Here is a 72089-nt window from a genome sequence, read left to right on the forward strand (position 1 = left end):
ATTTTGCCTTGTCTAATTGTTATAATGGGGCATTCATATTTTCTTATTGATTTGTAAAAGCCCTATATGTATTCCTCTTATTCTATCACTTCTGCTGTGAGTATTGTCATTAGTACTTTGTCTTCAATCTTGTTCATAACTTAGTTTATTTTTATGTCCAGAGAGTTTATATTTTTATGCACAGAAGTCACATCTACTAATATTTTGTTTACATATATATTTTCCATTGGTGCTATGCTTGGGAAGTCTTCCTCCAGTTCAAACTTCTGACATATGGAATTCAAAAAGGGAGCAAGGCCAGGCGCAGTGGCTCACGCCTGTAATCCCAGGCTGAGGATTTGGGAGGCTGAGGTGGGCGGATCACGAGGGCAGGAGATTGAGACCATCCTGGCTAACATGGTGAAACCCCGTCTCTACTAAAAACACAAAAAATTAGCTGGGCATGGTGGCACGTGCCTGTAGTCCCACCTACTTGGGAAGCTGAGGCAGGAGAATGGCGTGAACCCAGGAGGCGGAGCTTACAGTGAGCAGGGGTCGTGCCACTGCACTCCAGCCTGGGCGACAGAGTGAGACTCTGTCTCAAAATAATAATAATAATAATTATTTTTTAAAAAAGGAGCAGATGATCTTCTATTATTTGCATCACTTTTGTCATCTCAGTAATCATTTGTAAGTGTGGAGGCAAGCATTTCGGCAAGGATATTCAGGTGGTCATCTTGAAACGAAAGTCTGTTCTGGTTTTCAGCAGAGCACTTTACACACTTGAATCTTTCTTTCTAAAATCAAAAGTTAATTCCATTGAATTAGACAGGATTAGGAAAAGGTGTTTAGGTATTTTCATGCTGCCCAGGCTTGTTCCCTACTCACATCAGTGTTTGTTGGCCTTCAGTGTAGGAAGGAGCTAGACGTAGTGAGAGAGCAGAAGAGGGAGGCAGGTGGCAGCCAGATGGGTACACTGGCCATGGAGCCAGCACAGGCCAGGAACAATCAGCTCTAAATAACTCTCTGTTGCTCTGCCTCTTTGATTTATTCTTCGAGGTCCACTCAAGTTTTATATCTCAGCTTTTCCATCCCATGTTGATTGCTTGATTCTCTAAACAGTTGAAGGCGTTAGTATTTTCATTACTATCCATCCAATTTAGTTCTTTTCACATAGTCTCGAAAATATAGCTTCTATCTAGTTTTATTTTACTATCCAGTATAGAGCTTAAAATATGTACTTAGCTTTCCTTACAATATTTCAAGCTTCCTAATATAATTTTTCTTTTTTTTTTAAACAAAATCTCACTCTGTTGACCAGGCTGGAGGACAGTGGTGTGATCTTGGTTCACTGCAACCTCTGCCTCCTGGGTTCAAGTGATTCTCCTGCCCCAGCCTCCCGAGTAGCTGGGATTACAGGCACATGCCACCACGTCCGGCTAATTTTTGTATTTTTAGTAAAGATGGGGTTTTGCCCTGTTGGCCAGGCTGGTCTCGAACTCCTGACTTCAGGTGATCTGCCTGCCTCGGTCTCCCAAATTACTGGGATTATAGTCATGAACTACCACACCCCACCTACTTCCTAATATAATTTAGTCCTAGCTCAAAGCATGGGCTCTGATTTGAACATGGAGACTCACCTTGGCATGAAATAAAATACGTGATGACTACTAACATGTACCTAACCAAGTATAGTTGGGGTTTAAGGGATTGTCTGGTTTAAAAAATACACACCAAATCTTTCTCTTTTTTACAAAAGGGACACACACACACACACACACACACACACACACACAGGCTATATATGAAGATATACAGCCACTATAGTTCTGCCAGAATATGTAAAGTTGATAAAGACTCTGGGCTTGAGTCAGAGGAACTCAGCTTGAATCGCAGCTCTGCCACTTACCAGCTATGTGAGTGTGAGCCTCAGTTTCTACATCTGGGAAATGGGGATAGTATATCACCTTCCTCTGAAAGTTGAATTAATACATAATCCAGTTCAATCTGAGTTTCCCTGAGGTGCATCGAAAGAAGGTGATTTAATTCTTTAGACAGCACTTCAAGATTTAACTGAATTTCCCTTATAACTCAAGTCATAATTGTTAATCTGGTAGCAAACTGGTAAACAAATTGTAACCCAACAACTAGAAAACCCCAGTTCAGTCATTACTGGAGCTGATTTATTTTATGAATTGTTTCACAGTTGAGTTGTTGGTTTTTATCCCAACTTAATCTGTACACATTATTAAATTTGTAATGAGTGAGCTTGTGGCACACCTGGCAAGAGGAAAAAGGCCCAGTTCTACTTCTTTATGCCTAACCTCGCCATGAAGTTTTCCAGCGGGTGCAGCAGTGTTGTTTTGAGTCTTAATGTTGAGCCATGTGCACCATGCTTGTGGGTGACTGTTAAGTAGCTGTCATTTTCAATCCCCAAGGTGGGCAGAGACACAGTTTTTATATGTATTTGGGGCAAAATTTCCCTTGTCCTGGCCTCATGGTTGGTTTTGACTCCAATATTCTATTCTCCTGGCATGTGGGTCATCTCTCATTGACATCTGGAGGTGTTGCAGTGGGGAAAGCAGAATATTAGCAATGAGGTTCTCAATGTGGACCTGAAAGAAGGCTTTTTGCCTGTAATTTGTGAAGTTTTTGTGAAGCTCTTTGGGATCCTTCTGGATAAAGAATCTTTTATAAACCTCACTTATTATAATGATGACTGCTGGCAGAATCGAAGTTACACGTGTGTATCAGGAGGACAATATATCCTCTTTGTGCTCACGTAAACTTCCATTTATCTATACAAATATCTCTGAAAAGAGCAAAGCTGAAATGTCTTGTCTCCGGCTGGGATGCTGTTCTGTTGTTGCAGCACAGTAAATTGGGTCACCGTCCAGTTTTCTATCCATCACCTGCTCAGCACCAGAATGGGGAAATGAGTGCTTCTATGGTGACGGTGGCAGCGTGGAGCAAAACCTGTGCCAGGGATCACCGTGGACAGCTACTAAGGAGTCCAGGAGAGCTGATCACTCAGATTGCTGCCTTTGTGGCTCTTGTCTGGGAGGAAAGACATTACTAAGAGGAAAATTGTTCTTTTAACTCCTACTTTTGAACTCTTTCTGTGCTGTGTGAGGACAGCAATTTTAAAAGGTTAGATTTTGCCAGTGTGTGCCAATTTGCAGAAGAAAATGTCTCTAATGCACAGGAATACTGGGAACCACAGACTCTTCTGGATACTGAATGTGGTGCCCTAAGACTGATTATAACATTTCAATGATTGAATAAATGGAGTCGTGGGTGTAATTGAATGAGAGCTAGACGTGGAATCAGAATTCAGATCTTAAATCCACCACTGACTTGCTGTATAACCTTGCCTCAGTTTCCTCTATACAATAGAGTTAGTATGAAAATGAAACGAGCAGTGTTTGGCATATCATGGATAGTCATTAAATATTTATAAAATTCAAGACAGTACCTTTGTCAGAGAGTTTGCATCAGTCAGCATAGGTGAGGTTTCTCTGTGGTAACATTCAAGCCCTAAATCTCAGTGGCTTTAAAGAGCAAAGGTTTATTTCTCTATCAAACTTCATGTCCACTGAGGTCAGTTGTCACTTGGACATGGTCATGCTTTATGTGATCCTCCATCTGGGGTTCAAGCCCAGTGGGAACCACCATGTGGAAATCATGGCAGCAGAAAGGAAAGCTCTGGAGAGATTTGTAACAGCAATTAAATGATCTGTTTGGAAATGACACACATTTCTTTCTGCTTAGAACTCACCGCCTGGAACTAGTCACGTGGCTACTCCTAGTCACTAATGAGCCCATGAGTAAATCTTTTTTTTTTTTTTTTTTGCCCCAAACGGGGAAACTGAGAATATTTGGCAAGTAGCACTACTGATTTCTGCAACATCTACAGAGCAGGCTCTGTTAATGTGTCTGTTCTACACATCAAAGTGCTACTGTATGTTTTCTTCTCTTCATTGTAATATATAATCATTTTCTCTATTTTGTTGACATTTTAATATATCCTACTTGTTTGCTCCTTATTGTTATTATTTTTCAAGTGGAACACAGAAGAAAACTTTTTATTTTCATAGAATGGAACAATAGGACTTCATTTTATTGTACTCAGGGATATGATAAGGCAACAATGCCTAGCTTCACCTTTCTTTCTGGTCTTGGGAGGGAGCATGTGACAACAAAGATGTAGGTTGCAGGGAAGCAACTCCCTGAGATTTTCATGGAAGTATGTTTATTTTATCTTGCAAGGTAAGATCCAATGGGAGGATGTGAAATAATGGTAAAACTGTGGCCAGTTATAAGATGTGCTAAGAGAGGGGAGAGCTAGCTTTAGCATATCTATTATATACTTGAGAAAATATACTCCAGAAAAGCCAGAAAATTCATTGAATGTGTGTATTTTATATATTTTTTCCTTTGGGGGATCTTTATTTCCCTTGATGATTGACCATATATTCACATATATGTGTGCCTTTAGGAATCTGAAGAAGAAACCAAAGGAATCTGAATCCTTACTTGTGTAGCAGACATGGCTAATTACCTCCAAATATCCATTTTTCCTTCTAACTTTAATAACAGAATTCCTACCATCATGGCTTAGATCAAGACTAAAACCTTGCATATTCTGACTAATGCAGGTCCTCCCTCACAGAGTAGCTTTTGACATACTTAACATTTAATGCCTGTCAATTATTGCCAGCCTCTCTTGCAGCTCAGTATGATGACCATGTACTAAGCTTTGACTGAAGGGATATGAGCAGAAGTAACGGGTACAACTTCTATGTCATGTTGTTAATTAAGAAGCTGTTTTCCACCTACTTCCTTTTCTACCCTGCTGGCTTAGAAAAGGTGACAACTTCCTGAAGTTGTCATTTTGGACCCAAGGACAGAAACCACATATTGAAGATGACTCGCTGCCTATCTCTGTACTGCTACATGAGAAATAAGCCAACTATATTAATTAAGCCATTGTATTTTGGAGTCTCTGTATTATCACAGGTTAGCCTGTGATAAATAACTTTTAGTGTTAGATATCCTCTTTCCAGGCTTAGTTTTGGCTCACCAATCATGGCTCACCATAGCCTCAAACTTTCGAGCTCAGGCAATCCTCCCACCTCAGCCTCCTGAGTAACTGGGACTTTAGGAACACTCCACCACACTCAGCTAATTTTTAAATTATTTGTAGAGACAGGATCTCTCTATGTTGCCAAGGTTGGCCTTGAACTCCTAGACTCAAGCAATTCCCTGACCTCAGCCTCCCAGAGTGCAGGGATTCCAGGTGTGAGCCCCTGTGCCCAGCCAGAATCACATTTTAATTGATTTTTGTCTTCTCTCAGACTGGAGGACAGGAGAGAGGTTGATCCTTTGCTGATTGTGAGATTTAGTGCTGTACTTGCTTTACACTTTTTTTTTTTTAATTCTTACTCTCCTAAACTCATCAGACAACAGTGAACATAGAGTCTTTGAATTCTAGACTGTACCTAGAACTTGTTCCTCCAAACCAACAGTCTACTTTATATCATGAGGCCTGTTTTATGCATCCAGGGAGGTGATTTTGCCTTATTCAAAACCAAACTCTGTATGATCAACATTCCAAAAGACTCCCTGGGCTTAACAGCCATGTGTGTTTTGAGAAGAATTTTGGAGGCCTATTTAGGTCTGAAAATAATTCCAATTGCCCTTTGCACAGCCCTATTTTCTTCACTTGGTTCCACTTCATAGTTGAATATAAGCCCAGAGTAAAGGTCTGAATGTTTAGAAAATGTGGCTCTGGCACATTCTCAAGGCAGATAGACCTTTTCTAAGGAGCTGATGCCCTGCAAGGTAGGTAGATTTTGCACAGTGGAGAGAGAAAATGAACTGTAGCTAGAGAAAAGTGAGGACACAGTAGGCATTCTGTGGGGGAGACTGGGATTTTCACTTTTCCCACTGGTCATTTGATGGTTCATTTATTGTCTTGAAATGGAGTAGAAATCAATGGACTATTTTCCTATGTTCCCTTGCCAAACTCACTTCCTAATGGGTGAAACAGACCCAATCTGGACCTCCCTTCCCCACCACCACACATAGCATCCAGTTCCTTGGCAAAATGATGGAAATTTTAGCCAGTTCCCTTGCTCTGTCCACAGAAGGTCAGGCCAGGATATGTTGACAGCTGTTTGGATGACACCAACTGAATCAGACAACTGATTGTATCAGTTGTTTTAACATCTTGGAGACTAAAAGCACGTTATTGGTAGCATGTTTTTCTCAGCATCTCAGCAAGTTAACAGAAAAATTAGTGATAGTAATACATAGTTCATCTGAATGACTTAGTTAAAGCCAGAAAGCTGGTTTTTTAAGTGTCTTAATCAAAAAAGAAGGCTCTGCAGAGGATTAAAACCTTAATATGCTTTCTTGTGAAATTTTGTCTCACCCTGTTCTATTCATTTTTCTGCCCAAGCAAGTTATTGTACATTACATCTTATTTAGCATATATTTATACAAAGGGTCCATTTAACAAGCTAGAATTTTTGCCAGAGAATTCCCATCTAAGACATTCTTCTGTTAAGTGACTTAAACGTAATTTTAGAGCTGGGTTTAAAACCCAGTAATTCTAAGAATGCATGTTATTAATTGATTTATTACTTATGAATGATCATAGAAGAAAATATCAGATTTTAGTCTTTTACCATTTATTACTATTAGAAGTCACAATGCCCATTTATTAAGATTTTATAGTTGCTTAAATAATTTGCAATGCAAAGAAACCTTGGTCATGACATACTACCTTCATGGCAAATTTGCTTGAGTTTTGTTCACTTGTGTAAAATCTGTTCCGAATGCTGAAATAATGATGGAAGTAACTCATTTAAATTACTGGGATCATGTAAAGGAAGAATGTGTTCATTCTGGCAGCTCTGAGCAATTCTGAAAATCATCACGCATCATCTTAGCTTACTGAATTGGAAAAATAGGGTAATGGGCTGGGGCATTCCATAGGAATGAGTTGTATTGTAATAATCAATGTAAAGAATAAATTTTATTAGATAAATGTAACTTCTTGCTGTGATCTAGTAAGAAAGACTGTGACTTAAAAAGATAAAGCGGAATAAAATTGATATAATTTAATATAACTTTAGTGAAACTTCTGAATTTAAATTATATAATTTGGTCATCAGTAAATCTTGGCTAGCACGTACATCTGTGGGAGATAAAGAGTTTCTTAAGGCCATGCATGGTGGCTCATGCCTGTAATCCCAGGACTTTGGGAGGCTGAGGCAGGCAGATCACCTGAGGTCAGGAGTTTGAGACCAGCATGGCTAAAATGGTGAAACTCTGTCTCTACTAAAAATACAAAAATTAGCCAGGCATGGTGGTGCATGCCTGTAATCTCAGCTACGCGGGAGGCTGGAGCAGGAGAATCACTTGAACCTGGGAGGTGGAGGCTGCAGTGAACTGAGATCATAACACTGTACTCCAGCCTGGGCAGGACGACAGAGCGAGACTGTGTCTCAAAACAAAACAAAACAAAACAAACAAACAAAAAAAAAAACAAAAAAAAAACCAAACCAGTTTCTTGAAACATCAAACTTTAGTTTTATCTATACTACACCAAGCCATCCAGATTAGGAGTTTATTCTCAAATGTCTCCTGGGTGCAGGTAGATAATTAGATAATTGAACTAGAAGGCATAAACTTTAGGGAATGCTGGTGACTGCAGAGAATAAGAGAATTCATGCAACTGCTCCATTCCAGCTGATGGCTGCCATGTGGGAATCTGAGGTGGGTGAACAGATTTTACAGTTTTCAGGAGAAATTGGAAATCTGGGTTTTTATGCAAAATCTCCTAACCTAACAAGTTTGAAACACGGTGGACTAGCCAGCTGTTTGTGCTGATTTTAACTTAAGGACCACAATCTTGAAATCTTTGAACTAGATACTTGTAGTGAAAAATTCATTTAATCATGTTGATGCTGATATTTTCTTTTATGCTTGTCTTTCATTGGGGTGAATATTTCTTCATGATTGTCTCCTACAGGTCCAGTTTAGATATATATAAAATAGTGACTTGGAACCAGTGAATTTGATATGGTTATTTGTAATTCTCATAGGTACTATATTTGGAAATTCTAGGGTGCCTTATAAATTTCTTGATAACCTTGACTTAGATGAGGGTAGTAAGCAATTCAGAATTTGCCATAATAAATGTGAAAGTTAGCTGAAATAAACAAGTTAAAGGTCGAGTGCTAGAAGTACAATTGCTCATTTAGGAATCAAAAAAAGGAAACACACACCTATAATGTAAACATAAAATAACTGATGTACGTAAAAACAATGACCAGAAATATCCTTGAAGTCATAATGACTTGGAAGTTAAATGTCATCTTTTATAAATTGTGTGACCCAGGGAAAGTTTGGGTATAGGAAGAGGTCAGAAAATGTCTTTATCTTTACCATATAGGCTGTAATACTTGAAAGTTTATGAAGCACTCATATCATATAACCAGTCTATTTGATGTAGCCAGCATGTTTTCCTAATAGGCTCAGCTAAGGTACAATATCATTTCAAGGAGGCATAAAAAATAAAAAGAGGGTCCTATCCAAGTAAGAGAGATTTAAAAAATGAGAAAGGACTCACCAAAAAACATGGATTCTGGAGCCAGATGCCTAGGCCTGAATTCTGGCTCCACCATTTACTAGGATGACAAGAGGATCCTCAAGGGCACATGGAGAGTGCTATATAATTAGTAAGTAGTATGTTTAATATTCTAACTAGGAAAATTTGATGGAAAAAACTGTGATTTTTTTACTATGTGTTATGTGCTTGGCCTTCATTTGAAACACTCTCTATATTGATCTACTTATTTCTCACAATATGCCTGTGGGTTAGACATGGCTATTTTCATTTTACAGATCCAAGACCAGGGTTCAGTGAGGTAAGAGTACAGTTGAAACTCTTTTTACCAGCTTCCATTTTGCCACCTTTCCATTCCACCTGTAGCTGGCCCCATGGCTTCCTAAGGTCTGTGGCTAGAGGGAGGCTCTAGTATATGTTTTGGTCACTACTGCTCCTACCAGCTGTGTTATGGACCTGCCAAGAGTCAGTTTTGTGTGTCCCAAACTACTTACATCTCTTCTTGCAATCAGGCCTACCCCTACCATTAATGGGCCCATGGACACAGTACAAATGGAGGCCCATATTCCTTGCATCTAAATATTGAAATATATAATTCAAAATAACAAACTCTTAAAGAAAGTATGTTTTATTCTCCTTACTTGACAAATAAATTTTCAAAGTTGTTGAGAAGGCCAAGTTCAAATTTCCAGTTCTCAAAATCTTTGGTGCTCCGTGTAAAACATGGTGGCCCAGAAAGAGGCACCATCTCATCTAGAGCATGTAGTCTTTGCTCTGCAGCCTCTCTCTCTCTCTTCCAACCTCGAATGTGTCTCCCACCAAAAGGGTCTCACGTAGGATTCAAACACCCTGACCCATGCTTCCAAACTTTGCTAACGTTGACTGCTATTTGGGCAGAGAATTTTAGGGACTTTGTACCTGGAACATGATTTAGAAAGGGGCATGTGAGCTCTGGATGGGTATGTTGTGTGGCTCCATTGAGAGGAACATGGCAAAAGCAAGACCAAAATTTGGACTCCTAAAGCATGGGTCCAGAACAGGATCCACTGTTTCTGTATCTAGAGGAGGTATTGATGATGATTTTCATTCAGTTATGTATAGTGATTACTTGTTAGCATGCAAAGACATGTTTATTATTTCTATGAAAATTATGTTAGAAATGGAGAGTCTACATACAAGTAGCTAAAACATTGTTATTATATTAGATGTAGGAAAAGTGTATTAAAATGTTGGAAGAGATAAAAATACAAAAAATTCCTACATTCAGCTTGATTGCCAAATGTTCTTTATCAAATTCAAGAATTGAAAATTACAGATGATTCATTACGGATAAGATTTATGCAAGAAAATCAATGTGGAACTCCAATTAGCAGACTTATTCCAAAAGATGGTGCTCTACAATAAAGAACGAAAACTGAATTTAGATTATCTAAAATAAAATGGAAGAAAACATTTAATATATAATATATATATATATATATATATATATATATATATATATATATATCTTGCTTTAATCAAAATTTTATTTGGCTGACTAACTCCAAGTCCCAATCTCATTGGCTAGACAAGCTTCTCCTGCAACTGACTTTGAGTCAGGGAGGTAGGAGCGTGTTAAAGTTGGGGTAAAAGGGTAGGTCTATCTTACTGGGAAGATTGCCCTCTTAACCTTATACTTGATTATTAAGAACAAAGTAAATATTAAGTCACTCATGTCTATAGTGCTCAGTAAAATGTTTTGGAATAAACTGCATGTTCGCTACCAGGATTATGTTGTAGTTGTGGATTACTTTTCAAGAGAGGTTATGGAAATGCTGATTAATAGGTATGTTTATCTAATACATTTTCTGGCTTGGCGGCTTCAAGACAAATTGTAGCATTCTATGACTCAATAGATTGACTCTAATACCAAACTCAAAGAAAGTATTCATTGTTCTTTCGTCAGTCAGTTTTAACTATATAAAAAGTTATAACTTTCTTAAATAATAGCATTTTTCTGCGTAATATCTTTGAGAAGGCTTACTTAAAAGACTGGCATAGCTAAGTGAGAAACCTCGGAGAGGCGTACTAACTCAAAGTGACTTTAAGAAAGATGGTCAAATTATAATAAAATTGAAGACCCAGAGAAGCATAAAATAGTACCAAGAAAAACTGAATTAGATATGCATGTGGCTCTGTCAAAAGAGATAGAATTTTCTCTTGGTGAACTGGCAGGTCTCCTAGACACTCTTAAAAACCTTAGGAACAGTTGATTGTAGAGGTGGTGTGTGTTGCCATTCTTCTTTCTAGAATGGAGAAAAGCTTTGGAGATGCTCACAGGCTACACACTGCAGCGACACATGGGAGAGAATCAAAGGGTCATCTTGCTCCTTTAAATTATCATTTCTGAGTTTAAAAAAATAACATTGGAAAGTATGAGTTGGTATCTTTTAGAAGAGAGGATGAACAATATAAAACTATCTTTTTTTGTGCTTCTTTTGCAGAAGCCCTCCTGAGTGGAGGTGATAACATTTAGGGAAGTGGTCTGCTATTTTTGTGCATCCTGCAACGTTTGCAAATCTGGTTATTTCCAATCCAGTACTCAGCTCTGTAACAGGACTGATGTTGTTGTTTAACCTAAAGCACTGCCCTGCCCAGTCTCTTATGAGGGACTTAAAACTTCCTATTATTTCCATGTACTTCCAGAACTCCAGTCTGCATAAGAATCTCCTGGAGATCTTGTTTAAATCGATACTCTGATTCAGTAGGTACAATCTAATTCGAGGCCTTCCATTGTGCTCTTAGGTGATGCCAATGCTGATGATCTGAGGGCCAGCCACGTTTTAGTAGCAGGGATCTAGGCACTAGCTCTTACCTCAGAACAGAGTGTTTATATTGAGATTCTGAAATTCAGGAGGAGTTGGAAAAGTGGGTCTTGGAAACACAGCCTTTGTTTATGAGTTAGTAAAGACAGAATTGATGAGAAAAAGGAAAATAACAACAATAAACACAAAACTGCTATTTACTTGTAGCTGTGTTTCAGTAGCTAAAGCCAAGAGATAAATTCCATAGTGGGTGAGAAATGTTATCTATGGGAATCTGAACTGATGTTAGGTAGGAGGATATCATGAAGCATGCAAATACTTTGCACCTATGAGAGTCACAGGTAAGTCCCAGGCTGAAGTTGCTGGCAGTTAAATGGATTCCACTTGCTCTCCTAACCCCGTCCTTCCAAAGCTGATAATAAAATTGTACCATTTAGCACAAATCAGAATGAGCCACCATAAAATAAATAAATTATCTCACCCATGAAGGGTGAGGATAAATTTGTTATATGCCTTGGAGAAAAGCACATTGAGGCCTATGTCCATTTCAGTCTAGGTAAGAAGGAAAAACTCTGTATGTAGTCAGAGTGGATACCAGCACATCATCCTTTCCTAAAACAGTGGCTCAAGTCAAGATGTCAGAATGGGTAAGGGGATATAGCAACACACCAGGACTGGGATGCTGGGTTTTCTCCATCCCCTCTCTTTCCTCAGGGAAGTCGTTCATTATGTGACTGGGCCAGCACCTGTTTAGGAATTACAAATTACCTTACACAGTTAGGTGCTGGATCATGAGGCCAGATGAGCAATTGTGGGAGGAGGAAGTTAAGTTAGGAAACTTGGTGGGGAAACCAAGACAGGTAAGCATTACCTGATCAAAGAATAACCAAAGATTACTTCTGATCAAAGACTATTTCAGAAACAAACTCTATGAGGTTGTTTCTATGGCCACATGCTTATATTTTCCATGCTTTTTTTCTTTTTTTGCTTTTTTTGTAGCCTAGTATTTAGGCACACTGACTTGAGAGCTGGGCTTTCTGGGTTAAAATGCTGTTCCTGACACTTATCAGCTGAAGCATCATGGATGCATTTCCTAACTTCTTGTGCTCCAATCTCCTCATCAAAAAATGAAGAGAATCATGGCCCCTTCTTAACAGGGTTGTTATGAAAAGCCAATGAGATAGCATTAGATAAAGTGCTAAAAACAATGCCGGGCACAGGGTAGGTACTATTCAGGTTAGCTGGTACTGTTATTGTTATTATTATTTTCATCATTTTGATGATAAGGCCTGCAGAGATGATGCTTACATAAACAATCTGACAAGTAGGGCTGGATAAAGCAACTTGAAAATGATTTCTGATAACACTGTTAATTATAACACCGAGAAAACCATTCCCGAGAAGCAATTGCTGTTTTGATTGGTTCTTAATATACAGTTTGTTTTTTTTCAGTTCAGCAACTGAATAACTACAGTGAGCCAGAATAAGTTAGACAGCAGTGTCTAAAATATGAGCCTTGCTCTTGAAAAGCTTTTCTTCCAGAGGGGATATAGGGTGGTCACTGCTGGCTCCAGAGTTTTCTGTAGCATTCATAGTGGTGTCGTGGTTTCAGCAATTGCTGATTTCCGTTTGCTGGACTTTTCCTTTGGTTTGTTTTAATGTTTCATTTAATGGAAGTGCCTAGATCAAAGCCCTGCATAAACTGGCTGTCAGTAAGTTTGGAGAGATGAGCTTGGAGGGTAGAAGATCCAAACACTCTTAAGAGATGGAACAACCATTCTCTCTTGCTACTCTCTTTTTGTCTTGGAATGGCCTCATTCTCATACACAGTGGTATATATGCCCAGAACCTGAGGAATGCTTGAATGCTGGGCCAAAAAGAAAAATCTGAGGTGAGAAATGTGACTGCTTGGTATTTATTTATTGGAGGCTATATACTTTTAATTCTGGCTTTAAATTCTGCAGCTAGAAATGCAGTTTGTGGGCAAGGAATGGGTGAATTTCCAAAAGAGATCTGAGAGGTTGACTTTTAGAATCCCTGAAGATGGGGATAAAAGGGGGACCTTTTAAATAAACCAAGTGCCCACAATGTCTTTATTACCACACTGCTACTTCACACTGTAGATTACATGAAGGCCTGGAGACTAATTTCAGCAACAGCCACAATTTACTAGCTATAGTGGGCCTCAGATGAATAGTTTCTTGTAAAATCAGTGGCAGCTTTATCCTAGCAGAGCACAAATAAATCAGCTCTTATTATTCCACATTCATTTAATCCAGGGACATTAGTCAGTGAGACCTTTCTGCAGCCTAATAAACAGCAGCAGCAGCAGCAGTTTTTCTTTATGAGAGTAGTCGTTCATCCTAAATTAGAGCCAGCATTAGGCGGAGGCAGAAACTTTTGCTGGATGATTTAAAGATATATAATATGAGACCATAATAGTGTATGAAAACTGTACCCATGTGTGTAAATATAGCAGGGTCATAATTTTGCTGTACGTGGATCACTTTAGAACATGTGGCTTATTTTATCTTTCTTGAGGGCTTTCTTTGTTGCAGGTGATGTTATCCTGTCTCTCTTCACTCAAGTGTCCTTTTATTTTACTTGGGAGTTGGGAAGGCATTGAAGTTGCATCTTCTTATTTCTGTTTACTCAGAAGGAAGTAAACCTGGCAGAGGAGGATTGTGAGCGAGGTGCATCTAAAATGTGCACCTGGATATTTCAGTTTGCTGAGCTGCTGCTTGATTCAAAATCCTAACCTGAACCACAGAGAACTTAAAAAAAAAAAAAAAACTAGTTAAGCCCAGGTCACAAGTTTTCTGTCGGAATGTCCCTATATATGTGATGTACACAATTTGACTTGCATTGTTCTGATGATGTGGCTTTAGGGAGATAGATAATTTAAAATAAGCTTTCCATATATACAAATTGGCCCTTACTTCATGGGTGTGCAGTATTCATAAGTAGAGATGAGTGTAGTTTTTGTTCATCTATAGCATAAATATGTCCAGGATGCTCTTTCATACCTCCATCAGGAGAAGATACATCAGAGAGTAATCAGCTTGATAAAAAATACATATGGAATCATTTGCTTGACACCAACAAATGCATAATCAAAAATGACTCTATTCCCTCTTATGTATAGTGTGCACATCACTTTACTTACTGATTGAGTTTGTATACAACAGTGCTCTTCACAGCCCAGTAAGCATTAATTGAATACCCACTATGTGTGCTCCACGGTGGAATTTTATGTAGATCTGCTTATTTAAAATGCACTTCTTGTGGGAAGAAGAGGAAAAATAGGGCAGGCCATTGGATTCCAGGAATGTAAGCACTGGAACTAATATAAAATTAATGAGATATGTTTTCCATTATCTGGAAATAAAATACAGTTATTATAACCAGGTATCATTGCATTTGACCACTGAGTTGTAGCCCATCCACTTAATGAAAATGAAAGTATCCTGATACAAACTGGGAAATACTGCATATTGGCATTAAAGGGTTACAGATATACAGCACTCAAATTAATTTATTCTTCTGTAGCTAAAATGATACACTTAGTCTTTCGATACAATATACGTGTAGTCAAAACAGATTCTGTTTGCCCACAATAATACATCAATATGTACGATTCTTCCTTCTCTGGGAGATTTACATTGTTTGCCAACAAACAAACAAACAAAAAACACCACCAGATAACTTAAGCAAAATCCTTAGGGTAGACCTTTATGGACCCTGATTTTTTAATAACATATTGCCCCTGTGTGGGTAAAGGATTCTTTTCCTATTCCAGCCCTGGCAGCAGGGGTGGCAATTCCAGCTGATCTTTGTGCAATGCATTTTGCTGATTTTCAGGGTGGACTGGATGATCTGCAGAGGATGTCTGAAGCACAAAGCCATTACAGCAACCAGAGAAATGATACCAAGTGGTCAGTACATTACCCTCATATAGTGAGACCAGCATATTATTAAACAATGATTTTGGAAATAGATGGTCAACCACTTGAGCACAGCAAATAGCCTGTACTTTTACATTTCTTCAAAGGCCTAACATAATACTTAGCATGTACTAGATATATACTGTGAATTGATTTAGTAACAAATGTTGATAAACATTGTTAAATAGGAAATTGCTCATCCTTAAAGATAGCTATGTCTAAGGAGGTTTCTTTTACTTTTCTTTGCACTATTCTTGTATACCAACTTATTATACTGTTATTTAAAAAAAATTCCTAGAAGTGAAACAATGAAATAGCAAAATCTTCAGTTTACATTTCTACAGGTAAAGTGAGGAGGAATTGAGACAATAATTTGGGTAATTCAGGCAAAAAGGCTTAAAATATTCAAATAACTAATGGCACTGGTAGGTTGGACAAACCGAATTACTGGGATATGATCATGAGGCATCTTAATTTTGACTCTCACTGCTCTTTAAAAATATATTCAGTGTGGCAACTTCTTTTCCTGCCCTGGATGAGAACTCAGTGTTCTCATGACATTTCTCATTACTCTTAGGTTATTAAAAATCCAGTCCATGTAATAATTACAATTCCAAACTTGATTAAGATTATTTTCTCTCCAATCCGAGCTAGGGCTTTTTCTTTCTTTCTTTGTTCTTCTTTCCCCAGCTTGTTTCCTGAGGTCTCTGATCCCTCTAGATTTGGAGAAATAGAAGAAAATATACTTATGAGATGCCAGAAGATTCATATTTGACTGGTATTCTTGGGATATTGCTTTACATTCCTAGACAGTTACGAGAAGCTTTTTCTCATGGGTGCTTTCATGAGTACTTTGGGAAACATGCTCCTCCTACTTGCTGTTTGATTGATCTACCTGTATTCTGTCTGGTTGCTTGCTCTTTCCAAAGCCCTTAAACATTTTTTGGCTTCTATCTTCTGAGATTTCCTTAAGCCAGCCTTCTCTGTACTGAATCTAAAACAACCCAACACAACATTATTTCATGCGTGACTCTACATGTAGTCCATGAGAAAGTCCCATGTTTTTTCTGCTTCTAACAAACTCCGATGAGGCTACTCGCTAAGTCAATATGCTCTCCTCAAGTTCACCTGCCACCTTGAGTTCACCTGTCAGAGCTCCCGTCAAACTTTCTGCATGATTCTGAACAATTTTGGTACCATCATTATGGGTGAAGGGTTAAAGAATCCTCCAAGATGTCCTCAGTCTTTCTTCCATGAAAGTCCCCAACAGCCTTTCAACTCCTGTTGACATCTGCTGTTATTTTCACACCTTGGATGAAACGGAGGCAGGAAGACCTCTTAATATCCTGTCACACTGAGTTGCATATTTTCAAAGAATGTAATTTATTCAAATGGTCATGCTCTTTCTTCACTGTTTTTATTCCCCCCAATCTTAATCTTCACTGGATATTTTATAGTCAATTTTGAATCTTCATATTTGCTGTGCATTGAGTAAAAAGAATGAGATGTAGAAATGATAGTTTTCTTGCATTCACCAAATTTCTTTCAAGCATGTATTATTCAGCCCTGTCACATTTTTATTTTGCTGACATGTAACTAGAAACTAGAAAAAATATTATATGAGCTTTATTTTGTGGGTTGTTTGCACTTTAATTTTTTTATTTTTAATTTTTGTGGGTACATAATAGGCATATGTATTTATGGGTTGCATGGGATATTTTCATACAGGCATGCAATGTGTAATAATCCCATCATGGTAAATGGGGTATCCATTACCTCAAACATTTATTCTTTATGTTACAAATAATCCAGTTATACTCTTTAGTTATTTAAAATGAACAATTAAATTATTTTTGACTACAGTCACCCTGTTGTACTAGCAAATACTAGGTCTTATTCATTCTTTCTAACTACTTTTTTGTATGCATTAACCATCCCCATTCCACACCCTCCACTACACTTTGCAGCCTCTGGTAACCATTCTTCTACTTTCTAGCTCCACGAGTTCAATTATTTTCATTTTTAGCTCCCACAAATAAGTGAGAACATGTGAAATTTTTCTTTTTGTGCCTGGCTTATTTCACTTAACATAATAAAATCCATTTCCATCCATGTTGTTGCAAATGACAGGATCTCATTCTTTTTTATGGCTGAATAGTACTCCATTGTGTATGTATACCACATTTTCTTTATCCATTCATATATTGATGGATACTTAGGTTGCTTCCATATCTTGGCTATTGTGACTAGTGCTGCAATAACATGGAAGTGCAGATGTCTCTTCAATATACTAATTTCCTTTCTTTTGTGTACATACCTAGAAGCGCAACTGCTGGCCTGTATGGTAACTCCATTTTTAGTTTTTTGAGGAACCTTTAAACTGTTCTCTATAATGGTTTTACAAATTTGCATTCCCGCCAACAGTATACAAGAGTTCCTTTTTCTCCAAATCCTCACCAGCATTTGTTATTGCCTGACTTTTGGATAAAAGCCATATTAACTGGGGTGAGATGATATCTCATTAGTTTTAATTAGCATTTATTTGATGATCATGATGTTGAGCATCTATTTATATATCTATTTGCCATTTGTATGCCTTATTTTGAGAAATGCCTATTCAGGTTTTTTGCCCATTTTTCAATCAGATTATTAGACATTTTCCTATAGAGTTGTTTGAGCTGCTTATATATTTTGGTTATTAATCCCTTGTCAGATGGGTAGTTCGCAAATATTTTCTCCCATTCTGTGAGTTGCCTCTTCACATTGTTGACTGTTTCCTGAGCTGTGCAGAAGCTTTTTAACTTGATATGGATCGCATTTGCCCATTTTTGCTTTGGTTGCCTGTGCTTGTGAGATATTACTCAAGAAATCTTTGCCCAGTTCAATATTCTGGAGAGCTTCTTCAATGTTTTCTTGTAGTAGTTTCATAGTTTGAGGCCTTAGATTTAAATGTTTACTTCATTTGGATTTGATTTTTATATATGGTGAGGGATATTAGTCTAGTCTCACTCTTTTGCATATAGATACCCAATTTTCCCATCACCATTTATTGAAGAGACTGTCCTTTCTCCAATGTATGTTCTTGGCACCTTTGTGAAAAATGAGTTCATTGTGGATGTATGAAGTTATCTGAGTTCTCTCTTCTGTTCCACTGATCTATGTGTCTGTTTTTATGCCAGTACCATGCTGTTTTGATTACTATAGCTCTGTAGTATAATTTAAAGTCTGGTAATGAGATTCTTCCGGTTTTGTTCTTTTTGCTTAATATAGCTTTGGCTATGCTGGTTCATTTGTAGTTCCATATAAATTTTAGGATTTTTTTTTATTTCTGTGAAGAATGTCGTCGGTATTTTGATAGGGATTGCATTAGGTATGTAGATTGCTTTGGGTACTATGGACATTTTAACAATATTGATTCTTGCAATCCATTAACATGAAATATTCTTCATTTTTTGTGTCTTCTTTAATTTCTTGCATCATTGTTTTATAGTTTTTTATTGTAGACATCTTTCACTTATTTGGTAAATTCCTAGGTATTTTATTTTATTTGTGGCTATTGTAAATATGATTACTTTCTTGATTTCTTTTTCAGATTGTTCACTGTTGGCATTTAGACATGCTACTGATTTTTCTGTGTTGATTTTGTGTCCTGTAACTACTGAATTTGTTTATCAGTTCTAATAGTTTTCTGGTAGAGTCTTTGGGTTTTTCTAAATATAAGATCATATCATCTTCAAACAAGGATAATTTGACTTCTTTCTTTCTGATTCAGATGCCCTTTATTTCCTTCTCTTGTCTGATTGCTCTAGCTAGGATAACCAGTACTATGTTGAATAACAGTGGCGAAAGTGGTCATTCTTGTCATGTATTCAATCTTAGAGGAAAGGCTTTCAGGTTTTCCCCGCTTAGTATGATATTAGCTATGGGTCTGTCATATATGGCTTTTATTATGTTAAGGTATGTTTCTTCTATACCCAGTTTTTTGAGGCTTTTTTTAAATCATGAAGCAATGCTGAATTTTATCAAATGCTTTTTCAGCATCAATTGAAATGATCATATAGTTTTAAATCTTCATTCTGTTAATATGATGTGTCACACTGATTGATTTACATATGTTGAACCATTCAAGGCCTGCTGTAACCACTCCCTAGATACCACCTATGTTCACTCAAGGCCCTGAAACTCTACAATCAGCAGGTGGCAAAGCCACCCACCTTCAGGGAGGTGATTTCCCCCATGGCCTAAGTGGGTCTGGAGGTGCCATGATTTCTCCCATGGCCTAAGTGGGTCTGGAGGTGCCATGATTTCCCCCATGGCCTAAGTGGGTCTGGAGGTGCCATGATTTCACCCATGGCCTAAGTGGGTCTGGAGGTGCCATGTGCGGGTCAGGGACAACCATCAAAAACCTTAGAAATCTACCTGGTGTTCTGTTGTACTGTGGCTGAGCTGACACTCAAACCATGAGATGCAGTTCTTCCTCCTCTTCCCTCCCCTTTCCACAGGCAGAGGAACCTCATCCTGTGGCCATGATAATCACAGGCCCACAGGGAGTACTGCCGGACTACCACTGATGTTCCCTTAAGGCCCAAGGGCTCTTCAGTCACCTTGTGGTGACTGCTGCCCATCCTGGGACTCACCCTGAAGGGCAGTAGGCTCTTCTCTGTCTCAGGACAGGTCCAGACATACCATTCAAAAGCCAAAGCCTGGAGTTGGGGACCCTAAGAGTCCACTAAGTGCGCTAACTTCCTGTGGCCAAGTGGCTACCTAAGGTGCAAGACAAAGTCCCCTTTACTTTTCTCTCAGCTTTTCCCAAGCAGAAGGAGTCTCTCCCTCTAGCCACCACAGCTGAGAATGTGCTGAGTCTCCCCTAAAGCCAATTAGTCTTAGAATGTCACCCAAGGCCCACAGTGGTGGACACCAAGATACCACCTTGGTATCACTGCTGGTTATTCAGGGCCCAGGGGCTTTTTAGTCAGCAGGTGATGGATACTGCTGGGATTGGACCCTTCCCTTCAAGGCAGCAGTTTCCCCTCTGGCCCAGGGTGTGTCTAGAAATGTAGTCCAGGAACTAGGGCCTGGAAAGGGGGCCTCATGACTCTGATGAGTGCCCTATCCTGCTGTGGCTGAGCCAGTATCCAACATGCCAGACAAAGTCCTTTTTACTCTTTCCTCTCCTCTCCTCAAGCAGAAGAAGGGATTGTCTCTTGGAACCATGAGCTGTGCAGTCTGAGGTTGGAGGATGAGTAGCATAAGTGCTCCCTTACCCGCCCCAGCTGGTGTCTCAGCAGGTTGAGTGCCCTCCAACTTCACTGACTCTGAGCTCAGTTCAGCACTTGGACTTACCTAGGAGTTGCAGTCATTGTGGCTTAGCTTGCCCTTCAAGTTTACTTAGAGACCCAGAGCTCTTTACCCCAAGGTGGTGAGGCTTGCTGGAACTCAATCTCCAACCACTAGGATGGGCAAGCTTGCCAGCACTCAAGCTCCCCTCTGACTGGGGCTGGTTTAAATGCTCCCTCTGTGTGGGGGCATCAGCTGAGTTTGTTCGGGTTTTGCTTTCTGCTGTGATAGGGCAGCACTGAGTTTAATGCAATGTATGCCAATTCTTGTGCTTTCCTTTTTCTAAGCACAAAGATTTTCTCTTCACACCACATAGCTAGTACCAGGAGATGGGGAAGGGATGATGTCAGCAATTCAAGACTGTCTTTCCTATTCTCTTCAGATCCTTTTTCAGCAATACGAAGTTAAATCAAGGTACTATGAGTGCTTACCTGATTTTTGGTTCTTATGAAAATGCTTTTTTTTTGTGGGGGGGTGGTGCGCGGGGTTGGGGTAGGGTTCGATAGTAATTAAATTGGTGTCCTTGCCATCAGGGATGATCAGTGGAGGCTTCTATTTGACCATCTTGCTCCACCCCTCTACTGGTTGCACTTTAATTGTGGAATCTGTATAACTTCTTCTATGAATCTACATGAGTCTTTTAATAAATATTATAGCTTTCATACATATGTGTAGTTGTGGGGAAAGGGAGAGAGAATGTAGAGGAGTAAGAGAGAGTAGTTGGTAAAAGTGGTGGAAAACCCCCTTTTTATTTAAATATCTAACTATAATTCTCAGTGCTTTATGTCTAGAGACTAGAACCTAGATTCTTTTCACAGGCAAAAGTTTTCCTACTGAATTTTAGAATCTGAAGAGCTTTAGTGATGATCCTGTACTACTCCTTTATTTTATGGTTTATAATGTATAATGGGTCGGAAAAGTTTATCTCTTTTTGTTGGAAAATTCTCAGTTCTATAAAGCTGAATCTTAAATTTTAAAGGATTTTTCGTTTCAGGTCACAAAGATCGTGGTAGAGGTGGAGCTAGAACTGAGCTTCCTATGTCAAGTTTTCCCTTTTACTGGACCTAAAACTGAAAAAGATATTTTCCAATATTTATTTTAGAATCTTAAGTTTCCATAAGATCTAGAAATACATTTACCATTGGGCATTACCACACCACTTACATCATTCATGCTGGTTACAGCTTTCCATAGTGAGAAAGTCTGTGTCAGTTTGGTGATGGTGATGATATGAAGGTAGTACAGGTAACTGACACTGGCAATTTCGTAAGCCTTCTCTAAAATATTGCACTAATATATCCTGGAAAGCTTCTCAAGGGGCTACCTTCAAAACCCAAATAAAAACCTAAGTAGCAAATGTAATTTATGAAGAGTTTGATGAAAACTATTGTACATGCATCTTAATTGTGTCTACTTTCCCCATGTCTTTAGAGATTATCTAATGAATATAAGATGCTTCTTTGACTTCTCAGACTAATATAAATGAGTTTTAGTTCCCAGACAATTCTAGGGCATTAGATGACTTTATCTCTATGTTCTGGTTATTTCTGCAATGTAACAAGCTACCCTAAAATCTAGTAGCATTAAGCAATAGTGAACTTGTTATGTTCGTGGATTCTGTTAGGAATTTTGAAAAGGCACAATGGGGATGGCTTAATTCTACTCCATGTTGTCTGGGGCTTCAGCTGGGATAACTTGAACGGCTGGGGATAACCCAAACAGATGGCATCTTTGCTCACATGCATGGTGTCTGGGCTGGGAAGGCTGAAGGATAGGCTCAGCTGCAATTATTAATTAGGGACCCCCTATGTGGCCTCTCCAGCATGGTGGCCTAAGTAGTCAGAAGTTTTATATGGTGATTCAGGGCTCAAAGAACAAAAGAGCAAAGCAGAAGCTGCATAGCCTCTGATGACTTAGCCTGGAAAGACACTAATTATCACTTCTACCATACTCTATTGATTTAAGCAATCACAAGTCCACCTAGACTTAAGGAAAGGCAATAGAGTCCCCTTGATAGGGCAGCATCAAAGGATTTGTGGCCATGTTTTAAAACAGCACACCCCAGTTAATCCCCTCCTGACTTTGGTGTTATCATTGTTGTAGTTTTAAATTTTTCTTACATTTTAGATCCTGTAAGAGATTATTATTGATTTTAAAAATAAACATTTATTTAGATTCATTCACATATATAACCTTTCAGTTGCTCTTTATTTCTTTCTGCATCTCTTTATGTCTGTCTGAGGTAATGTTTCCTTCTACTAGCACAACTGCCTTATTTGTGTCTTCTTCTTTCTTTGTTAGTTGTGCTAGAGGATGGACCATTTTTTGGATTTTTTTCAAGAACCAGCTCTTGGTTTCATTATTTCTGTATTGTTTTTCTGTTTTTAATTTTATTGATTTCTTCTCTTTTCTTTACTATTTCTTTTCCTCTGTTTTGTGTTCATTTTGCTTTTCTTTGTCTAGGTTGTTGGCGAGGAAGCTTAGATTACGGATTTGAGACTTTTCCTCTTTTCTAATGTATGCATTTATTATACATTTTCCTCTCAGCACTGTTTCAGTTGTATCTGACACATTTTTAAATATTGTATCTTCATTTTTATTCAGTTTAATGTACTTCTAAAGTTACTTATGTTGTTTACTCTCTAAGTGCTTGGAGATTTTCCTATTATGTTTTGGTTATTGATTTCTGTTTTGTTTCCACTGTGATCAAAGAACATACTATGTATGATTTCAATTATCTTACATTTGTTGAGGTTTGTTTTGTGGCCCAGGGCATATTCTATCATGGTATATGTTTCATGGGCACTTGAAAAGAATGCATATTCTGTTGTTTTGGGATGCTGGGTTCTATTAGTGTCAATTAGATTCTGTTGGTTGAAGGTGTTGTTGAGTTTCTCTGTATCCTTACTGATTTTCTGTCCAGTTGCTTTATGAATTGTTAAGAGAGGCATGTTAAAATCTCCAACTATAATTGTGGTTTTTTTTTACTGCTCCTTTGACTTTTATCTATTTTTATTTGACATATATTACACCTTTGTTGTTTGGGTGCATAAACATTTAGCATTGTTATGTTTTCCTGATACACTGACCCTTTTTATCATTACTTAATGTTTCTCTGTGTCTCAGGAAATTTTTATTGCTGAGAAGTCTACTTTATCTGATATTAATGTAGTCATGCCTGATTTCCTTTGACTAACGTTTGCATAATATATCTTTTTTAACCTTTTACTTTCATCTTGAATATATCATTATATTAAAAGTGAATTTCCTGAGACAACATATAAATGGGTTATGTTTTTCAATTCACTCTGTCAATCTCTCTCTTTTAATTGTATGTAGACCTTTTACATTTAATATAATTATTGATATGCTAAAGCTTAAGTGTGCCTTATTATTGTTGTTGTAGTTTTCTGCTTGTTCTTGGTGTTTCTTTTTTCTTTTTGCTTGTTTCTCCTCTTTCTGTTTCCTAACTTCTTGTGGTTTATTAAATATATTTTTTAGAATTCCATCCATTTTGATTTATTGATACTGTGTTGGAGTGTACCTTTTGGTATAGTTTTTTGTTTTGTTTTGTGACTGCTCTATGTAGTATGTGATATATATGATTTATCCCTGTCTACTAGTTTTTAACATTTTATTAGTTTGAGTGAAGTGCAGAAGTTTTACCTCCTTTTGTATCCCTTAACTCTCTCATATTTATGATATGATTGTCTTACATTTAAAACCATATTATACAGTATTATCATTTTTGCTTCAGTCATCAAAGATACTTTAGAAAACTCAAGAGGAGATGAAAAGTCTTTTGTATTTACCCATAATGTTTGCTTATTGTGTTCTTTCTTCTTTCCTGACATTCCAAAGTTTCTTGTTGTATCATTTTCTCTCTTTGGAGAACTTCATGTACCTATTCCTATAGGGTTTGCCTAATGATGACAAATTCTCTTAGTTTTTCTTCATCTGAAAGTGTTTTGATTTCTCCTTTATTCCTGAGGGATATTCAATATGGGATTCTGGATTGGCAGTTCTTTTAGCATTTAAAAAATATTTTGCCACTTCCTTCTGGCTTCCATAGCTTCTGATATTGTTCAAAATTTTCTTCTGTAAGTAAGGTATTAATTTTCTCTGGTTGCTTTCAAGATTGTTCCTTAGTCTTTAGTTTTTAGATGTTCAATTATGATGTGTCTTGGCATGGCTTTCTTTTGATTTATCCTGTTTGGATTTGGTAAGCTTCTTGTATCTGTAGATCTGTGTCTCTTCAAAAATTTGAAAAGTTTTAGCTATTATTTCTTTGAGTATATTTTTATCCCTGCCCTCTTTTTCTTATTCTAGAACTTGCTGGCATGAATGTTAGATCTTCTGTTATAACCTCACGGGTGCCTGAGCCTCTGTTCATGTTTTCCTCCAGTCTGCTCTCTCCATTGTTTAGATTGGATAATTTCTCTTTTCTGTCTTCCAATTCAATGATACTCGCTTCTATTTCTTTTATTCTATTCTTCAGCCCATCCATTGAGCTGTTTATTTTGGTTATTTTGTTCCTTAGTTCTAACATTTCCATTTGATTCTTCTTTATATCTTTTAATTTTTTACTAATAGGTTTATCCCTTGGTATTCATGAGGGATTGATTCCAGGACCACCTTCATACACCAATATCTGTGGATGTTTAAAACCGTTATTCAAAATGGTATAGTATTTGCATATAACCTGTGCAAATCCTCCCATGTATTTTAAATCATCTCTAGATTACTTATAATACCTAATACAGTGTAAATGCTACGTAAATAGTTCTTATACTATATTTTTAAACTTGTATTATTTTTATTGTTGTATTTTATATTTTATTGTTTTTTTCCAAATATTTTTGATCTGTGGTTGGTCAAATCTATAGATGCAGCACCCACAGATACACAAGATTTGTTAAGGCTTTCTAATTTTTCTGTTATTTCCTTTTAATTGCTTATTAAAGCATTTTTATAACGACTTCTTTAAAATCTCTGATGATTCTAACATCTCTATCTTCTCAGTGTTGGAATCTATTTTTTTAAATTCAGTTTGAGATCTTCCCGGCACTTGGAATGAGTAGTGATTTTTTTAATGGAAACCTAGATATTTTCATATTACATGATGACACTTTAGATCTTATTTAAGCTTTCTGTTTTAGGTAGCTTTCTCTGACACTGGTATGGCATGGGAAACAGGAACATCACTTTGTTACTTCCAGGTAGAGGTAGAAGTCCAAGTTCCCCACTCAGAGTCTGTTAACACCTGAGGGGTGGGGACGGGGCTTCTTATTTCTTCTAGGTAGGAGTGGGTGTTTTGTCTCCTATGTGGTATTTACAGAGACTGCTGTGAGAGTGGCCCTATTAACAACAGGAGATGGGAAAATATTTAGGTCTCTTCTAGGCCCCCTGTGATACCACCTGAGTGGGGAGGTAGCCATGTGCCTTGTTACTAACAGATGAGGGTTAAAGTCCAGGCACTGAAGGTGGTCTCCACTGTCACCATGGTGGGGATGGGTTGTTACCAGCTGGTAGTGATCAAAGTCTTGACTTTCTGCTTGGCCTCTGAAACTGTCCTAGTAGGGGTGTTAAGGCTTATTGTGAAAGCCTTGCAAGGGTGGTTGTCTTCTCATTTGGCCTTTGTTAGTACAGATGAAAGATGGGACTACAGTTGTTTTTGTTTTTTACCCTGTGATGTTTGGCTGGTATAGAGTAATTATTGTCTCAAAGTTTTCTGTCTTGTTAGGATGTCCCTTTCTTGGTCTTTTGGCTGGAACCAGCAGGTTTTCATTGAGTCTTTCATTTTGTCTGCTTCCTTTGACATTTCTGGGTTGATAGCTTCTTCTGCTTCAAGTCCTGGATATATGGGACAAAGAAAAGCAAACCCAGGGAACTCACCACCATGTTGTTACTCAGGCGCTGAGTAACAGTTTACCTTGTCTCCAACTTTCACAGTCTTCTTATGTTTGTTTTATGTGTAATTTCCAGGGTTTTTAGTTGTGCTTGGTAGAAGATATGGGCCAAAGTATACCTACTATATCTTCCTAGAAGTGAGCATTTCTGAAACTCTGGCAAACATTTTTTTTCATCGTCCTATAGTTCATATAGAATCTTGGACTAATTTTTGAAAAAGTTTTTTTTCAATAATTCTTCCTCATTTATTTTGAAAGCTCAGTGTTTTCAGATGGAAGGATACAGCTTTCTTGAACAATGGTAGTAGTATTGTGATGTACCACCTTCAACTCACAGTTTCCTTAAAAGAGATACCTCTTGATTAAAACCACTGATGAGTGGAGGTGTTGATGTGGTAGAATCAATGTCATGGCCAGCCTAACAGGCTGGGATTAGATCCTGAAATGTATTCAAAGATATTTTTATAAGCATATTTATTGTATTGGTTTCAAAATAATGGAATCTTTAAGTTTCAAGGAACTTTGGCAATTGTCTAACTGGATGTCCCACTTATTTTACATCCTGGGCAGGTGAAGATTCATGTATTGCTTGGACACTTTAGAGTATTCTTTTGTCATCCATATGAGTAACAAGGACCTACAGGAATCAGGTAGGTCAAAGTGGTTAGGTGGGAATAGTTGCAGATTGGTCTGGGATAAAGAATATGCAATGGTAATCCACACACAGGTGAAGACCATGTAATCTAATAGCTATAGATATGATTGGTAATACTTTATACACCGTTTACTATTTTACTATTCAATTATTTGTATGTTACACAATGATTTGTTGGCTAGTGGCCTGAATATACTGTAACTCCGTTCACCAATGTTGCCTACCTTCTTCTTCATATTTTTTAATACTCACAGTTGACGGTAATGAAACATCAAGTATATTACATAGAAACAGCTGGCATACTATATAATTAATTATATGACTTACTGGGGGATAATTCTTGCCAACAGTGACCTGATAGAAAAGTTGAGGACTTTAATGTAATATTAATGTAGTATTAAATAGTCATGCTTGTTTAAATAAGGTGAACAAAAAATGGCATACTAGAATCATTATAAATCAGCCACTACTAAGGAATCTTTGATGGCGTGTATTTTTTTTTTTTTTTTTTGAGACGGAGTCTGGGTCTGTCGCCCAGGCTGGAGTGCAGTGGCGCGATCTCGGCTCACTGCAAGCTCCGCCTCCTGGGTTCATGCCATTCTCCTGTCTCAGCCTCCCGAGTAGCTGGGACTACAGGCGCCTGCCACCACGCCTGGCTAATTTTTTTGGATTTTTAGTAGAGAAGGGGTTTCACTGTGTTAGCCAGGATGGTTTTGATCTCCTGACCTCGTGATCCGCCTGCCTCAGCCTCCCAAAGTGCTGGGATTACAGGCATGAGCCACCATGCCCGGCCTTGATGGCATGTATTTTAAAATATCCTGTGTAACTCTCTCTGAATTGAGGTGAATTAGTGGGTATGTTCAGCTGGACTAGATTAAAATGTAGCGACTGGAGTCTAAGACATAGGTACTATTCTCCGTCTTCTTGACTCCACCTAACTCAGATCTGGAGTCCTGCAACTAAGATTTATTCACTTGAGAGCTCTGCAGGGGTAAACAGAAGACTTTTCCCACTTCTTTTCTTAATATATTTTATGATGAGTGAGATTGGCTGCATGACTCAAAGATGGAAATAGGCAAAAAAAAAGTTATTAGTACTACATGAAATTAAATTATTGTTAGGGTGACTAGGCATACCTCACGGTTCATGGAGACAGTTCCAGTTTACAACTGTTGTCTTGGCAAATTATTAATAGTGTCCTTTCCACTCTCAACGTTCCTGGTTTAGAGAATAAATTTTATGGTCACCCTAGTTATTATACTTTGTTGGTGTGTTTTTTGTGTGTGTTTTGTGTTTGGTTTTGACAGCCACAGATCCCATGAAAAACATTCAACATTTGGATAATGAGACTTATAATGAGCTTCTCATCATTCTAGCACTGATGTGTACCATGAGATGCAAAAAAAAATATCTGCTTTAATCTTTTGGCTGGTATGTGGAATGAGAAGAGTTTGTAAAGCACATTTATAGATGAAGAGTCACTAGAATCTATCTCTCCTACTAACTAAATGAAATGGAAGACAGGCTAATACCAGAATTTATTTACTACCAGTATTCTTAACTAGTTCATTGGTGTCGTTAACCCATTTAACAGTCTACAGAGCCCATGGAGCCCTTTTAAAAATAGAGCTATAAATATACGTAGGAAAATATATAGGACTTCAAAGGAAATCAATTATACCGAAATGCCATTATGAATATTAAAATTGTGTGATATAGTAATAATGTGTGTCCTTCTCTATGTATCTAATAGCAAAATCTAATAGCAACTTTAATAACAGCTATAATTTGAAAGAAGAGATAACATAACATAAAATAACATAAATGATGAGATATCTAGAATAACTGTAATGTGATGTGAGAACACCTGTAGTATGTATTTGTGACAAAGTCACAGATAGTGACAAAGCCAGTGTACTTTGTGGTCTACATTCATAACTGAATGAAATGTTAAATTGCAGCCGGAGAGTAGTGAAAATGAAAATGTATTGCTTTTCTACTCAAATTCTCAGACCCTCTGAATTATGTCAAAGAACCTCTGGGTGGGTGGGGTGTCTATGAGTCTCAGAGTAAGTATCCCTACTCTAAAATAATAGTAACTGAATTTGAGAAACGTAGATCATTTTTTATACATTTTAAAGGCTGTCACAGCAAAACAGCCCAAATAAAGTAGAAGCATGCCTCTCGATAGAGTATATAAAATCAGATAGTGTTATTTAAAAAAAGCTTTTCTTCATATGCATTCAAATTTACAAATTTATGTTTTTATATCACATACATTGCAGCTTATGTAAAATGTCCTCCACTTCTATACAGAGCTATGATCTCAGCAAAAGAAAATATATAAGGCCATCCTCTTTTCATTTTACTCAATGACGCTATTCTTTCCATTTATATCTCATTGGATTCACAAACTTGACAGACCTTCTATTGTCACGTGGTAACAGATTACATCATTCAGCTAATCATTTTGGTCATTTATTGGATCAATGGTTCATAGAGGTTTGTTTATAAACTTATGTATATTTTTCCCCATTCTCAGAGTCAGGGTTACCCCTAGAGTGAATACTAGCCACACTGCTCAGCACTAGAGGGGTATGTTCTCAAGTTCCTGAAGAACCAGAAGTAGCAAGGGTAGATATTCTATGTTACCAAAAGAAGAGAGCCTCTGGTCCACATTAAATGTGGAATTAAAAATGTAAGGCAAAGTATCTGGACGAATGCAATTATAGGTTGGAAAGTGAAGCCTAATGCAGGAACCAGGACAGGCTCCATGCTTGATAACAAATGTGGCTGCAGGTATACAGGGTTCATCATGATTGGTTCCTAAAGACAGTGGTTCCAGGATCCAGTACTATTTCAAGCCAGACTTGTACAAGTCTTTCATATCAGTTTTCTGTATCCAAAATGATCATTAGCAGGTCCATGTTCTTGCCTTTCTCTTTGGAATGTGTTCATTCCTTAATGGGACAGCTGCAGGTGGGTGGGAATTCAGCAAAATAAGTGAAACAACATCAGGATTCCTTCCCATTTGCCTCCCTTTTTCCAAGTCTGCCCTGCTTTTAGGTTTGCTTGTAAATCTGATCCTCTTTGATGCTAGAATGAGACTGGGAAAAATCTGGCCAGGGCATGAACTCTATAACTGTGCATCATTTCAAATGGTTCATCTTCCCTCCCACCCCAGCATAAACAGAAGACATTGTTCACTGCTTTGGCTGCCCAGCCTACCACTGTGAGGTCCGGATACACCTCCAAATTATTCTCTTTGTGGCTAGCCACTCCCTGGTCCAGACCCAGGCTCCATTCCCAGAGAAAAAAGAAAGAAAGTCATTTTGGGGCTCAGGATGTGGAAGTATGAGGATGTGAGAGTGAGTAAGAGCATGAGGGTGGGTACAAAGGCTCGCAGTTAAATCATTGCAATCAGCCATCTCTGCCATGACACACAGCTCCTTTGTAAGTTTCTCCAAAGGCTTCTTATTTGACTGTTCTCCCTCACCACATGCATCAAAAAAAGACAGGAATGACGATAAAAAAGGTGCTATCATAAGGCGTTTCTGCCATAAGTGAAAAGGCAGAGAAATCACCTTGCATATTCTGTGGTGCCAGGAGACGTTGCTTTCAGTAGCCAAGGCAGGAAAAGACGGCAAAGGGGCTGCAGGTAGCACGAGGCCAGGCATATCAGGGGTGAGGAGACATGCTCCTTCTGCCACTGCTGCAGAGAGAGGGAAGGGCCCCACCCAGTGTCTACCTTTTGCTTCCTTGGGCTTGGGGACAATGTGGGAAGGCAAAAGGAGAAGCAAAGTAGTGAAGTGGGGCAGCCCAGAGGGAGGGCTAAAAGCAATTCCCAGCTGCCGATAGATTTCAGTTCATCATTGTTGATTTTGGACTAAAACCTTCTTTCCAGCCAAGCAGGCAAGCAGAAGTGAATTTATCAGATGTGATTTTTATCAGAACCCACCGTATGTGGCGGCCGGCAGTCACCACGGGACCCCGGAGCCTGTGATTGGCTCTGACACATCCGACCGAAAGGGCTCTTATTCCAAGAATGATCTTCTTTTTTAGATGGTATTGAGTTGGGACTGATTTTGATAGCCAGTTTCAGTCAAGAATCATAAAGTTATTGCACATTTAAAACTGTCGGTATGAGAATCATTCTCTCCCTCTTTTCTCTCTCATCATTTCGCTGGGCTGCAAGGTTACAGAAAGGTCTAATCAATTGTCAAACTCTCTTTTATCACCGAGAAGGTGGTAAGAAAAAAAAAAAAAAAAAACACCTCTAACTGCCCTACTGTAGGGGGTTCTTTCACTACACAGCACCCTTTTCCACATACAATGCTGCCGTGATTAATGTCCTCCCACCTCAGACCTTGTTAAAACCTGTTCTCTCAAGCAGCCAGTGGAGCACAGTGAGAGGAGGGCCGAGGTTGCATAAATCAACGTGTTCTCACAGCCCCCAGGATATCCATTATAGATGCCAGCTGGATGGCTGGAAGATAGAGAAAAATGAATATTGTATCCTGTGGCCTTTTGCCTCTAATGACCACTTTTCAACATTTTTGAAGGCATGATTAAATTTTGATAACTGGGGAAGTCACTCTGAGCAGGCTGAAATAGAGATAAATTGACGGAGGGTCTGACATCTCAGTGGAGAGCAGGCAACTAATTAGTGTGTGAAGCGCACTCTGAAAGAGATGTAAAAGGGAGGCAGGTTTAATCAGAGGAGCTGCTGAGGTACAGGAATAGTCAGAGATAATTGCGGCCTAGGTAGAAATCACAGGCTCAATGAGCGGCTTTTTCTGTCTGCTTGATTGGCAGCCGCTGACCTAGTGGCCGGCACCCTTGAACCCTTACAACAGCAACGGCCTTGTCAAAGCAATTTGCTTGCCGCTCTCCGTGACCAGTTATTTCAGCGGCAGAGCTGGGACACCCCGCTGGAGAGGGCACTCCGCTCGCCTGGCTGGCAGGGAGCTGGGCGGAACAGCCTCGTTATTTCTGATGACTTTACTTTTGAACCCAGTCGCCCTTTCTTGCTCCCCAACTCTCCATAGCCCACTCACACAGAGGCGTGCTCCCGGGAGGGACAGCTTCTACAAAGACACAGTGTCAGGGCAATTTGGTTGTTCATTTGAGGAGTGGGGATTTCGGGTCACGAGGTGATGTGCCTATGGGAATTAGGTGGAAGAGGAGGGCCAGGCAGGGCAGAGGCCAAACCACAGGAGGATTGGCTGCTCCTGGCAATGGCTCTCTATAGTTGCCTGTGTTTCATGCCACAGGCAAGCCAGGCAAAGCTCGTGTGGGTACCAGGGTTTTCCCTGATGTATGGGAGCTCAGAGGAGGCCAATTGGACCCTCTTTCTTCTCCCCATCCCAACATCTTTTCCTGACTGGCTAGAAGGAATGTGCCCTCAGGCTAGAGCACAAGTGCATTCATTCCATCTTGTTTGATTAACTATGTGGCATTTTGTTGATTGTAGAGAGTTTTTGGACTTAAAATTGTGGTTAGGGAGATAAGCTTTTCTATCTCTAAAAGCTGCATTAGCAACTAACATATGACTTTTTCCCTTTATTGTATTGTTTTTGGGGAAAATAAGGCTAGATGGAAGGGAGAAAGATTGTAGAGAGATGGGTCAGAAGCAGCCAGGAGACTGGTGTATAGGGTTTGTTCTTTTAAAGAAGGTAAATTAGTGTTTCTGCTCCTCCACCTCTTCCTCCTTCTATACCTGGAGCTTACCTTCTCTTTTTAAACTTATCAGCCACCTGCACCTGGAATAATACCAAAACCTAGAATACCTGATGTGTTTTATGTTTATAGCTATAACTTAAAGTTTAAGAGAAGCCTAAATGTAGCCATACTTTTTTTCTATTTGTTTTGTTTCTTTTTTTAATAATATGGCATTTTCCCCCCATATAAGAATGAGGCCTTGTTACTCATAGGACTTAAGTACATGCTTTCAGTGCCCTGGTCCTTCCATGTTTGCTATGTGGCTTGGCCAAAGGAAGCTTCTGTGGCTTGTACCACATGTATACTACCTGCCTGGTGAAAATGGATATTGCCTCAAATTCTTGCCCATTTCCTTGAACACACCTACTTTCCACTATAGAGTGTGTTCGATGTAGAGGATACACTGTTCTAACTTATGAGGCCTCCTTCCCAAACCCATTGTTCTCAGAGACTGGCTGCTCTAAGTGAAGACTGGGAATATTCTCCAGTTGCCTGGCCTAAGAGTTCCTCGGGAAGCTGAAAGGTTAGGGACATAGGTACCTGTATCCAAAAGTGGCCCGGGCTTCAGACGGGCCTAATCCCTGGGAGATGGGCATCTGCTGTTTTCAACATTGTACTCCCCTTGAGTACAATAATAATAGCAAAACAATTTACTTTTCCTCCCTTCTCCGTATCTCAGTTGGGATATGTCATGTTAAATGATAGAGAAAACAAAAACACGACAGTATCCAGATTGCAGACTTTCCCATCTTTGAGATTGATAATTACAATTACGTCAAGATCAATAATAAATAAGGTAGTAAGAACCCTTAGGGGTGCTGCGGGAACAGAAGAAGGAATCTGAATTCTGCTTTGATAGCTGAGGAATGCTATCATCCCTGCATCCCTGATGAATGAGGAGGTATTTACCAGATGAAGATGGGATGGAAGGGAATTCTTGGCAGAGGAAAGAGTATGTGCAAAGCCATGGAAGTGAGAGGGTACTCCTTTTTTAGTGAGCACCTGGACATGGCTCAGGCATCCTGAGGAGGAAGTAATTCCATCACTAGTGAGGAAGATGGCAGTTAGTCTAGAAGAGATCTTGCATGAGGTCCCGGACATGCCTGCATCCACTTTACCACCAAAACTTGTATCATAACTGGCATATGATAGTGGCTTAAGAAATGAATGTTTAGTGAATGAGTGGAAAAACAAAGGAATGAGGATACTAGACATTACTAGAAAATGTTATAAAGAGATTATATAAAAAAAGGAACGTAACTGTGGAGAATGGTCTAGATACTAATGGCAAGGAGACCAGGTGAAATAGACCAGGAAAAGGATGACAGGAAGGACTGAAGCAAAAATGTATCCTCAGGAATGCAAAAGAGCACACAGACTCCAGAGACCACTCTGGGGTGAACCCATGTGCTCAGTTGGATGTGGAGGCTAAGTGGAGTGAGAGAGACTGAGCATGCATGAATGCATTGGGGGTGTGGCTTGGGTAAAGTAGAAATGGCATGGCATGTCTAGAGGGAAATTGTGACAGCTGAAATCAAATGTAAATGAGGCATCAAACAGTCCAGCCAGATATTAGTACAGGAGAAACCTTGTGGGACTTATCAGAATTATCTCCCCTAAATACTCCACTGTGGACTTGTCGGTCTGTGTCCAGCTCAGCTGGCATCTCAAACTTTATGGTTTGCTATGGAATTTTGATAAATATATAAAATTATTTTCCCCTCCCTCGGAGTTTTAATACCATTGCTATGATGTCTGTTCTGCCAGGGGAAAATGTTGAGTTGAATAGATTGTCTTTACATTATGGATTCTGTGAGGTGGGATATAATTGATCAAGAGTAATAAATGAATAGCATCATATCAAGCTGATACCAAAGAAGATGGTACATATATTACAACATTAAAAAAATATTGCTTACCATGTACCAGGCATTTATCTAAATGCTTTACAAACATTAATTAATTAATTCCAGTATTCCCACGGGGAAGGTGTTATAATTAAGTATGTTTTGCTGATGTGGAAATTGAAGAACAGAGAGATTAGGTTACTTCTGTGAGATCATATAGCAGATAACTACAGAAGCCCAGATTTGAACCCAGCATTCTCACCAAAGTCCCTGCTCCTCCTCACCCTGAGGGTTGGCTTCTCTTGTTAAACTCTGTCCTGGGTGGCTGACAGCCAATTCAGGAAATGAGAGGCCCAACCTGAAGGTGAACCATGTGCAAATGAATCATTTCACATATGCTAACAACATGTTTAATATTTTGCAAGTACAAAATAGTTGAGAGCCTCTGAACAGAACCTTCCATTTATCTTGTTCACAAGTCAAGAAGTCACTTAATCCCATCCTGCTACTCAGGCTCCAGGCATTAGATACTGGGGGCTGGAGTCTGAGGAGGGTATATCTGTGAAATTGAGGAGGAACCTCAAAAGTAGTTCAAGAACTCTTCAAGTTTGCCTGGTGGTTGTTGCCTCTGCCTGAAGACTTTGGAGACACCTAATGGTGAAGCAAGAGAGATTCTGGAGTCAGACTGCTTGGGTTCAAACCTTGCCTATAGCACTTGCTAGCTATGTGGCCTTGGGAAAGTTACAGCTTCTTTACCTCTTTGTGTCTCAGTTTCCTCAACTGTAAAATGGGCAAATAATGGTCCCTGCCTTAAGGGGTTTATGCAAGGCTTGAGTTAATTCACACTTATGATAAGCACTCAATATGAATCTGCTTGTATTGACAGTCTGCCAATAGCATCCCAGAAATCAATCTACCTTCCTCCCCAAAAATCACCTGATTCTCTCTCTGTCCACATCTATATAAATTGTTAATACAACAAAGATAAGTTATTTAGGGAGGGGGCCCATGACTTATTCCTCAAATGAGACTCCATACATAAATAAAGTGGGGCATTCTGATGGAGACTTTTACCTGACCTACTCCTTTCCAAGTATGCTCATCGTGTCTATAATTAAAAAAAGAGAGAAAATGATTGGTATAGGAGACCTTTGTAAAATACCAGTATAGCTTTAATCTCCTGGTTTTCAAAAAATCTATAAGCAGTTTACTATTTAAAATACATACAGTATGTCTTCCAATGATCATAACTCCTTAAGTTAGTAATATTTTATTTATTTTGTTTCTCAGTTGTACTTCACATGCACAAAACTAGAGAAATCGTGATCCTGGGCTCCTGACACACCGTAATTTTTAATCCATCCATAGGTGACTTCTCTTTTTACATTTTGTTGTTGTTAAAGCCGCATGCCTACAGTAAATTGCCCCAGTGATGTGCCTAAAACAGGGCAGAGGGAAATGTCTGGGCTTCAGTAGGACGCATTGTATCACTGGCATTGTTTGGAATTACAAAGACATGGTGATTAATAAAAAGAAGACTTGACTTTTGGCTGGTCTTATTACCTGGGTCCCATATTGCCTAGGTCTAGGCCCTGCCCTTGGTACACCACTAACGTGTACAAATCATAAGTGTAGACTTGATTAACTTTATATATGTATACACTCTTAGAACCACCATACAGATCAAGGTGCAGAATGTTTCTAAACACCTCATAACGTTCCTTCATGCCTTTCTCCATCAATACTCAGGAATAACCACTGTTCTGACTTCTGTCAACACACATTAGTCTCAAGTTTTCTTAAACTTTGTATAAATTGAATTATATAGTACATACTCTTTTGAGCCAGGCTTTTTTTTTGCTTAACTTATGTGCATACAATTCACATTTTTTGTGAATTAAACTTTGTATACAATTAAATTGTGAATTAAACTTTGTATAATTGTTTAATTAATATGTATAATTTGTATAATTGTTTATTATATAATCAAACTTTGTATAATTGTATACAAAGTTTAATTGTGAATTAATGTTTGTATACAATTAAACTTTGTATAAATTGAATTATATAGTAAATACTCTTACGAGCCAGGCTTTTTCTTTGCTTAACTTATGTGCACAATCCAAGTCATTGCATGGAGCGGGGGTGTGTTTTATTTTACTGCTGTGTGGTAACATTTGGATACTGGTGGGCGTTGGGTTGTTTCCATTGTTTTGGCTACTGTGAATGAAGCATCTGTGGAGGTTCTTGAACATGATAAGCACTCATTTTTTCTTAAGAATATACACAGGGGTGGAGTTCTTGGGGCATATGGCATGAGGCACAGGTTTAGCTTTCATAGCTACTGTCTCTTTTTTTTTTTTTTTTTTTTGAGGCAGAGTCTCAGTCTGTTACCCAGGCTGGAGTGCAGTGGCGCCATCTCGGCTCGCTGCAACCTCTGCCTCCTGGGTTCAAGTGATTCTCCTGCCTCAGCTTCCCAAGTAGCTGGGATTACAGGCACCTGCCACTACCCCTGGCTAATTTTTGTATTTTCAGTAGAGACAGAATTTCACCATGTTGGCCAGGCTGGTCTTGAACTCCTGACCTCAGGTGATCCACCCGCCTTGGCCTCCTAAAGTGCTGGGAATGCAGGAGTGAGCCACCGTACCTGGCCCATAGATACTGTCAAAATGTTTCCCCAAGTGGTTTTGTCCACGTGGCACACTTTTATTTAATTAATTAATTTTTAATAATGTAAAAAGTATCCACAAACCTACCACTAAATGAAATAAGGTTTCTCACTCCAACTTTACAAATGAAGAAACTGATTCCAGAGAGGTTTGGTGCAAGTATGTATTGCACAGTTAGAAAATGTCATAAATGAGAGGGAGACCTAGGTCTTTTGACTTCAAGGACAGTACTTTCTCTGTTATAGCTTCTTTATATAATAACTAACTTTAAAATATTGTGTTATCTGTAAGCAGAAAAGGGACTTGTAAGGCATTCCCGGGGACAAAAATAAAGAGAACAAATCTCAAATTCTGGCCAGAAAAATGTGCATCTCCCATTTCAGCCAAGGAACTTGCTGGCAGAGAGCAAAATGTCTGTCGGACAGGGAGGCTGGCATGATTCCCAGCACAACCCACCTGTACCTTGTTTGGCAACAGAGATTCAAGATTTTACGTGTCCACTGGGCCAATGCATGGCATCCCTTCACCGTTCTTCTGGTATTCATCACTAGAGGTTTTCCTTTATTAATAAAAGCTAACCTATACCCTTGCTAAGCAAAGTGTGGTCTAGGGACCAGCAGCAAGACATCACTGGGGAATGCAAAATCTCAGGCCTCGCCCCAGACTTTCAAAATCTGCCTTTCAGCAAAATCTCCAGCTGATTCCTATGCTCATTATATTTTGAGAAGCGCTGAGTTGTGCAGTTGTAGATTAAAGGTCATTTCCTCCTGCTTTAGAGTATTTGGGAAAATGATCTTTCATCTCTGAGTCTCAGTTTCCCAATCTGAAAAATGAGGTTAACAATATGTACTTTGCAAGGTTGTAATAAGGATTAAAATATACAATATAAATAAAACAACTACAGTGATTCTATATGAATGATTGCTGTCCAGCCAAGTGATAGCTGCTATCCGTTGGTGGGACTGTAAACTAGTTCAACCATTGTGGAAGTCAATGTGGCGATTCCTCAGGGATCTAGAACTAGAAATACCATTTGACCCAGCCATCCCATTACTGGGTATATACCCAAAGGACTATAAATCATGCTGCTATAAAGACACATGCACACGTATGTTTATTGCGGCACTATTCACAATAGCAAAGACTTGGAACCAACCCAAATGTCCAACAATGATAGACTGGATTAAGAATATGTGGCACATATACACCATGGAATACTATGCAGCCATAAAAAATGATGAGTTCATGTCCTTTGTAGGGACATGGATGAAATTGGAAATCATCATTCTCAGTAAACTATCGCAAGAACAAAAAACCAAACACCGCATATTCTCACTCATAGGTGGGAATTGAACAATGAGATCACATGGACACAGGAAGGGGAATATCACACTCTGGGGACTGTGGTGGGGTGGGGGGAGGTGGGAGGGATAGCATTGGGAGATATACCTAATGCTAGATGACGAGTTAGTGGGTGCAGAGCACCAGCATGGCACATATATACATATGTAACTAACCTGCACAATGTGCACATGTACCCTAGAACTTAAACTATAAAAAAAATATATTAGCTTAAAAATAAAAATAAAAAAAAAGAAGTATTCTCAAGCAATGGGACAGTCTAATTTTATTCAGTGGCAAAATGCAAGCCATTAACAATCCTAAACACTCTGCAAGTAGAACCCAGCCCTCCCATAACTGCACCAACACTGCAAGGAAATTGTTTGTAAATGTCAGGCCGGAGTTGGAGCTATGTCTGCAAGTTACCCAAGCATGAGGACCAAGTTCTAGGCCTGCCTCAGCTGATGTTCTTTGCTGACTGCTGCCTGCAAGCCATAGAACTTAGCTTAAAAAATGGAGAGTTGAAGTCATGGACTATGAAGAGCAAAACACCTGCCAGGATAATAAGCAGGATTTACAGTAGAAGTTTGTTAAATCATAGGATGGAGACATCCATGCAAGAGAAAGAAGGACAGATAATTGGGAGATGGGAGACGTGACATGTCAGAAATGCTATATGTATAAATATTACTCGTAAGTAAATTAAGTATTTTTTAAAACAGGCAAGGAAAGGTTTTCCCACCTGAGCTGTCCTGAAATATGAGATATCTCTGAAGTACAAGTTGGTATATTTTTCCCAGTTGAATAGGAAAAATATGTTTGATTGGACAAATGTCTTCAGCAATGATAATTACATGGGTACCTGAAACATTACCTGCCTGGTCATTTTCTGCAGGGTTAATATTAGCGTAATACAAGTTTTATTTAATGACCTTTTCTCTCTTTTCCTGGTACTAGTTTTCCCTGTGTGATTTCTGACTTGGGTGTCAGATTGTAGAGGAAAGCAGTTGAGAAAGTATGGGTGATAAAAACAGCCCTAATCAATTTTTATAGGGCCAGTAGTGGTGATGACTTAATTGCTACCTTGGTGAAAAGGCTGTGATTCTTATGCTAAATTATTTAAAAAATAGCTTTCAATGTAAATGTTCAGAACTTTGTCCAATCTCTCAGCATTTGAAATAGTACCAACACAATGCAAATGCAGCAATGCTTAAGAAGAGCAAGTTCACAGCTAATTTGAAATACAGGATTTCAACAGCTCAGTGGAGCTGGGCGCTGGAGAGGGTGGAGCAGGCAAAGGGAAATGCAGGCTATGTACATAATGAGGGCAATCAATCCAACTTGGTAGCCAGCAAGCAACTGTTGTGTTTAAAATGGAGTATTGTGCCTCCTGTCATGGTGACATATTCAATTAAGCGATATCCTATTATTATTTCTCACCCTGTGTGATTTAACAAAAACATTATTGAAACTAGAAGAAATCATTCTACACACAAGCAAAAGAAAATTCTTTGATTGGAATTATAATGATGTCTTTCACAATCTCTGACAGGTAAATTATGAACAGTTGCAGTAAAACTTTGCTGTATAATATTAATTTGAAATAAGTTCAGACTGTCTCCAGGGCTTTTATTTTTATAAATAAGTGTTGAGCTATTGGGAGGGAGGGAAACTACTGCTTCTTCTGAAAGGTGATGACTTTAGCATTTATCTTGTAGGTAGTGATAAGTAATACAAAGTAGAGAATGTCAGATTAGGACATGGTGCTGCCTGGAGAAAGCCCTATATGAACAGCCTTTCTCAGAACTCTATCTCCCCTAAAGCTTTCAAGGTGGGGGTGGATGATTTTCACTTACTTAACTTACTCTGTACATCACTTTCCAAGCATGACATTTCCAACTGATAAGATTTTCTAACCTATTAGTCAATAATTCAGCATAAAGTTAGAGCAGTTGCTTCAAATTATTACTGTACCAAACTTGGGAGATTTTGAATTTCACTTGCTGGGTAAAAAAAAATGCCCAATGATGCAAACTGCAATATCAAAAATTGCCCAGTAATGCAAACTTCAATATTAAAACTTGAAAACAGTCATTGGAAATATTTTGCAAGGGAAAAGATGGGCTCAAAGGCAATGTCTTGGAATGCATCATTTCTGTCGCTTGCTTTACAAAGCCAAGAAGCTCAGACTCTTCCCAGGAATTTCTTATCTACAGAGCACGCAAGGAAGGCATAAGTCTGGTGTCACTGTAGCTATTACTCATTGAAATGAGTCACTGAGCAAATTTAAAAAGAGGTTCTTTGGAATGTTAGCAATGTTTTAATATGTTTAAACATTGAACAGAGTAGAGGATGGATGAAAAAATTCTATATCCAATAGAACAGTGAAAACATGCACTATTGTAAAATATGTAACCCAGGAGGTAGAGGTTGCAATGAGCCGAGATTGCGGCATGGCGCTCCAGCCTGCGAGACAGAGCAAGACTCTGTCTCAAAAAAAAAAAAAAAAAAAAAAAAAAAAATATATATATATATATATATATATATATAGTATCTAAAAACTCTAAATAGAGTCATATACTGATTAAAGATAAAAGAGCATTTGATGTTACATAATCCAGCCCTAAAGCTCTATAGCACCTCAACAATTTTATTGTTCAGTCTCTGCTTGAACACACAAAATAAAGGAAACTCATAGAAAGCCCACTCTATTTTGAATATATACCAATTTTTAGAAAATTTTATTGAACCAACCTCCTTTTCTCTATTGATTTACTTTATGGTCAGGGATCTCCCTCTACAGTCTCATGGAAACATTCTGATCCCTTTGCTACAGGACATAATTTTATAAATACATAAAAACTTCCATATTACCCTGAAGACTTTCTCTTTCTGCTTCAAGCTATTCATACAGTTATTTATTCATGCAGTCACTCATGCAGCCAGCCATTTAGTAACATTTACTTAGTGCATATGTATACAATGGCCATAAACTGTATTGGACACAAGAAATACAATATTAAATAGAATACGTAAGAACATTAAAGTAAACTCACAATGATTTAGAATTTACCATATGTCAGGCATTGTTATTGGCATTTTATATGCAGTATGCCATATAAGTCTCAATAATCTTATCAGTGAAGTACAATTATTCCACCCACTTTACATATGTAAAAACTGAAGATAGGAGAAAGTAAATTCTAATATCCATAGTCTAAACTGGGAGATAGACATATAAAAAATTATAATACAATTTAGTACATACTATATAATGGAGATAATTAAGGAAACATAGAAAAAGATGGCGGTACGTCTGACTCCTGGTTTCAAGAGCAGAGAATTCTTTGAAGAATATACCCATGAAAAAAAAGTAGGACAGCCAGAGAGAGGAGCACGTAATATACAAAATAGATGAGCATGAAAACTTAAGGTAATGACACTAATGGAATAAAAGGTACAGGGAGAAATGGCTGGAGATGTCAGGAAATCATTAGGAAACCAGGGCTCAGAATATGGTAAGCTGCAAACACCAAAGAGGTTAGAAAGCAACCCTTGGAAAGTGACGGGAAAGTGATAACAAGAAGTTGATAATTAGATCCGCTTTTTAGGAAATTCTTTCTAGCAGCATTTTCAAAGTTGAAATGGAGGGGGCTAGACTGGAGACTTGGAAAACAATCATTCTGGGGGGATATGATACAAAGGAATACTCTTGAGTCCATCTACCACTGCTATTACCATAGGAGGAAATACCATCCTCCAGGTGTGCTCAAAGCAGCTTTGCGTCACAGACTATGGACTTTTGGGCCTATTTGTGTTTATCTTTAAAACTGTGCTTTTTAATGTCATGGGGCAAGGACATGAGTATCCTAAATGAATGGCCTGCCTTTGTTGCTGGCCAGTATGGCTGGCCCACTTTGCTGCTTGGCAGCCATTAATGGATATTTTCTATTTCATGAGAGCCTTGCTTTGCTGGCTACCCCTTGTGTATTATCAACTGCCCGTTTATGTTTCTACCAATTAAGCCCCAAAGATAACAGGAGCAAACTAATATGTGATTCAATAGAATCTTTGCAATATTTAAAAGGTCTAATATTAAGTGCCATATTGGGTTATTGAGCATTCAATTAAAAAGTCTCAAGTGTTTAATTTAGGATTTTCCATAGGACAGTTATTGTTTGTTAATTAGTTAATTAAATAACAAATGATTATTTAAAACATGCATTAGGATTAAGCAAGCTGTAAGAGAGATAAAGATATCTCCAAGGCAATTAGCTCACTGTAATTTTAATGATAAATGTGTAATTAGACTCTTATTCTAAAGAGATTGTTTGGAATGGTTTTCACAAACATTAAACAAGCATGTAACGTGATATTTACTTACACAACAAGCAAAATGTAGTTCTAATTCTTATTAAGCATCAGCCAGTGTATTCAAATGGTACCTAATTTGCTAAAAGCAAAAATTTTACAAGTATTGGTACTTACAAAAATATAATCCATTAAAAGCTTATATAACTAACTTAATTATATTACAACTAGATGTATCCCCAAGCCTATTTATTTCACTTCCTAGAAACTTACCTGAGAATTTCCAGTGTGTCATAATTTAACAACCAGCATTTATACTTTTATGTATCCAATACTTGAGGGAGTTACTATTACATCACAAAATGAACCCCCCTTGCAAAGAATAAAATACATTTCCTCTTGGATATCTAGAACCTACCACAGTTCCTGGCACATGGAACTCTGTAAACGTCTACAAAATTTATTTGAATGAGCAGAAAACATCCAGAAATATCCAGACTTCCTGATTCTGCTCATTCGAATTCTGTTTCTCCCCATTCTATCACAAGCTCCTGGCTGCCGTCTCTAAAAATGCAGCTCTTCTATTATTCTCAGCAGCCAGCAGCCTAGTTGAATTGAGCTGGAGAAATCATGTCTCCAGAGGACTAGCATGGGTTTTGGGTGCCTTGGGAATTATAGTAATGATGATAATCATAAAAATACCGGAAAACACTTATTAAGTGCTTCCTATTTGCCAAGCACTGAGAGAAGCTTTTTCCATTGATAACCACTGTTTATATTTTCAGCAACCTTGTAAGAGAGATCCTACTATTATGTGTGTATTTCAAATGAGGACATTGAGGCTTACAGCAGGTATATAATTTTTCCCAGGTCATATCGTTGGTAAGTAATGGAACGAGGTTAGAATCCTAGGTATCCTGAAGTTAGAGCCCATTCTTGCTTTAGTTAAGTTTCTCTTGAAGCAGATCCCCAGATGCAGTTGCTTGTGCAGCTGGTTTATGAAGCCGTGTGCTCAGGAGAGACCTGTGAGGGAGTGAGCCAAGAAAGGTAAAGAAGTGGAATAAATTAGGCAATTATTCAGTTGAAGTTCAATTAAAGTCTAGCCTCAGTCTGATCCTACAAGGAGCTCTGGAATGTAAGTAACCGTACAGAGTAGTCCCACCTTAAGGCATGGGGGCAGAAATTTGTACCCCAGAATCTATCTCTGGTGGGCCGTTGACTGCCCCTGAAGTAGAAGACATAATCTCACAGGTATGTTCCAGTGGGAGGTAGCTTACTTTGTGGAGACCTGTTACCTGGACAAGGTTTTGAGCTGTTGCAGCCAACCCTCACAGAAGGAGAGAGAGTGGGGATGCCAGCCAGGTACAATAAATCAAACCAAGGCATCAGTAGCATGTACTACAGAACCTGGTTCCATAATGTTGATCTTCACTTCTAAGCTACCATGAAGAACAGAGGATTTTTGTCAAACAGGCTGGATTTTTATCCTGTTCTGCCACTTCCTAGCCTAGTGGCTTTGGGAAAATTGCTTCTATGTTCTAAGTCTAATTTATCATAATCTATAAAATGGAAGTCTTAATACTACTGGTCCCATGGGATTATTATGTTGACCAAATGAGAATGTATGTGAATGCATTTTATAAGCTAAAACAGAACATGAATGGTATATGTGGGGTTGTTATTGCCATGTCTAACTTTCCAGGCTCAGGGGCTTCCAGGGGGTGGTGGCCCATGAATCTATGGAAGCCCTGGTCCAGATGACACTTATGATGAACATAAGTATAAGGTCACTGGTGTCAAAATAGGAGATAAAAGGGATACAGACAAAACAGAACTTGAATGGAAGATGATTGACCATCTAGGCTGTCTCATGATCCTGCTGAATATTGATAATCTTAATTAACACTTTCAAAGACTGAGGGTCAGGAAAAGTAATGTACCTAAGTTGCACAACCAGAAAATGGCATACCTAGGACTCTGCCTCAGGTCATTTGAAGCCTAATTTCACAGTATTTTTCAGTTATACCATACAGCTCTTCTGCCTTCAATATTGGTAAATCCCAGTGATTTTTTTTCAAAGGCATCTCCTGTTCTCTCCATCCCAGGGATAATGTTCCCTCTCCTGTATCAAGACGTTCCCATCCTGACCATCTTGTGCCCTGGCCTTTTCTCCTGAATCCTGGATTGCAACTAATAATCACAAAGTCTGAATGTAGCATAGAGAACCATTTCTATTTCTGATTTCTGTTTGGCTCACAACCAGCACTTAGCCCCAAGAGGCATTTGGAGCCTTATCTGAAGCTTAAAAAGGCAGCAAGTTCACCTTAACAACATACTCAGTGGAAGTTGGTGTGGAAAACTGGCTTCAGTTTCAATAGTTGCACAGCACTGAAGTCTTAATGGAGGACCATAAAGCCAGTTGATGTAGAAACTATGGATTTTGGTAGCAAAGGAGACATAGATAACTGAACAAAACTGGGGTTCTGTTAGGAAGAATGAAGACAATAGATAATGGATTCGCACTTGGCAATGTAAACAACAGATAATGAAGATGATGTTATATCTTAATCCTCCTATTAATTGTTTAGAACACTTAGAAGAGGAAGAATATAAGTTCTGTAAGTAGCACCCACAAATCCCCCACACCAACTTACAGAGATCTCTTTCTTCCTAATGAGAGTGAATGTGTCCTAAAGCTTGAGGCCATGGAAGCAAATGTGGAACCACCTTGCTGGGAAATTTCCATATGGCGTGAGATCCCCTGTGAGTAATTCTGCAAGTATTGTAAACATTTCTTTGGCAAAGGGAAGATAATAAGCTTCTTTCCATAGCCTGGTGAGGGAGCACAGGTTTTGAATCAGGCAAATATTTGAATTCTTGCCCAGTAATTTTTAATCACATTAGGTTATTCTACACTTCACCCTCAGTTAGCTCACTTATAAGAAGGGGATCATAATTCCTACTATAGAGTTTTTTGGTGATTCAGTGAGGTAAAATATGAAAAAAAATTTCTTGATCCTTTTATGCTGATAGGATGATAATACTGTCAGTTCTTTTTTATTGTAGGCATGAGAATGGGGTGAGCATTGTGGGCACCACTGGTTAGTACGTAGGAGAAATGCTACCCACCTTAAATACCTAAGATTTTATTGCAGGTCCCCAGCGGTAACACAGGATGGGCAAAAGAAAACTGAGGTTTGAGGCAAAGTCAATTCTGTTATGATTTTGCTGTGAGATCTGGGAACAATTAATTGACCTCAAAATTTCATCATCTCAGCCATGTTATTTACTTCTTGGCTTTACAAAATAATATGTGAAGACATCCAATGAGAAAATTTCCAAGTGCTTTGAGCTTTCACATGGTCTTTACACTGAAACAGACATCATATAAAAATATATGCAGGTTGGGCGCAGTGCCTCTCACCTGTAATCCCAGCACTTTGGGGGGCCAAGGCAGGTGGATCACAAGGTCAGGAGTTCCAGACCAGCCTGGCCAACATGGTGAAACCCCGTCTCTACTAAAAATACAAAGATTAGCCGGGCGTGGTGGCAGGCGCCTGTAATCCCAGCTACTTGGGAGGCTGAGGCAGGAGAATCGCTTGAACCCAGGAGGCAGAAGTTGCAGTGAGCCGAGTTAGCACCATTGCACTCCAGCCTGGGGGACAAAAGAAAGAAATATGTTAAAAATAAGGCTTAGAGTCATTTGACACATGACATATTATTTTGGAAAAAAAAGATATTTTGACCCTGGGCAAATTTTTTTTTATTTCCATTACACAACTGGCTTAATTATTTTAAAATTCATCTTCTTAAGGGATTTTCCTCTAGAGACCATTGCCATGCTTGGAGTGACAGCAATACTTATTTTAGTTTCTTCCAGGCATACTTAACTGACTCTCCAAATCAAACTTTTGGTGTGGCAGCTCCAAAGAAACTCTCCTTACAAAGCATTTTAAATAGCATTTGTGAAAATCTCTTCTCTCTGAAAGTCAAAATGTTCTGCATAAACAGTAAAACAAAATGGAGGCATGGTCTATTAAACAAACAACAGTGATAGACTCCAATATTTCACAATATTACTACTTGCTTAATAGGGTGCAAGCAACTTAAAAAATATCTGAAGTCGTTTCCTAATTATTTCCATTAACTGTTCAAATTTGAGCTTTTTCACGATGTTGGTTATGAACAGTAAAAGTAAATCAAGTGATACTAATAATAATTTTCAATTAAAAAACACAAGATAGAAATGAGCTGCTGGCTCAGCCCACTTATTTGAGAAGATAGACTCCCTTTCCGTTAAGGCAAGACCTACTTAAATAAATGGGGGTAATTTTATTCTTGAATATAAAGGCGAGTTTTCCCAAGACTCAAAAATTTCCAGGCTGGACTTTCTCAGTACTGACCTCTTGTCCCGGCCTCCTTGTTCCTTTATTCCTTCCCTATTGAACCCTCACCATTTTTGTGTGTGTGTGATTTTTGGGCTTTGCAGGGGGAAAATCAAAGGTAGTGATATGGTTTGAATATTTGTCTCTTCCAAATCTCTTGTTGAAATTTGACCCCTAATGTGGGAGGTGGAGCCCAGTGGGAGGGGTTCAGGCCATGGGGGCAGATCCCTCATGAATCCCTTAGTGCTCTCCCTGTGGTAATGAGTGCATTGTTACTCTATTAATTCATGGGAGAGCTGGTTGTTCAAAAGAGCTTAAGGCCAGGCATGGTGGCTCACGCCTGTCATCCCAGCATTTGGGGAGGCGGAGGTGGGTGGATCACCTGAGGTCAGGAGTTCAAGACCGGCCTGACCAACATGGTGAAACCCTGGCTCTACTGAATATACAAAAAATTAGCCAGACGTGGTGGCACACACCTGTAGTCCCAGCTACTCGGGAGGCTGAGGCACAAGAATGTCTTGAACTTTGGAGGCAGAGGTTGCAATGAGCCGACATGGCACCACTGCACTCCAGCCTGGGTGACAGAGCAAGACTCTGTCTAAAAAAAAACCATAAAATATAAATAAATAAATAAATAAATAGCTTGTCACCTCCTCCTCTCTCTTGCTTCCTCCCACCTCACCATATGACACATCTGCTCGCCCTTCCCCTTCCACCATGATTTAAAGCTTCCTGAGGTCCTGACCAGGAGCAGATGCTGGCGCCATACTTCTTGTACAACCTACAAAACCGTGAACCAAATAAATCTCTTTTCTTCATAAATTACCCAGCCTCAGGTATTTCTTCATTAGTGATGCAAAACTGGCTAAATACAGTAGGTTAGGAAGAGGGAGGGAATTGCTTTCAGCAAAGTAGGCATTCCAGAACAGTATGTGCTCAGAGCTCAGGAATGAATAAATCCCCCAGAAGGGAAAACTGAATATTCCTGGTCCAGTATTATTCCTCTATATGTAAAGAAGAAAAATTGGCAGGACAAACAGGGAAAAGCTGTCTGGCACCTATTTTTTAGCCAGGCTATGCCTTTTGGAGTTGCTTTCTTCAAATGTCTATCTGCTTCTTGAATTCAACTAAGGGAGAAAGGGCCATGGAGATATTTTGTACCAAGGCTTGAAAGCCAATGATTACAGGCTCATTAAGGGTTCCACATGCCAAAATGTAAAGACCATCGAGACTAGGAAGAAACTGCATCAACTAACGAGCAAAATAACCAGCTAACATCATCATGACAGGATCAAATTCACACATAACAATATTAACTTTAAATGTAAATGGACTAAATGCTCCAATTAAAAGACACAGACTGGCAAATTGGATAAAGAGTCAAGATCCATCAGTGTGCTGTATTCAGGAAACCCATCTCACGTGCAGAGACACGCATAGGCTCAAAATAAAAGGATGGAGGAAGATCTACCAAGCAAATGGAAAACAAAAAACGGCAGGGGTTGCAATCCTAGTCTCTGATAAAACAGACTTTAAACTGACAAAGATCCAAAGAGACAAAGAAGGCCATTACATAATGGTAAAGGGATCAATTCAACAAGAAGAGCTAACTATCCTAAATATATATGCACCCAATACAGGAGAACCCAGATTCATAAAGCAAGTCCTGAGTGACCTACAAAGAGACTTAGACTCCCACACATTAATAATGGGAGACTTTAACACCCCACTGTCAACATTAGACAGATCAACGAGACAGAAAGTCAACAAGGATACCCAGGAATTGAACTTAGCTCTGCACCAAGCGGACCTAATAGACGTCTACAGAACTCTCCACCCCAAATCAACAGAATATACATTTTTTTCAGCACCACACCACACCTATTCCAAAATTGACCACATAGTTGGAAGTAAAGCTCTCCTCAGCAAATGTAAAAGAACAGAAATTATAACAAACTATCTCTCAGACCACAGTGCAATCAAACTAGAACTCAGGATTAAGAATCTCACTCAAAACCGCTCAACTACATGGAAACTGAACAACCTGCTCCTGAATGACTACTGGGTACATAACGAAATGAAGGCAGAAATAAAGATGTTCTTTGAAACCAACGAGAACAAAGACACAACATACCAGAATCTCTGTGACTCATTCAAAGCAGTGTGTAGAGGGAAATTTATAGCACTAAATGCCCACAAGAGAAAGCAGGAAACATCCAAAATTGACACCCTAACATCACAATTAAAAGAACTAGAAAAGCAAGAGCAAACATATTCAAAAGCTAGCAGAAGGCAAGAAATAACTAAAATCAGAGCAGAACTGAAGGAAATAGAGACACAAAAAACCCTTCAAAAAATTAATGAATCCAGGAGCTGGTTTTTTGAAAGGATCAACAAAAGTGATAGACCGCTAGCAAGACTAATAAAGAAAAAAAGAGAGAAGAATCAAATGGACACAATAAAAAATGATAAAGGGGATATCACCACCGATCCCATAGAAATACAAACTACCATCAGAGAATACTACAAACACCTCTATGCAAATAAACTAGAAAATCTAGAAGAAATGGATAAATTCCTCCACACATACACTCTCCCAAGACTAAACCAGGAAGAAGTTGAATCTCTGAATAGACCAATAACAGGAGCTGAAATTGTGGCAATAATCAATAGTTTACCAACCAAAAAGAGTCCAGGACCAGATGGATTCACAGCCGAATTCTATCAGAGGTACATGGAGGAACTGGTACCATTCCTTCTGAAACTATTCCAATCAACAGAAAAAGAGGGAATCCTCCCTAACTCATTTTATGAGGCCAGCATAATTCTGATACCAAAGCCGGGCAGAGACACAACCAAAAAAGAGAATTTTAGACCAATATCCTTGATGAACATTGATGCAAAAATCCTCAATAAAATACTGGCAAAACGAATCTAGCAGCACATCAAAAAGCTTATCCACCATGATCAAGTGGGCTTCATCCCTGGGATGCAAGGCTGGTTCAACATACGCAAATCAATAAATGTAATCCAGCATATAAACAGAGCCAAAGACAAAAACCACATGATTATCTCAATAGATGCAGAAAAAGCCTTTGGCAAAATTCAACAACCCTTCATGCTAAAAACTCTCAATAAATAAGGTATTGATGGGACATATTTCGAAATAATAAGAGCTATCTATGACAAACCCACAGCCAATATCATGCTGAATGGGCAAAAACTGGAAGCATTCCCTTTGAAAAGTGGCACAAGACAGGGATGCCCTCTCTCACCACTCCTATTCAACATAGTGTTGGAAGTTCTGGCCAGAGCAATTAGGCAGGAGAAGGAAATAAAGGGTATTCAATTAGGAAAAGAGGAAGTCAAATTGTCCCTGTTTGCAGATGACATGATTGTATATCCAGAAAACCCCATTGTCTCAGCCCAAAATCTCCTTAAGCTGATAAGCAACTTCAGCAAAGTCTCAGGATACAAAATCAATGTACAAAAATCACAAGCATTCTTATACACCAATAATAGACAAACAGAGAGCCAAATCATGAGTGAACTCCCATTCACAATTGCTTCAAAGAGAATAAAATACCTAGGAATCCAACTTACAAGGGATGTGAAGGACCTCTTCAAGGAGAACTACAAACCACTGCTAAGGAAATAAAAGAGGATACAAACAAATGGAAGAACATTCCATGCTTATGGGTAGGAAGAATCAATATCGTGAAAATGACCATACTGCCCAAGGTAATTTACAGATTCAATGCCATCCCCATAAAGCTACCAATGCCTTTCTTCACACAATTGGAAAAAACTACTTTAAAATTCATATGGAACCAAAAAAGAGCCTGCATCGCCAAGGCAATCCTAAGCCAAAAGAACAAAGCTGGAGGCATCACACTACCTGACTTCAAACTATACTACAAGGCTACAGTAACCAAAACAGCATGGTACTGGTACCAAAACAGAGATATACATCAATGGAACAGAACAGAGCCCTCAGAAATAACGCCGCATATCTACAACTATCTGATCTTTGACAAACCTGACAAAAACAAGCAATGGGGAAAGGATTCCCTATTCAATAAATGGTGCTGGGAAAACTGGCTAGCCATATGTAGAAAGCTGAAACTGGATCCCTTCCTTACATCTTATACAAAAATCAATTCAAGATGGATTAAAGACTTAAACATTAAACCTAAAACCATAAAAACCCTAGAATAAAACCTAGGCATCACCATTCAGGACATAGGCATGGGCAAGGACTTCATGTCCAAAACACCAAAAGCAATGGCAACAAAAGACAAAATTGACAAATGGGATCTTATTAATCTAAAGAGCTTCTGCACAGCAAAAGAAACTACCGTCAGAGTGAACAGGCAACCTACAAAATGGGAGAAAATTTTTGCAACCTACTCATCTGACAAAGGGCTAATATCCAGAATCTACAATGAACTCAAATTTACAAGAAAAAAACAAACAACCCCATCAAAAAGTGGGCGAAGGACATGAACAGACACTTCTCAAAAGAAGACATTTATGCAGCCAAAAGACACATGAAAAAATGCTCATCATCACTGGCTACCAGAGAAATGCAAATCAAAACCACAATGAGATACTGTCTCACACCAGTTAGAATGGCAATCATTAAAAAGTCAGGAAACAACAGGTGCTGGAAAGGATGTGGAGAAATAGGAACACTTTTACACTGTTGGTGGGATTGTAAACTAGTTCAACCATTGTGGAAGTCAGTGTGGAGATTCCTCAGGGATCTAGAACTAGAAATACCATTTGACCCAGCCATCCCATTACTGGGTATATACCCAGAGGACTATAAATCATGCTGCTATAAAGACACATGCACACGTATGTTTATTGCGGCATTATTCACAATAGCAAAGACTTGGAACCAACCCAAATGTCCAACAATGATAGACTGGATTAAGAAAATGTGGCACATATACACCATGGAATACTATGCAGCCATAAAAAATGATGAGTTCATGTCCTTTGTAGGGACATGGATGAAATTGGAAATCATCATTCTCAGTAAACTATCGCAAGAACAAAAAACCAAACACCGCATATTCTCACTCATAGGTGGGAATTGAACAGTGAGATCTCATGGACACAGGAAGGGGAATATCACACTCTGGGGACTGTGGTGGGGTGGGGGGAGGTGGGAGGGATAGCATTGGGAGATATACCTAATGCTAGATGACCAGTTAGTGGGTGCAGCGCACCAGCATGGCACATGTATACATATGTAACTAACCTGCACAATATGCACATGTACCCTAAAACTTAAAGTATAATAAAAAAAAAAAGCAAAAAAGAAAAAAAAAAAGAATAAGGGTTCCAGTATATTATCATACCAAGCCTACAAAATTTAGGGGCCATTGTTGAGATTTCAGTGTTAAGCTTCCATGTTTTTGCATAGTCTAGAAATGCCCTTAAATATATATCTGCATATTGGATACAATTTTATATAATTTATGTAATTACTATAATGTAAAATTATACATGCATATGAAAAGTAATGATAAGGCAGGTACCAAAATGATGATAAATGTTTTGTTTGTTGAAAATGGAAGAAAAAATTTCACATTTTCCCCCAGTTACTCAATTTTTAACAATATTTTATAATAAAAAGAACTAGGAAGACAAATATATATGAATGTCTGAAGAATAAAGTCTAAAGGTGAGATGAGCTGCATCTTAGCTCCACACGGCTTAGCTCACAAGAAAACAGAGTCAACATTTGGCAGAATATTCAGCGAACATAAAAACTGTAGTAGGAACCCACCAGGGGTTAAAATCGTACTGAGGGTGTATGATGTCACTATCCTTTCTTCCTATACTGGGAAGGGTGGCTATAGTTTACAGCAATATATTGTACATTTCTAAATAACTGAAGGGGAGTACCTGAATGTTTGTAGTATAAAGAAAAGATAAATATTTAAGGTGATGAGTATCTCAATTACCTTGATTTGATCTTTACACATTATATAAATATATAAAATTATCACACACCCTGAAAATATGTACACCCATTATGTATCAATAAAGAATAAATTTTTAAAAAGATATTGATGTTGTAGAAGCAAGACCATTGGAAATCTGAATTCTTGTCCTGAGTTCTAGCAAGTCTTCTCAACCTGGCTCAGTGCTAGGTCACTTAAGAGTAAAGATACAAACAGACTAAATCCAGTATCTAAATGATCTTACTCTACTTAATTCAGAATGACTCACACTTCTCAGGGGATCTTGATCTGTAAAATGCCTGAATAATAACCTAATTTCAATTTTACAGCATTTTTGTTTTTGTCTAATCTACTTAGGATCACGAATTTCTTAAAACGTAACTGCTGCTTGGTTGAACTTCATTGTACTCAGGGAAGGCAAATATTTGCCATCATCACCCTTACTTCAAACATAGCATCATTGCTTGTTTATTTCAGCATATTTTCCAAGTAAGTCTGGATTCTACCCAAAATCCTTTTTGACTTTGAAAAGATTGGAAACGCCAAGCAGGTCCATCCCAGTCCTCCAAACCCTTTCTGCAACTAATTTCTCACACAAGCAGTTCTATCCTGAAAAAAGGAGGTATGCAGTAACAAAATATGAGCACATATTTTTACAGCATTCCAGGGGGTAGTGTTATTTTCCACCAAGACACATGTTTTGATCTTCATGGTTTAGCATGTAATTTATCTCACATATTCAGAGATCATCTGCATTGATGATTAAATGACAAGTGGTCTGCTGTATTTCTTTGGATGAAGAAAAGAAATTTGCAGTCAATATTCTAAAAGCGCAGCCAACTATTTGGTCTGTAAAGCAATGTGGACCATTGAGTACGTGCACAGTTTAAAAAATTCCATCCTCTGAAATCTTAGTTGAAAATATCGGAGTTGAGTTGCAATGAGCCTCATCTGAACAGAGAAAGCCCCCAACCTCACTAATAAAAGTTTCAGATTTTTTGATTGAATGCCATTTGAAATTACCTTCATCACGTTAACGTGCAGTAGGTAGTATGCAGTCGGGTTGCCTCTCGACATGACCCTATTAGAGATTGCCACTTGTAAGGAAATCTATTCAAAAGCAGAGGCTGTATTAAGCTGGATACCAGGTCAAATGACACTATTTGGGGGAAAAATGGAGAGGTACTTCAGCCTAACGATTTGTGAAAAGTTAAGTAACAACAAATTCCATGAATATGAAATTGTGGAAAGAATGCTCTCATCACAGCTTTTATCCCTCAGCACTCTATGCAGACGGTAGCCAGGAGGAATTAGAAATGGCACCTGCTGGTATGCCTGTCTCTCTCTGAAATGATGCTTTTTCAGACTATGATTTTAGAGCTTGTGAGATGGAAAGGGAAAAATTCAGTTTGGGGTTCTCAAAGTTCTTTTCAGTAAAACGGGAAGGTAGGAAGCGCAATATGAGTATTCTGACATTTCCTGCCTATTTTTGCTTTCAAGAACCTTTGTATATTCATGTGGTTGGCTGTAGAGAACTTTGACAGTTTTAGTTGGAAGCTTTGGAAATATCAGGGAGAAGCAAACTCAGTTTCTGCATTAATAAGTGGTGGAAATAGATCTGGGATTCTATACTAACTTATATTTGTTTTTTGGAATTTTAATTTTTATAAACACTTCACTGGAATATAATAAAATATATGTTGATATAGTGAAATATATAATACAATGTAAAGTATTATACAGAGAAGTATGTCTATCATAAATGTACAACTCACTGAATTTTTACAAACTGAACACACACCTGAGTAAAAGCCCTAAGATCAAGAAGTAAAACCCGTATGCCTCTCTCATGACCCCTTTCAGCCTCTAGTCACTCTCCTGTCTTCTAGATTTGTTTTGCCTTTTGTGCAGTTTGCAAATAGGGAATTATACTATTAGTGCTCATTTGAGTCTGGCATCCCAGACTGAACATCATGTTTATAAGGTCCACTCATAACTATTATATTTCAGTTTAATTCATTCATCCTCACTGTTGAATGTTTTTTCATTATGGGAACTTAGGCTGTTTTTTTTTGTTTTTGTTTTTTTTTTATGGGAACTTAGGCTGTTTTTCACTACTATGAGTAATGTTATTTTGAACACTCACGTGTGGATCATTTGAAGAAACATACATACATATTTTGGGTGGGTACATACTTTGGAGTGGAATTGCTGGGTCAAAGGGTTTGGAAAAGTTCATCTTGAGTAAACATTCCCAAACAGATATCCAGAGTGGTGGTTATTTCCACCCCTGCCAGCACTAAATGAAGTTCCAGTTGTTTTACATCTCACCAGATTCATATGCCCCTCCTTTGCCTTTGTATCATTCTGGTGGGTGTGTAGCTGCTGGCAATTTTTGAGGTCCTTGAGAACATTGTTGTTTCCTTGTTTACCTCGACGTTCAGAGCACTGAGCACAATGATGGCTTTTGATTAGGTTTCCAGATTACTTTCAGGCGTAATAGCACAAATGGATCAGTGAGCAGAGGTATAGTAGAAACAAAACTAAGGTGTACCTTGAGTCTGGAAGTCTGATCCTTAGGGGAAGGAACTCGATGGCACTCTGGTAAGCTTCCCTTCAGTGGCTTTTGTTGGGCATACATGGATTCTAGAAGACCTTCTATTATGACATATAGCATGAAAATTGTTTCAGACCATAAAAGTTTTTTCTCACTGCCTATGTGTATAGAATTTTATATTATAGTTGCTTAAATCTTATAATATCAACCCAGATGTGCAAAAAGGCAATTTTCTCTACTAGTCTATATTTGCTCTCAACATGTACACTGTTGTTGAAAGTTAAACTGTTTCCACTATCTGTTTAGTTTTAAACCCCTGTCTCTTTTGTGTAAATGTTCAGTTAATTTAAAAACTTGCCCCTCCATTTCAGCATTTTTCTTTGTCCCAAGACATGATCAGTTTCCTCACAGGGCATTGAAAGCGTAGGGTCTGGTTGCTTCTTGGGTTGCCTCTGACCCCAGTAGCTTCCAGGGCAGGATGGCTTGATCTGCCTGAACTCTGCTGTGGCTCTGGCTGTGAGGCCCATATGCTCTGCATTTTGTTGTTCAAACCCAGGACTTTCCTAGTTGATGGTCCTCGGAGCCCCTTATCTGGAGGGTCAGGATTCTCAGCTACTGTCCTGTGCATCTCTGGGGTATGAAGGACTTTCTGGAGTTTCTTTCCCTTCAAGAGAATCTGCTGGAACACTTGCTTCAGTCATTATCAAGTTGCTCCCTGTACATTCAGTTGCCTCCAGCACTATGCACATCTCAGGGATTTGCTCGCAGATATGAAATCTGCCTGAGATAAGCTTTGGGGAAATCAGCAGTAACTCCACTGTTCTGGGATGTCTCATACCCACACTGGATTTCTCTCTCATTTCGCCATCTTTGATTTATGGGTCTAAGAAGAGTTTGGGTAAGGAACTGATCTGTGGCTCATAATACAAGCACGAGTTGCTTTATTTCAGCCTCCCCACTGAAGTTTTCTTTTGAAGTCTACCGGTTGAGCACTTATTACCTTTTGGGGTGGGGGAGATAATTTTTCCATTCACTGTGCACTCTTCTGTATGGTTTCTAGTGTGCACTGTCTGCTCAGTATTCTAAGCTTGGTTATTGATATTTAATACCATCTTTGGAAACTCTGAGAAACCATCAGTCCTCCTTTTTTCTCAGTAAAGTCCAGCTATTACCCAGATGACGTGTATACTCTTCACACTTTATCTGCTATGGTTTTAAGAAATATATTTAAGAACTGAACTTGGATTTTGGTCCTTGGTGGTGTCTGCCCTCCCTCAGAGGACAATACTTATATGAAGCTAACATCACTGCTTGAATGGGAAGGAGAAAGATAGGAGTGAAGGCAATGGAAACACACAGCTTTATAGCAAAGCATTATCTCTATTACCTTATGTAGCTGCTTTCAGTGTGTGTATTTAGGAGGTGAAACTTGAAGAAATCAGAGGATTTGTTTGCCCAAGGAAGGTTTTTAACATCACCATGTTACAATCTCTCTTCATTTTTCTTAAGAATATAAAAATAACAAACTGAGTATTAAGCAAGTTTGCTAAGATATTTGGGCCTCTTTCCAAGAAGATAAATTATACATAATATAATAAGAGAAAAGAAAATGTCATGTTGGTGAAACTTCCATGAAAATTCTCATTTTGCAAAAAAAAAAAAAAAAAAAAAAAATTGTTTTTTTTTTTTTTTTTTTTTTTTTTTTGCCAGATCCCCAAATGAGGTAATAATATCGTGGCTGGATGTGGCAGTTCATGCCCCAGAGGAGGTAATACAATGGTTTAGAATATCTTCTCCTTTTTGAAGCAGCCTCCTTGTTATGCCAGGAAGTTAGTCTAAAACTAGCCCCTTCATTGTTCACATACAGAGTCAAGTGAGGAAAGTAAGCCTACATTTCCTACTTTGTTTGGATGTTAGAAGGAATTCTCTTTCAGCAGAAAGCTGTCATGCAGGACTAACAAAAACCATTTTGATTGGTCGCTTTTTTCTTGAGGTTCTAAAATTTCCATCTCATTATGATCAAAGAATGCAACTACGTTTGAGTATATCTTGACAAAGGATGGCAGTCCTAATTTTGAATTTTCTGTATTCTAGCTGTGGATTAAACCCACTTATCTATAGAGCTTTTCTTGCACTTCATAAGTGTGAAGACCCTTCTGAATGGGTATCACAAGAATTTTTTGGAGATATTTACCAGACATTTACCAGAAATACTTTCACTCACTTAGCCCAAAGCTACATGTTCATTTATCCAGTTATTCTTTCATTCATTTTATGTATTCTCTACACATTATGTGAGCACATGAGAATATAGAGATGAATAAAACATGATCTCTCTGATCTTTTTTGTTTGTTTTTTGTTTTTGTTTTTTTTTGAGATGGAATCTTGCTCTGTTGCCAGGCTGGAGTGCAGTGAGCAATCTCAGCCCACTGCAACCTCTCCCTCCTGGTTTCAAGCGATTCCCCTGCCTCAGCCTCCTGAGTAGCTGGGACTACAGGCGCTCGCCACCACGCCCAGCTAATTTTTGTATTTTTAGTAGAGACGGGGTTTCACCATGTTGGTCAGGCTGGTCTTGATCTCTTGACCTCGTGACCTGCCCACCTCGGCCTCCCAAAGTGCTGGGATTACAGGCGAGAGCCACTGTGCCTGGCCCAATCCCTGATCTTAAGGAGGCCACTGTCTAGTGGTAAAGGTAGCCATGTAAACACGAAGTACAATAAAGTGTTTCTGGGGCTGGGGTAGATGAAGTACAATAAGGCAAAAATGTGAGAGTAGTTTTCCATGCTGGATGTGATTAAATATTTTTTATTTAAAAAATTGCATAATTGGGGTTAGAAATAGAAGTAGATATACAAAAGGTGAGTAATGCAGAAGAGATATTCCCATCAGGAAATGAAACAGACACTGAAGTATGGAACCACGGAATCACATAACATTCTAGAGACCTGTGACTAGGGTGAGAGTGTAGCGTACAAGAGCTGGAAGCATGAGAAGAGTGGTAGAGGTTCAGACGGTCAGATGGTGGAGGTGTTGGTGTGCCAAGCTAAGGAGATATTTTAGCCCCTAGCTGGAGATTGCAATGGAAGCAAGCATGCAATCACATTCTTCATCCGCATGCACAGCCTGCATGTCAATCATTATGGCATTCTTCTTGCCAAGTCCAATGGTGTTCTCTGAATCCTCTGAGCATGGGTATCTTGGCACCACTACCAAGTGATGTTTGCATATCTGATGAAACTTGACATCACTGTTCTAAGAACTTGGGAGTCTTTGGAGGGTTTTAAGCTTGGATGTGGAGCTGCTAGTTATGAAGTTTAGACAGGAAAAAAAAACAAAACAAAACCAAACACCCCACTATTTTTGTGCTGTGGAGGGAAAACTAGAGGGAGGCAAACTAGCACCAAAGAGAATAGTTGCAACATGTGTTAGTTTGCTGGGGCTGCCATAGCAAAATACCAGAGTCTGGGTGGCTTACACTGAAATTTATTTCTCACAGTTCTGACTGGAAGTTCGAGGCTAAGGTGTTGGCAGGTTTGGTTTCTCCTGAGGCCTCTCACCTTGGCTTACACATGCCCCCCTTCTTGCTGTGACCTCACATGTCCCTTTGTGTGTCCTAATATCTCCTTGTTAGGACATCAGTCATATTGAATTAGGGCCAACCTCAAAGACCTTATTTTAACTTAATTACCTCTTTACAGGCCGTATTCCAAATACAGTCACATTCCAAGTACTAGGGGTTTGGGGCTTCAAAGTAGGAATTTGGGGGAAACACAATTAAGCCCATAAAAGGACACTATTAATTTCTTTTAATATTACAGAAATGGAATATGAGGCCTGCACAAAGGTCATGGCAGTGAGATGAAAAAAATGAATATGAGAAACTCACTGGGTCTATATAATTTTGAGGTTTTCAGGTAGTGTAAGAAGAAATAAGTGATGCATTCGCTGAGACAGATAATTTTTGTTTGTGGTGAGGAGACATATTATTAATTCAGCTTTAGCTAGATTGAGTTTTAGACACTGTAAGATTTTTGAGTTTATCTAGTGAGTAGTTGGCTATGTGAATGTGAAACTATGCAATACTTTAGCACTTATATTTAGTATTTTAAATAATTCCATTGAGTTTCTTCTTGTAAGTGGACATCAATCAATTATGCATAGAAAGAAAAGAGTTTCTTGGAGGATAAACAGTCACAAATCTTTATGATGTTTCGGAAAATATTTGCTTCTTCCAATTCTTGTTTCTTTCGAGAAGCTCTTGAAATGTCTTTGCCTCAGTTTCTCATGATGTGTTTTATCAAAAATGCTTCAAATAAGTGTTGCATTGTTAGTAGAAACTATGTTGGAATGAATGAAACTAACATACAATGATGGGGGGTTTTGATATCCGAGAAGTTTTTAAGATTTGACAAGCTAAACCTTTTGAAATAGCAAACATTAACAAAAGTCCTGACTGCTTGTTACAGATGGATGACTTTCCAAATGTGACTTTGGTAAAAAAAGCTGCATTTGAACTGCAAGAGAGAACAAGGGTCAAAGAAACAGCATTACTTCCAAGAAATAGGGATGGGGCTGGCAGAAAATCTCTGTTTCTCTGTTTTGTTCAAGGGCAAAGATACCTTATGCGATGAGTAATAATTGTAGCTAAGTGTGTAAGCTATTACAGAACGGTTGCAATGTGATTTTTGTATAAGTACTTCAGTGTTTATTAAATTTCTCCCATCTAGTTCATATACCTTCAGTTTACATCAGTTGTTCTGAACAGGGGTGATTTTACCCCTGGGGGACATTTGGCAATGTCTGAAGATTTTTTTTTTTTTTTTTGGTTGTCACAATGTGGGATTGGGGGTGGTTATTTCTGGTGTCTAGTAGATGGAGACCAGGGATGCTGGTAAACATCCTATAATGTACAGGCAGCCCCTCACAACAAAGAATTATCCAGCCAAAATGTCAACAGTGCAGAGGTTGAGAAATCCTGGTATCTAACAAAATAAGTGCCATTTGCTTTAAAAAGCAGAGAACCAATCTTATGAGTCGATTTTCAAGTTTGAATATAATTCTTCGCTAAACAATTACATGATGGGGTGGTAGTCGTGGTGGCACTGGTGGTGTGTGTGCATGTGTGTGCGTGTTTGTTTTTGCTTGGGAAGGTTGTTCTCTTTCATTAACTGCATTTCATACCTTACACTTCTGTGTTTAAATGGAATTAAGCTATATCAGTATTTTACTTTTAACCTTGTTTTTCACATATATAAATTGCTGGACCTCACTATAACCTCGAGCTCCTGGGTTCAAGCAATCCTTCCACCTCAGCCTCCTGAGTAACTGGGACTACAGGTGTGAGCCACCATGCTCAGTTAATTTTTTGTCTGCGTGGAGATGGGATCTCACTATGTTGTCCAGGCTGCTTTCAAACTCCTGGCCGAAAGCATTCCTCCCCGTCAGCCTCCCAAAGTGTTGGTATTATAGGCATGAGCCACAATACCTGGCTACAATCAGTGTTTTATAAGATGTAAGCAAATAACACAAGGGTTCCTGGGCATGTTTAGTAGGAAGTGGTAGGAGGTAAACATTTTTACTAAAACATCTCCCATATATAGGAGCTATGCTTTCAGTAATGAACAAAAATTATAAATTCAACATTTTCCAACAACACTAAAAATAAAATTTCAGTCTATTAATATGCACATCTTTGAGATAATTGGATCTATTTACCAAGATAACTTGAATTAATCCCCAGACATAGTTTGTAAAATTCTACCTTGAGTCTCTAAGTGCCTAGAAAAGAGACAGATTTTTTTACTGCAATATGAAAGAATTTCATCTTCTTCATTAACAGCAGCAATCTTAGAAGTAACACACAAGAATCCTAAGAATGTTCACTTCACAATGAGATGCCACTTCACAGACGATAGAATGGCTATAATTTAAAAAGACAATAACAATTCTTGGTAAAGATATGGAGAAATTTGAACTCTCATATATTGCTGCTGGAATTGTGAAATGGCTCGGCTGCTTTGGCAAATTGTTAGGCAGTTTCTTAAAATGTGAACTATGTTTATATATTTGTAGATATTTTATATCATCTAGCAATTCTATTCCTAGATGTTTGACCAAGAGAAATTAAGATGTGTATCTACATGAAGACTAGAACATGCATGTTCATAGCAATGTTGTTCAGAATATCTAAAAGGTGGAAATGACACATATGTCCATCAGCTAGTGAATGATAAACAAAATGTGGTATATCCATACAATGGAATATAGTTGGCAATAAAAGGGATTGAAATATTAGTACATGATATGATATTGTTGAACCTGAAAAAGATTTAATTAAGTGAGAAACTAAACATAAGAGATTACATTTATCCTGTTTATATTTAATAAATAAATTTATTTATTAAGCCATGTAATCCCATTTATATGAAATGTCCAGAAAAGGTGAAACTAGAGAGTCAGAAAGTAGATTGCTGGTTGCCTGAAGCTGGAGATGTGAATGTGGAGTGCCTGCAAGTGCATACAGCATGTCTTTTTAGGTGATGGAAATGTTCTAAAATTAGATTGTGGTGATAGTTGCCCAACTCTGCAAATGTATTAAAAATGGTTAAAGTGTGCTCTTAAAACAGTTGAATTATATGGCGTGGAACAAAAACAGTATGCCTCATATAGCTACTTTTTAAAAAAGAAGGTGCTTTTCCCTCTGTTTACTTTCCTTGAAACAATATAGAGGCAAAAAGGACAGCTTAGCTTAAAAGACCAATACAGTGTGAGATTGTGAATGGAGAGACTTCATGATGTCCTTGTTTCTTTCCTCGTGGTTGTAATTCATAAAAAGAATCAAACCTGTGCTAATTTATAGAAATTCCCCACCAGTGCAATTTGTATTGCATCCATTCCCTCTGTCCACAGGCCAACTCTCTTGGTTCTTTCTCTCTTATTTTATCATCAGGTTATCATTTGGTGGCATTTAGAGCAGGAGTGCAAATGCATTTTCTGAGATCAGATTAGATCAGGCGTGTTCAGGGTGGTATGGCTGTAGACAAATGCATTTTCTGTACATAAGTTTTAAGAGTTTGGGGCCTCTGCACAATGAAAGAAAAAAAATTGAGGAAGATCCTTATAATGAGATTCATGGAATCTTATCACCCAGGCATAATGGCCTCCCATTTCTTCTGCTCCCTTCAGTGAAATCACCTGCAATGAGGGAGAGCAGAGGCTGGATTCCACTGTCAGACTCCAGCTAAATAGAAGTGAGTGGTACTAGCCCACCTGCCACAGGCAGAACATGAGCAAAGGAGGAAAGAGATTTAGAGCAGACAGTTGAAAAGGGCAAGAGAGGCCGACCAGTTTCAGTTATTTTCCTGAGGTTGCTTAAGATGCCAGTCTGCTTATAAATTCCTTTTTTTTTTTTTTGAGATGGAATTTTACTCTTGTCACCCAGGCTGGGGTGCAATGAGGCGATCTTGGCTCACTGCAACCTCTACCTCCCAGGTTCAATCGATTCTCATGCCTCAGCCTCCAGAGTATCTGGGATTACAGGTACCTGCCACCATGCCCGGCTAATTTTTGTATTTTTAGTAGAGACGGGGTTACGCCATGTTGGCCAGGCTGGTCTCGAACTCCTGACCTCAAGTGATTCACCCGCCTTGGCCTCCCAAAGTGCTGGGATTACAGGCATGAGCCATCACACCCAGCCTATAACTTCTCATTTGAAGCGAGACCAACCTGACTCTCACATTATGCTTTTACTCCCCTGCCCCTGCCATGTAGACCCCTGCCCATGCCCCAGCCTGTTTTCCCTTGCAATACCCAGAAGTCTGCCCTTTGTATAAGTGAGGGACCAAATCAAAGCCAGCAAATGGAATGTGTAGGTTATTTACGGATTGTTGCTGAGCAAATGTAATCACCAGCCTGCTGTACCTCTATCATCATTTCCCTTGACGAGAACATCACAGACTTAAATTTTGCAAAGGAGGGAGAAGTGGCCATAATCCAGCTATAACAGTAACAGCCAATTCTGCTGTGATGGGAAGAGGTGCTGTATTAGTGCCAATACATTAACCAACTTTTCAATTGCAGCAGGGAAGCTGATTGCCATTATAATTCCCATGGCACTTCTCCACAGAGGTAACAGAACTGCTTGAATAAGCGTTCATTTCCAGCTCTGCTGGTGTGTGTGTGTGTGTGTGTGTGTGTGTGTGTGTGTGTGTGTGACAGAGAGAGAGAGAGAGAGAGACTATCTAATGCAAATGACTGGCTAAGACTTGAGAGTATGCATGGTGCCAGACCTTTCTGAAAGATTATTCTACCACTAGATGTATGATCTTGGGTAAGTCACCATGCTATTATGAATCATGGATTGCATTTGCCAAATGCAATGTCTGGATACAGGCCTTAAGGAACTGGAAGCTTTTAATTCCTGACTAGGATGCAGATTGCTCTAACTTTCACCAAATGGTAACCTTGTGATGAGACTAAGAGAGAAAGAACAAAGAGAGTTGGACTGTTGGAAGAGGGAATTGATGCCACCCAAATTGCACTGGCAGATAATGTCTGTAAATTAGAAGAGCTTTGATTCTTTTCCCAAAATAACCACAAGAAAAGAAACAAGAACATCATAAAGTCCCTCAACGTACCATCCCATATTGTACTGGTCTTTTAAGTTTCCTGCTCAAGAGTTCTAAGTGGCCACTTAAGAAGGCTGACTATGCTAAAACAACAAAGCTGGAGAGGCTATGTCAGCATTTCAACTGACTTCCTTAGCAGGGCACATTCTTCCGGCCATCCCTGGCACCACACCAGACACAGTAATGAAGACATCTTTGTTCCTCCAAATAAGCCTACCCAGCAGCTGAATGTCCCACGTGACTTCAGCTGATACACGTGGAGCAGAAGAACTGCCCTGCTGAGCCCTGTTCAAATTTCTTACCCACAAATCCATGAGGTATACTCAGTTAGTTGCTATTTTATTTTATTTTTTTTTTGAGATGGAGTCTCGCTCTGTCTCCCAGGCTGGAGTGCAGTGGCACGATCTTGGCTCACTGCAAGCTCCGCCTCCCAGGTTCACGCCATTCTCCTGCCTCAGCCTCCCGAGTAGCTGGGACTACAGGTGCCCGCCACCACGCCTGGCTAATTTTTTGTATTTTTTTTTTTAGTAGAGACAGGGTTTCACCGTGTTAGCCAGGATGGTCTCGATCTCCTGAACTTGTGATCCGCCTGCCTCGGCCTCCCAAAGTTCTGGGATTACAGGTGTGAGCCACTGCACCCGGCCCAGTTAGTTGCTATTTTAAGCTGCTAGGCTTTGGAGTAATTCCAACAAATAACAAAAACACCTAGAGCAAAGCTGTTGAAAAGATTGAGTGGAATAATAAAAGTGCTCATTAAATAGTAGCTTTTAATGCTGCTTTAATAATAATGATAATAATGCTAATAAAAATAAACATACTGTAGTTTCATCTAATGGGAAATCTGACCTCTCTTAAGTAATTTAGAGATCTAAAATCCTTGCTGACCTGCAGTTTTTATCTTTAACAACAGATGAGATGAGTACTTGACTTGAAGACTTGGAGAGTCACATATATCAAGCTAAAGAAAGTATTTAGTGGATACCTCCAATATGCCAAGCACCAATACACATTTTTCTCATTTAATCCTCACAGCAGCATTACAAGGTGAGCATTATGGATCCACAACTTACAATGGTCAGAGACGTTGAGTAACTTGTCCAGTTTTACACCTAGGAACTGGTAGAGCCAAAATCTGAACTGTCTGCCTCTGTGGCAGAGAAGAGGCCTGAGTTGAATTGGGTCTTGAAGGATATGTAGGTATAAGAAGATGAGGAGAAAGGCCTGGAGATATTGTAAGGCATGGTGAGAAGATGAGCTGTGGTCTTCTGTGAAAAGTAGGGAAAAATGAGTTCCTATCTGAAGAATCTTATTCTCAGAGCTGAAAGCAATCTCCAACTCTCTACTTCTCACCTCCAGCTTGGCCCTGATGAAGAAGGGTCTGCTAATGGGCCGTAGACAACCAGGGTCCATGCTAGAAATCTGGAAGAGGATGATTGAAAGTTCAAATGTTGTTTCAGGGCTCTGTGTCTGCTTTCTTTTCCTCTCTTGGCTTGCAGAAAAACAAATGCTAACAGAAAACAAAGAATGCTTCCTTTATTGCTTGGGTGATGAAAGCCAACATCAAAGTTGATGAAGAAACAGATTGGACTTGTTTAGGTGTATTCTGAATTTCTTGCTAAATCATTATCTAACATAACCCCCCCATTGAAACTTCTAGTAATCCTTGCTTTCAATCTTCTGTGAACAGTAAGACTTCCTGCATGCTCTAGCAGTTCTGGATTGGGCATGTGGAGTAGGAGGTTCTGGGCTGACAAGAACTAAATTCCAGGATCACTAGTAGGTTTTTGTTTCCCTTTTGTAACACAGAGCCCCGTGGTGTCCTTGGTTCCTCAGATTATTCACCTTATCTGTGATATCTTGACTTTCTACCTTGCCTAAGTGCCTTGACCTTAAAAGTAGTCTATGGACCTTATCAAACTTTCTTCTCTAACCTAACTATTGGGCTATTTCCTTTGTTTCACTTCCAGGACAAAAGGGGAACATACCCCAGACCCTCAGACAGGCTGGGGATAATGTTACAAATGTGCAAAAACTAGGAAGTACTCATGCTAGCTTCTCCCCATTTCCAGCTTTGGGGCAATAAGTAGGAATAGCAACTAAAATGAATGCACAAACCATCCAGTGCAATTGTGTTAACACCAACAAAAGTCTAGCTGAATTAAATAAGTACTCCTAGAGTAAAAGCAACTTTCCTTCCTCTGGAAGCCCTCCTAGATTATTACAAAGAGAATTTTGAAGGAGATGGACTTGGCAATGCTGTTCATCTCATACGTTTGTTGGCAAAATAAATCCACAACACACCACATTGTTGTTAAATAGAATGAATATTACAAAGCCAATTTAAATCTGGAATAAAACTATTTAAAAGGATGATCATTTAATAGCTCTTGAAAGCAAGTAACTACTTTCTCTGTGGCATAGTAGAAGAACTCATTTGAGGGAAGTGAAGACTGTGTTAGAATATCTGGGCCTTCCTCAGAATTTCTGAGGAAATGCTATGTGCAGTTATTTAGCCATATTGTTCCTCAGTTACTCATTTGAAAACTGGTATGAAAATAACAGTAGCTATCTCACAGGGTTTCTGGGAGGACTAAAGTTACCAATGTGTGAAAGGTTCTTAAAATACCTAGAATTTATTAAATAAACATGTAATAAATGGTAGCAATACATATAATTATTAAGTAATACTGAGGATTGGTAATTTGGAGATAAATGTCTAAATATCTATGGATCAGATACTTTAGGGTTAGGATGATGGGGATCACAAATGCAAGGCGGGACCATGAGTTGATCCTAGGCCGTACGGAATCTGGGCGTGTAACCTTAAACACTGTGTTGTTTTCCTTCAGGAACTCAGGAGGGGGAACCCGCTTTGTTCCATCAAATACTGCCATTACCAAGCATGTATCTTCATGTTGGTGCCTAGCTTTATGCAAACCTGGTACTTATAGTACCTATTATTCACTTTAAGTGCTTAGAAGTTGCATTAGGGCTAGATTTACACATGCAGTAGCAGAATCATTCCAGAGACTTTCAATATCTTGTTTCATGACTGGAATGAGCCATACTTCTGGATCTTAGGAAGGAAGTCTGCATCGATAGCAAGACTTTGTCTTTTGTTCTTTAAAAATTATAATACCCCACTGTCATCTACCAAATGAAGATAGCCATTATTTATTTAAATTTGCAATGCTTTCTCTCCCCAGTTGCTTTGGAGTAGAAGCATCTTACTGTCCTTGGTTCATTGCTTTTCCCATTTTGTTTTTCCCTGGTACAACACATATTCCTCATTCTGCTGAATTCCTCCTTACAGACCAGAGATAAGTTATTCTTTAATGAATAAATGGAAGAAGACAGACACAACTGACAGCAAACAGCAGAGATAACTGGTGTCTGTTTTCCCCTGTAGCCTTCTTAGGACATCATTTTGGACCTTTCGCCAGAGCTGTAGAAAAAAATGAAAACATGAGTGAGCATTTGAGTCATTCTTCTAAATAAGTAATTGTTTCCATTCCTTCTTCCAACCTATATGTCAGCATAAAGTCTCCCTTGACCCCCTTGACCCAGGAATGAAGAATTATATTAGTGATCAGTAAATGCATCACCATTTAGAGGGGAAAAAATGATTTAATGTGCCAGAGAGAAGAAAAGTCATCTGAGAATTGAGGAGGGTCAGGGGACTGACTGATTTCATCGGACCAATACTTATTTCCTGGGCTGATTGACACTCTCTACTGGGCATCTCAGTACTAGAAAGACAGGCTTTTATTAGTAACAGTGTTTCAGGGCCCAGGGAAGAAAGAAGCCAAGATAATTTTGCTACAGAATGAGTCCTGTCTAGCTTCTGAAGTGGTTGTACAATATTATTTAATGAAGAGTGAAATAAGAGAAAAATATGTGTTGCCCTTCCATGTCTTGCACAGGTAAAGAAAAGAAAAACTGAACCATGGGTGCTTAAGAGATCTACATATAAGAGTCTCTCGACTCTGAGTAAGAGACCACAACTTCTAGACTGGCTAGGTTGTAGGAAACAATGATTTTATACTGCCTATATTTGGATAGGTATATTTCCATCCAAGAAAACACGTATGTAGAGTTTATATGTAGTACTGTTTAGGTTGCAGAGGCAAGGCATGCAGTTTTGAAGCATACAGGTGCTGGTGCTCAGCTGTGATTATGCACTCAGCTTGGCTTCTTACTGTGTAATTCTGAGTTGCTGGCTTAAGTTCTCTGAATTTCTTTAACATTACAATGTAGATATTAACAGTTATTCATAGAGCTGTTGGAAGGATTCAGTAAGTTAATAAAGTATCTGAACTAGTAATAGTGTCTGGCACATAATGAGCAGTCACTGTTAGAGCCAATAATTATCATCATTGTTACTGTCCCATACATATGAGCCCCCACTCTGAGATGTCAGTCCTACAGAGCATAGGCCATACAGAAGCAATCACCATTATCCATTGTGTGTGTCACTTTATTATTTGCCAAGTACTTTCTCCTCCAGTTCATGATTATGCCCTGTGCTTGGGTCTAGTATGTCATAACCCCAGCTGTGAATCCTTGCTAAAATATTTAACCTCTCAGAGCCTCAGTTCGTTCATCTGTAAAATTTACCCAATGCCCATTCCATCTTTACAAATTTAAAAGAGGCTCACATCTTATGTTGCCCTGGAGTCAAATCTAATTTTGTTTTTCAAGAAAGTAACAAATTGGCCGGGCACGTTGGCTCACGCCTGTAATCCCAGCACTTTGGGAGGCCAAGGCGGGCGCATCACGAGGTCAGGAGTTCAAGACCAGTCTGACCAACATGATGAAACCCTGTGTCTACTAAAAATACAAAAATTAGCTGGGCATGGTGGCGGGTGCCTGTAGTCCCAGCTACTCAGGAGGCTGAGGCATGAGAAGCGCTTGAACCCAGGATGCAGATGTTGCAGTGAGCCGAGATTGTGCCATTGCACTGCAACCTGGGTGACAGAACGAGACGCCGTCTAAAAAAAAAAAAAAAAAAAAAAAAAAAGAAAAGAAAAAAGAAAGTAACAAATAAACAATCTCTAGTGGAAAGAATACCCTCAAAGTGTCACCACTCCATTGCTCCAGAACCACACCTCCGCCTGAAGGGAGGGAAAAGGGTTACTAGGACAGTCTTACACAAAGGCGTCTTCAATAAATTTCATGGAACAAATGATGTATGCAGTGCACACCTGCCTCTTAGGATTAATTCTCAGGTTACAGTGAAGCTCAGAAAATTGCTATTTCTTGACCTAAAAGGAGGTTAAAACACTTTCAGTAGAAATCGATTCACTTTAAGGTATTTAGCACTGTTCATATTTTGTAAAAGTCTCTATGACAAGGCTGGTTTCAATTGACACTTTATGTAGCAGTTGTAGGAAGCCCATCACATAGAGAGTGGAATTTGAATGAGTGTTTTACAAGATGGGCTGTTTCCTTTGTTTCACTTCCAGGATAAAAGAGGAACATGGCCCAGACCCTCAGACAGGCTGGGAATATTGGGATTCTTATCTGTGTTTGCAACATAGGAAGTTGCAAAGTGATTGCTGGAAAAATAAAATTAATTTTTTCTGATTCTTCTATTTTTCTTTTGCAAGGGGAATTTATGTTACACTTGGTCAAATAACACTATGTACAGTGAAGGAAATGAGGTGTGAGGGAATCATCCAATAAAAAATGATAAATCATAAAAGATAATTTAGAGAAAATGCCATTAGGAAGAGTTTGAGAAGCATGAAGATCTTTTTTTCATAGGATTTTAGGAAATGCTGTCACAGGAAATTGCACAATTTATACAGTTGTTCTTCTCTTCCTTGAAAAGATAGTAATAAATTTCAAATAGAATTAAGAAATAATGCAGGCTGTCAGTCATGGCCTGAGACTGGTTGGGGAAGATTGCTTTCTGAGGAGACAAATTATAATTATAGTCATAGTCATGACCAACAAATCAGAAAACAAAACCCAAGTTATGCAAATGATTTCAAGGACTAATATGTGACCAAGGGGAGAGAAAGAATATCCAGATAAGATAAACCAAGGGGTCAGGAGGATATGGAGAAAAAGAAACCTTTATGCACATCTGTAGAAGGGAAAATGGTGCAGCTATTTTGGAGAACAATTTGGCAGGATTGAGGGAAATTGAATATGTGCATATTGAAACACCCAGCAACTGTACCTTTAAGTGTGCACTTCAGAAAATGTCTTGCCCAGATACTGAAAGAAACACATATGAGAATGTTAATAATAGCATTGTTTGAAGTAGCAAAGACTTGAAAACAAACTAGAAATGCATAAATGGGAAAACAAAGTGTAAAATTTTCATATGAGGGCCTACTACACCGGACCCAAAATAAATGAACTAGTTGTACATGTAATAATATGAATAGATCAAAATGCTATTAACAATAAGCTGAAGGGTCATATAGCTTAATGCTATTTATGCAAATAAACAAAATATATTAAAAGTGTTGCTAGGTATTGTATGTTGACATACGTATACATAAAAAGTAAAATTTGTGAGAGGTGGATTGGGAGCAGAAGCATGCAGAAAGGCTGACTTTGAAGGGGGAATATCTGATACAATAAAACATAAAAAGAAGACATGTTTGAACCAATGATAATATAGTAATAACACAATGTTACAGATGAAGAAGATAAATCTTGTTCTATGTACCAGAAGTCAAATGTTATATCTACATTGCTACAAAAAGGATCTCTCTCTCTCAATAAACTCTCTGTATATATTATACACATACATGTATATATCTTAACATATATATCAGCATACCTAGTATATTAATTAGGAAGCTTTTGGAAGACATTGACCAAAATGCTACTTAATCTGGTTTAAACAGGAAAGAAGACAGATGTGTTTTTGTAACTGAGAGGCTAACAGAGCAAGTCTAACTTCAGCCAGAACTTCAAATACTGATCATTGGAACATTGTTTCACTCAGTCTCTTCTCTTTTTCTCGATGGTATTGGTTTCATTCTCAAGCAGGCTGTCCCAAAGAGGGCCAGCTCCAGGCTTCTGATCCACCAGCTTAAAGAGAATGCCAGGACAATTCTCGGGTTTTCATTTCATTGACCTGGTTTGACTCTGATGTGAACTTCTCAATCTATTTGACCAGACCTTATCTGAACAGTATTGAGTTACAGTGTGCTTGTGTTACATCGCCAAGGGACAGTTGGAAAAATCAAAATGGTTATTCCCCAAATTATGGTAAAGATTCCAGGGAGTGCCAGAAAAATGAGTGTCTACTTTACATACACTTTGGAAAAATAAGACAAAATGATGAGATAAACTGGAGTTGGCTTCTGAGAAACTAAATTTTTGGAAAAAGTTTTTCCCAAGGGTCATTTTATTTAGTTAAAT

The 72089-nt window shown here is 38.7% G+C and overlaps 1 long non-coding RNA gene across 3 annotated transcripts, besides 2 other annotated features; it reads right to left on the reverse strand.

Annotated features, from left to right (window-relative positions):
- Positions 31038-32405: an enhancer, noted in NCBI's record as "VISTA enhancer hs312". NCBI's record gives its function as "enhancer in: hindbrain (rhombencephalon)[10/13] | midbrain (mesencephalon)[10/13] | forebrain[10/13] | limb[7/13]" and the evidence as "EXISTENCE:transgenic organism evidence [ECO:0001131][PMID:17130149]".
- On the reverse strand, positions 35229-56250 carry LOC105376097 (uncharacterized). 3 transcript variants are annotated; one of them, XR_929975.3, is made up of 4 exons: positions 56073-56250; positions 54542-54677; positions 44003-44178; positions 35229-35485 (listed from the first exon to the last, which is right to left on the reverse strand). It is a non-coding gene; the product is annotated as an uncharacterized LOC105376097 (long non-coding RNA). The 3 variants fall into 3 exon arrangements; XR_929977.3 differs by lacking the exon at positions 35229-35485 and adding an exon at positions 35908-35942; XR_929976.3 differs by lacking the exon at positions 35229-35485 and adding an exon at positions 36089-36272.
- Positions 45452-46651: an enhancer, noted in NCBI's record as "P300/CBP strongly-dependent group 1 enhancer chr9:81486161-81487360 (GRCh37/hg19 assembly coordinates)". NCBI's record gives its function as "activates an origin of replication core promoter dependent on BRD2, BRD4, P300/CBP, MED14 and CDK7 cofactors, with strong dependence on P300/CBP, by STARR-seq in HCT116 cells {active_cell/tissue: HCT116}" and the evidence as "EXISTENCE:reporter gene assay evidence [ECO:0000049][PMID:35650434]".
- Positions 56251-72089: the final 15839 nt, after the last annotated feature.

This window comes from Homo sapiens, chromosome 9 (genome assembly GCF_000001405.40).
Source record: "Homo sapiens chromosome 9, GRCh38.p14 Primary Assembly".
Lineage (NCBI taxonomy): Eukaryota > Metazoa > Chordata > Mammalia > Primates > Hominidae > Homo > Homo sapiens.